This window comes from Pan paniscus, chromosome 8 (assembly GCF_029289425.2).
Source record: "Pan paniscus chromosome 8, NHGRI_mPanPan1-v2.0_pri, whole genome shotgun sequence".
NCBI classification, from domain to species: Eukaryota; Metazoa; Chordata; class Mammalia; order Primates; family Hominidae; genus Pan; species Pan paniscus.
The window spans coordinates 146,315,653-146,387,741 of NC_073257.2; the positions used below are offsets into that span (position 1 = coordinate 146,315,653).

Consider the following 72,089-nt stretch of genomic DNA (forward strand, 5'->3'; position numbering starts at 1 on the left):
TTCCCTTTCTGTGAAAAGAACTGCATTTTCCAGTTTGCAGGGATCCCACTAATCTCCCCAGTTGCAATTACTTTAACAAAGATTTTAAAAAGGAAAATAAAGTCTCACAGTTCTCTAGATTTTTATCTCCCCTTATAACACCAACTTTCTTAGAATTAATTCTTGGTGGAATTTTGAGGGTTCTTCCACTGAACCCTGCACAGAGTGTGAAATACAAGTTACTAAAAAGTTCAGTGTTTCGAGGACTTTAAGATGCTGAATATTCAGGGGCATTAAGATGTTCTTTGAAACCAACGAGAACAAAGACACAACATACCAGAATCTCTGGGACACATTTAAAGCAGTGTGTAGAGGGAAATTTATAGCACTAAATGCCCACAAGAGAAAGCAGGAAAGATCTAAAATTGACACCCTAACATCACAATTAAAAGAACTAGAGAAGCAAGAGCAAACACATTCAAAAGCTAGCAGAAGGCAAGAAATAACTAAGATCAGAGCAGAACTGAAGGAAATAGAGACACAAAAAACTCTTCAAAAAATCAGTGAATCCAGGAGCTGGTTTTTTGAGAAGATCAACAAAATTGATAGACCGCTAGCAAGACTAATAAAGAGGAGAGAAGAATCAAATAGACACAATAAAAAATGATAAAGGGGATATTACCACCGACCCCACAGAAATACAAACTACCATCAGAGAATACTATAAACACCTCTACGGAAATAAACTAGAAAATCTAGAAGAAATGGATAAATTCCTCGACACATACACCCTCCCAAGACTAAACCAGGAAGAAGTTGAATCTGTGAGTAGACCAATAACAGGCTCTGAAATTGAGGCAATAATTAATAGCTTACCAACCAAAAAAGTCCAGGACCAGATGGATTCACAGCCGAATTCTACCAGAGGTACAAGGAGGAACTGGTAGCATTCCTTCTGAAACTATTCCAATCAATAGAAAAAGGAGGAATCCTCCCTAACTCATTTTATGGGCCAGCATCATCCTGATACCAAAGCCTGGCAGAGACACAACAAAAAAAGAGAATTTTAGACCAATATCCCTGATGAACATCGATGCCAAAATCCTCAACAAAATACTGGCAAACCGAATCCAGCAGCACATCAAAAAGCTTATCCACCATTATCAAGTGGGCTTCATCCCTGGGATGCAAGGCTGGTTCAACATACGCAAATCAATAAACATAATCCAACATATAAACAGAATCAACGACAAAAACCACATGATTATCTCAATACATGCAGAAAAGGCCTTTGACAAAATTCAGCAGCCCTTCATGCTAAAAACTCAATAAATTAGGTACTGATGGGACGTATCTCAAAATAATAAGAGCTATCTATGACAAACCCACAGTCAATATCATACTGAATGGGCAAAAAGTGTAAGCATTCCCTTTGAAAACTGGCACAAGACAGGGATGCCATCTCTCACCACTCGTATTCAACATAGTGTTGGAAGTTCTGGCCAGGGCAATCAGGCAGGAGAAAGAAAGACAGGGTGTTCAATTAGGAAAAGAGGAAGTCAAATTGTCCCTGTTTGCAGATGACATGATTGTATATCTAGAAAACCCCATCGTCTCAGCACCAAAATCTCCTTAAGCTGATAAGCAACTTCAGCAAAGTCTCAGGATACAAAATCAATGTGCAAAAATCACAGGCATTCTTATACACCAATAACAGACAAACAGAGAGCCAAATCATGAGTGAACTCCCATTCACAATTGCTTCAAAGAGAATAAAACACCTAGGAATCCAACTTACAAGGGATGTGAAGGACCTCTTCAAGGAGAATTACAAACCACTGCTCAATGAAATAAAAGAGGATACAAACAAATGGAAGAACATGCCATGCTCATGGATAGGAAGATTCAATATTGTGAAAATGGCCATACTGCCCAAGGTAATTTATACATTCAATGCCATTCCCATCAAGCTACCAATGACTTTCTTCACAGAATTGGAAAAGACTACTTTAAAGTTCATATGGAACCAAAAAAGAGCCCGCATTGCCAAGTCAATCCTAAGCCAAAAGAACAAAGCTGGAGGCATCACGCTACCTGATTTCAAACTTTACTACAAGGCTACAGTAACCAAAACAGCATGGTACTGGTACCAAAACAGAGATATAGACCAATGGAACAGAACAGAACCCTCAGAAATAATACCACACATCTACAACTATCTGATCTTTGACAAACCTGACAAAAAGAAGAAATGGGGAAAGGATTCCCTATTTAAGAAATGGTGCTGGGAAAACTGGCTAGCCATATGTAGAAAGCTGAAACTGGATCCCGTCCTCACACCTTACACAAAAATTAATTCAAGATGGATTAAAGACTTAAATATTAGATGTAAAACCGTAACAACCCCAGAATAAAACCTAGGCAATACCATTCAGGACATAGGCATGGGCAAGGACTTCATGTCTAAAACACCAATAGCAATGGCAACAAAAGCCAAAATTGACAAATGGGGTCAATTAAACTAAAGACCTTCTGCACAGCAAAAGAAACTACCTTCATAGTGAACAGGCAACCTACAGAATGGGAGAAAATTTTTGCAGTCTATTCATCTGACAAAGGGCTAATATCCAGAATCTACAATGAACTCAAACAAATTTACAAGAAAAAAACAACCCCATCAACAAGTGGGCGAAGGATATGAACAGACACTTCTCGAAGACATTTATGCAGCCAAAAGACACATGAAAAAATGCTCATCATCACTGGCCGTCAGAGAAATGCAAATCAAAACCACAATGAGATACCATCTCACACCAGTTAGAACGGCAGTCATTAAAAAGTCAGGAAACAACAGGTGCTGGAGAGGATGTGGAGAAATAGGAACATTTTTACACTGTTGGTGGGACTGTAAACTGGTTCAACCATTGTGGAAGACAGTGTGGCAATTCCTCAGGGGTCTAGAACTAGAAATACCATTTGACCCAGCCATCCCATTACTGCATATATACCCAAAGGATTATAAATCATACTGCTATAAAGACACATTCACATGTATGTTTATTGTGGCACTATTCACAGTAGCAATGACTTGGAACCAACCCAGATTTTCAACAATGATAGACTGGATTAAGAAAATGTGGCACATATACACCATGGAATACTATGCAGCTATAAAAAATGAGTTCATGTCCTTTGTAGGGACATGGATGAAGCTGAAAACCATCATTCTCAGCAAACTATCACAAGGACAAAAAACCAAACATTGCATGTTCTCACTCATAGGTGGAAAATGAACAGTGAGAACAGTTGGACACAGGAAGGGGGACATCACACACCGGGGACTGTTGTGGGGTGGGGGGAGGGGGGAGGGATAGCATTAGGAGATATACCTAATTTAAATGACGAGTTAATGGGTGCAGCACACCAACATGGCACATGTATACATATGTAACAAACCTGCATGTTGGGCACATGTACCCTAGAACTTAAAGTATAATAAAAAAGAAAGTAGATACTGTTCATCTATATGTTTCATTGGTCCATCATAACATTTCTTTTTGGTATTTTGAAATAGCATGTTTTACATTGAAATTTAATCTTAAAATTGCGATTATTAAAACTTCTCTAATTTCAACTGTGACATGCTTCTTTTTTGAGAGTTTCCTAAAATTGTCATTTGTAGTAAACCGTTTATCCTTTCTTTTCCAGTTTATACTTGTGAGCGTCTGATTCTCTAAAGCTTTAAATATTGTAATTAAAATTGATTTATTTGTTTTAGGTTTTTAAAAAATAATGTCCTAAATCTTAGCATATTAAATTCTGTGGTTTTGTTAAATTTAGATGCAATGTTTTCTACTAATTACACAACTTTCCTAGAGGGTTTATTTAATCTTTAATATTCTATCACAAAGTCAAGAAAGTACATTTTCTTTGAAAACAGAGGAACTTGAGAATATACTGGCATTGAATGCAGTCTTGTTTGCTGAGACATTGAAATTATTTCCATGCAATAAATTGTCTCTGGAAATATATATAATTTCAGACTATTTACTCCAAATGTATGTGTGTGTGTGTGTGTGTGTGTGTGTGTGTGTGTGTGTGTATGTGTATCATGTAGTACTTCATGCTGGGTGTAAGTAGGGATGAGTAGTATATACATATACATATGTGCATATATATGTGTGTATGTGTGTGTGTGAGTTTGTGTGAGTGTATTCTGTTTTCTGAAGATTGAATCTTTCTCTTGGATATGAAATCTGAAGGAATTAATATGTTCAATCATCACCATCTAATTCTTAAATTTTCATAATGTTTTTCCCTTTTTCTCTGTTTTAACCTTTTGGGTCCACTCTTTCGTTAAACAAAATAGTTCCCAGCTGGACACAGTGGCTGATGCCTGTAATCTCAGCAATTTGGGAGGCTAAGGTGGAAGGATTGCTTGAGGCTAGGAGTTCAAGACTAGCCTGGGCAACATAGCAGGACCCTGTCTCTACAAAAAGAGTTTTAAAAATTAGCCAAGCATGGTGGCACATGCCTGTAGTGCTACCTATTTGGTAGGCTGAGGCAGGAGGATTGCTTGAGTTCAAGGCTGTAGTGAGCTATGATGGCACCATGGCACTCCAGCCTTGAGCAACAGACTGAGACTCTGTCTCTTAAAAGAAAAATAAAGTTTTCTTATGTTTCTTCTTGGATAGTCAAGGGACTTGGGCAGAGACATGTTCTCTTGATCAAATTATTCTTTACATGCAGCTCTTTGCCTGAGCTAATGGAGAGAAGATTGTATCTTTTTGTTTAAGAGTTTGAAAATGTCATTTGAATTTTCTCAAAGGTAAGATAAAGCAATCAAATAAGAATTAAGGCAGAAGTCTCAGGATTTTCTATGATTAATATTGCTCCTATAAAATCCCAATTTGTGCTTCTGTCATCGTCTTGCCTCCATATTGATACCTTGACAATTTAAGAAACGCGCTAAGAAATAGATCTGTTTGTTTGGTCGGGCATTTTTCCCCACTATTTTCTGGTGGTCTGACTGGAAATGTCTGCCTAGAGGAGGACCTCATTGAACTGTGACAATTTTTCTCTCCCCTCTTATGAGAAATAGGGCTATATGTTCATGTTCATTGTGTATAACATTTATTCTCTTAAAGCAGGCTATTTTTTGACAAAAAAGGAAAATCTGACTGTGAATTTTTGTATTTGTCTTCTCATTTCTGAAGCATACTGGCATTCAATCTGGAGTTTGACACCTTGTTTAATAAGTTTTTAAAAAATATCTCAATATTTTCCAATCTGTTTACATCATCTCATTTTTATTCTGTGATGTTCACAATTTATTAAAGATAGAAAGAACATTGCTCTTCAACATTTATAAATCTTCTAGTGGCTCTCGGCTGTATCTAGTAAAGAAGGATTTTAAAAATTAACAATGTATATTCTTAACCACGTTACAAATGTGTGTTTTTAAGAGAAGACATAATTTATCTTTCTAATGGTTCACATGAAATTGCCAAAAAGATATAAAAACTGATATTAATTTTATTGTTTTCTGTTATATTCAGAATTATTAGAAGGCAGCATAAGACAATATATTGCTTGGAAAAGCTTCTTCCTTAAGAAAGTACACTTTTCTACTGAAATATACTTTTTTTAATTTCAAGAAACTATAGGTAAATGTTATATGATGATTCTGAATAACACTTTGCTTAGAAGATGGTATATTGATATATAATTTAAACATCAAATATAATTATATATTTTTATTTTTATGATGATTTGTACAAATATAAATTTGAAATTAATTTTATGGCACTTTCCAAGAAAGAACAACTAATAGTAACTGAACCCTTAAATACCTCTGGAAATGGTATAAATTTGACATTCATTTTGATCTTGAAATATTTAGAATTTGTGAATGAGAAATGCAGAAGAGAGTTAAAAGAGATCCCCTGGCAAGTGATAATAGTGAGATCGAAGGAGAAAATCAATTTTACAAAGAATGATGCTTAAAAAACCTTTGTATTATTCAGAGAACTCTTGTTCACATCACTGACCTTCAAAAATTCTCACTGTGATAAAACAAAGCAAAATAAATAAATGATAAACAAGAAGGGTCTACCATGTTGTTTTTATCTCTATCTTCTATTGTGGTTATAAAGTCTTTCAACAAAACCATTATCTACCAGCTTAACAATGGTTAACCTAACCTTACTTAACTTTCTGAACTTCAGTTTCTCCTCATATAAAATGAGAATAATACCAACTACTTTAGATAGATCATTCTGAATAGTAAATAATATATAATACCAACATCTATACTAAGTAGTCAGATAATGTGTTTTTATCTTTTGTCTCTTCTCTTTTGGAAATTTAATTTCCTGTCACGTTGTTGGTAATTAATATTTCATTACCATTTTCTGTTTTATCACTTGGTTAAAGTAATTTTTTCTGTAATTATAAAGTCAAAGCTTGTATACTTGTAATATTTAGGGCAGCATGAATGTTTTAGATTTTATCTTAGTATTTGTTCTTTTGATCATGGCATGCAGGTGATTTCTTGGGGCATATTTACCTGTAGATTAAGAGATACTTCCAGAAGGTATAATGTGATTCTCAAAATAAAACCTTACTTTAAGTAGTACTTTTTTCTTTCTAATTTGTTCTGGGTAGTATTACTGGAAAAGGAAAGAAAAGTAGATTCAGATGAATATATCTTTTGAAATTTTAATGTAGTCATCTTAATGTTTAGAAGGTGTACTAATGATTGATCATATAATTTCAAGTAGTAAATGTAAAAATACTTGTCATGCTCTTCTCATATTTAATTCAATTTCAAAAGAATAAGATGTCTCCCCCTTCAGAATGGATGATGACACATACTGATTGAAAAATCACTGAACACCTCCCAACGATTATCAAAAACTTTTGAATCAGATTTATCCCCAGCTGTGAAGGATTAGAAACAAGGGAAGAGTTGCAACTATTCAAACAATTTCTGAGGGCAGAGTAAAGGGGACTGCACTGAGTTAATTTGGTGAAAATTAGTAAACTAAGCTTAGCTGTAAAATTGAAAGAATTATTTAAACCCAGATAAAATATAATCTCCCTTAGATGTTAATTAATCCTAAACATTGGAAAAGATAAGGTAATGCAGAATAGAAGGAACAAAAAATACCTTGTCAGCCTAGGACAGCCTGAAAGAAAATAAAAATATTACAGACTGGGGTAAGCTAATTGAGAAATGTGGCACCACAGCTGGGAATTTGTCAACTGTTTTTTAATTTATGTTACAGAATTCCTTCACTAACTATGAAAATAGATTCTCCCCTCCCCCAACCTAAGATAAGCCCTTTTTCATTGCACAATAAGGAAACTAACCCTGTAGATCCATACTCATGCGTGTTCTCCCAGTCCTCACTTGTGTATATTAACCAAGATTTGGTGATCTTTTGGTGCGGATTTTGTTCTTCTGGAATAGAAGTACTTGCCAATCAGGCCATACCAAGTCTTAATCTTACTCCTCAGAAGCAATGAGCAGAGATGGGAGCAGATCTTGAGTAAGATAAGCATTGGTCACCTGCCTTAGATGATGAATTTGCATAGTCTCCAGGCATTCTTTTAGAGGGGAATGGGACCACTTTTACTAGCCGAGGCAATCTGGTTTCCTGACTTTATCATAGGAGCCTTGTTAGAGCTGCCAATTTGGCTGTCTTTGGAACTCTGTTCTTGTCACAATTAGATCCTGGACTCAATTTTCAGCACATTTTGTTTCCAACAGCTGGAAATGCAAGACCCTCTGGGTACTGACATGGAAGCTTCCTGGCTTTCATACATGCATTGAGTTGACAGTTGACTACCACGATTCTGCCATTTTCTTCAGTAAATGTTTCATTGGCAGTTAACAGCTGATTTCATAATTCTTACATATTTACCATTTTACCCATATCTTTCATGCAATAGGTTGCATTAGTCTGTCCATCCCTTTTTATACGACCTTCATCCCAATTCCCTTCAGGTAATTGGGCAGTCAGGCATTATTACCATTCTTAATCATTCTTAGTAATAGGGTCTTTGTTGCCATCTGGCAGGTGAGTAAAGAGATTCCAAAATTCCATTCTGAGGGCTCTGTTTTTTAGGACCACTTCTTGTACTATGTCTTCTGATTGTAGTGAGGTAAAAGAGGAAAGGCATGGAAGCCTATAACACGATCATGTCATCAAGTAAGTGATCGCTGTGGTCAACTTTAGGTCAAACCTATTAGGAAAATCTGGGAAGCCGTAGAACATGCCTCAGAATTGGGCTATCAGAGGGGAGAAAGAGCTGAGAAATTCTCCATTTCCCATTAGTCAATGTTTGACTCATGTTCCTGGAGTGTATTATTAGTTCCTATCCACTTCCAGATTGCCTGCAAGAACCCAGAGAAAATCCTTAGGGAGAGTTAAAGGCTCTGGCAATTAAAACTTAAGGTGGCAATGTAAAGAGTGTTAGGTTGACATGGACAGAACAATGACAGAATGTACTCGAAGAAAAAAAGTTAAAATATCCAACGCCTCTTCAACTAGCGACAAAAAGGGTAAAAATTTTGGTTAACATATGTCTGAAATATTAAGTATGCATGTCTTCATTTCTGGAATAATCAATTTAAAAGACAATTCTTTGTAATATATACCATGTTCTACTCATAATTTCCTTTTGCCTCTAAGCTTAAAGATGTCCTTGATAGGTCAAATGTAAAACTTGGTCCCTTTGACATTGGGATAAATTTTCCAAAAGCCATTAGTCTCTACAGTTTCTTTGTGTCAATTTACCAGATATGCTTAGAAATATCAAAATCTCACTTAGAATTAATCTTAAATTATTGTGTCATATTAATACATTAGAATAATTTTCTCAAATACATAGAAATTCAGAGAATATTCAACTGAATATACTTTTGAAAAAGAAAATTAGAAATTTTACTCTGATTAAATATTTTCATTCCCATGCTCATGCCACATATAAACAAAAGAAAATGAGATTTTCATCAGATTTTTAGACATTAATATTCAAAATTAGTAAACAGTTGAACAACGTCTAATGATAAGGAAAGAACTTTTGAGGCAAGAATTTTAGAATTCACTGGCCTTCGAATCAGACAAAATATTTTGAACACACAATCACCCAGGAAATATTGGCTTTGTGATTACTCCAGGTGCTAACTGAGGATGTATTTCACTTAAACAAAACCCTGAGAAAACTACATTAGGCAAATTGGTGGTGAACCCTGAATATTATTAATTATAAATTAAGAACAAAAAAGGCTGGTCTAGGGGAGACAAAATGATACATGCTCAGAGAAAAATTTCGGATATGTAAAAAGGATAGATGATAGATATTTTTAAAGTATATATATATATGCACATATATAGTATATATACACTTATATGCTATACATTTATATATAGGCATATGCTCACCTGTGGTGAATATATATGAAAGAGTAGATATGTGTATATGTAAACACACACACACACACACACTTACTCAAACACACACACAGTAATCACTATGGTCAACTCCAGGTCAAACCTGTTAGAAAAATCTGGGATGCAGTAGAACATGTCTCAGAATTAAAGTATCAGAGTGGTGAAAGAGCTGAGAAATTTTCCAGTTCCCAATAATCAAATGTTTGGTGACATTTCAGAAAATTCAATGCTTGACTAGTCATGTATATATACATATACATATACATACACACATACATATACATAACCACATACATAACATATAAATGTTATATGTTAAGGCACTTCAACTAACAAAAAAAAAGTATATTATAAAATAAGCCCACTTACTGCCTCATAGGTGATCACTTAAAGTAAAAGCATTTTATTAAAGTTGATAAAAAAGTGAAAGCAGACGTATATTTTTGAACACAAAGATACACATCAAAAAAGATAACATTATTAACTAAATTAGGATGATAGAGGATAGGAAGGGATAAAAGGACAATAAATTTTATTTTTTTCATAAAAGAAATGAAGAGGAGACTGAAGATATGAATATAAAATGACAGCAAAGTATGCAAATATTTAAAATAATAGAATGATAATGGCAAAAAATAACACAGAGAAACACAGCAGATACTGAAAAAGTGTGCCTATGTCTGTGTGTGTATGTATATATATAAGTATATTTATACATGAATATCACAATATATGAAATGGTAGATGTATATATGTACATATATACATACATACATGTACATAATACACACATATATATGTAAGATTCTTAGGTAGTTTTGTCTTTGCATTTTTAAAGTGTTTTATCTCAAGTTATTCGGCTTGGCAAGTGTACAGCTACAGATGGAGACACTGTGTATATGATAGGAAGTATCAAGGTAGTTTTGTTACCTAAAAAAAAAATCTACAAATTTTTCTTCACCCTGTTAAAATGGCGAATGTTTTTTTTCTGGGAAAGTATCCAAGTTTACTTGAATTTTATTTCCTTGAACAATAATTTTCTCTTTCTATATGCAGAATCCAAATATAGATTTTGGTGGCATTTCTGAAAATTCCATGCAGTTTAGTTTTTGAAAATTTGTAATAGTCTCTTACTAACCACCTCTACCCAGAAAAGGATGTTAGGTAGAAACTTGTTATTTTATCCTCAGAACTTCGTAATGCTAAACTGAGGCTTTAAGGTCTGTCAACAAACCTAAAATTGAAATCATCCCTCCCTTAATGATTCCGATGAAACTGTGCTTTGTGATAGCTTTTCTCTGTGATGGCACCATGCGTTTCCAAGTCCATCAGATTCAAAACTGTTGAACTTTCATGTTTCTCTCACTCCTCTTCCGTTATTCATTGGTTGTCATGTCTTAGTCATTTTTTCACAATGCCGCCTCAAATTTCATACACCGTCTTTCCATTTCCTCATCACTGCCCACTCATTTTCACAATCATGAGAGCTTCCTAACTTGAAAGATCTCTCTAACACACAGTGCACGCTACTGCCAGATGAATCTTTTGAAACTCTGCTCTTACCATATCACGCCTCAGCTTGGAAATTTTCAATAATTCTCGTGTTTTATCAAATTAAATCCAAACCCCTTGACCTAGCACCTAGTGCCAAACAAACTCTAATTCTGATCACCATCTCTTATTTTCCATAATTAAACCAAGCTGATCTATTTATTGCTTCCCAAACCAAATTACATTTACTGAAAGGCTACAGGGTGGTATACAACATAGACTCTGGTCCTAAAATTCCCGGCTATGAATACTGGCTTTGCCACTTGGAAGCTGGGTGAACTTAATTAAGCATTTCTTAACTTCTTCATCCCTTTGTGTTATCTGTGTAATTGACATAATGATAGTGGCTACATCTTTTGAGTTATGAGGATTTAAGAAAGCGATAAATATAAAGCACTTATAATGGGTCTAACAGAGTAAGTGGTTGTCTAATGTTAGTTGAAATAAAGCATGTCTGGATGTTTCTGATATAACTATTTCTATTTGTTTTTATTTCATCATTGTTTTGTTCATTTTGCTTTACAAAGTTAACCTCTCAATAAACATAGTTTTAATTGATTAATTTTGAGTTAGTGTAGATAATGACAAATAGAGATTACTAATTTAAATATCCTAAAAGAGGATCTTAAAGGACCTTACTTACTAAAGTAAATGTTTCTGAAAAGAAAAAAGGGGGGAAGAGACTATTTGCTTGGTTGTCAAATTTAAGAATTTGCTTCATATATGGATTTATTCTTGCTAATATTTATTTATATAATCATGTGATTTTATAAAAACTGGCTAGCACTTTGTCGGCTTAGTAATTGAATAATTTGAAGATTTTTAAATGTTTTAAAACATTAACAGAGGACGACATTAGTTTTTACAATGTATTTGTCACCTTCCTCTTTATAATCTATCAAGTAAGCATTGTGTTTTAATTTGTGACTTAAGAAAAAAATGAAGTTTATATCTAATTCAGAGATTTTTACTTGGAACTGGAAGACAATTTTGACCAATTTTGTTGTTTTTTTAAGTGACAATACTTGACTTGCCCAGGATCACAGAGTTCACTTGTCAAATTCAAGATGAAAACTCAGAATTGCCAACTCCATGTCTTTTGCAGATTTCCACATGGGGCTTGTAAAATACAAATTCAAAGATTCAGGATTCTTATCTGTTATTCAGTGTCATAAGTATTGTATTGTGTATATTTTGAATATTAGTTCAATACATTTTGTGTTTCACTTATGCATTAGTAAAGTAGTATATATCAAAATATTACGCCTCTTCTAAACATTCTGTTATTTTAAAGATTGAGTCAGAATTTCATGGGGGTGTGGGGGGCATGACTCACTACATTTTAAAGTTACCTGTGGGACTTGGCTTATAGAATTGTCTAGATATGCCTAGACTTATTCATAAAGTGAGGCTATATGTGATGCCTGTGATTTGAATGTATCCTCCTGAAAAAGCCTGCCTTGAAAACTTAATCCACAATGCACCACTGTTGGGAGATGGAGCCAAATGAGAGGGGATTAGTTCATGAAGGAGGAGTGGATGGATTCCTGCTGCTACCTCAGGAATGGGTTCATTAGTGTGGGAATGAGTTCATTATAAAAGGGGAAGTTTGGCTTCTTTTATTTTCTCTCTTGAGTTTTCTTGCTCTTCTGCCCTCTACCGTGGAATGACATAGCAAGAAAACCTTTGCCAGATGCCAGTCCGTCAGTCTTGAACCTCCCAGCCCCCAGAAGCATGAGCCAGTAAATTTCTATTCATCATAATTACACAGTCTCAGGTATTCTGTTATAGCAGCACAAAACAGAATAACACAGTGATTTATTGTATATTCCAGACCTTCCAACTATACTTAAGCTATATAACACTTGTTTACCCTAATATAATTTTTCATTCTATTGTGTTTTTTAACATGTTTAAAAATTATAATGGCAGTTATATTACACTAAATTATAATTATAATTTATGTGTTTATTGTGTTTTCAAAAAGCATACATCCTTAAAGCAACATGTTTAATCAGTGAATTTCAACATAAGGCCTCATTTCTTGTGATAGGCAACAGAGTTTTACACCATCTGTATCAGGATTTCCAGGAAAGCAAGATGTTTTTTATCCTTTGAGTACAATTATCATCTACTCAAGTGTGCTTGGTTAATTTGGTTATCTTCATTTCTCTATGGAAGAGCAGATGCTTACTTTTTATCCTGAATCATTTTTCCTTTTATCCTGAATCATTGTGGTATCAGCAGGCTGGTGAGTAGTAGTGTGTCCATGGAGAACAGAACACCATACGATGCTGTAGTTCCATAATCATTGCCTTCCTTGACTCAAAGTGGAGAGTCGTTGAATTTTCGTTGCTCCTTTTGGAATCCATTAAATCAAAAATATCATTTCTGAGAATATTTATAAAGCAGTTTTACTAAGTAACTTTCATTTATTCATTTTAAAATATATTTTCTAGAGCAGCCATAAGCAGATTGAAGAGTCCCTTAATTAATTCTCATATCATCCCTGTTAAGCAGATACCAGTGGTGTAACAGATAACTCATCACACACATTAGCAATTTGAGGCAGTGGGAAGTTTGGTGTTAATGCTAAACAGTGTGTCAGCAATAAGGCCAGGAGCATAAGCAAAGTTTTCTAATTCCCAGTAGTGCTCTTGCCCCTAAAACACATGATTTCCTCTATAAGAATGCAAAACCATTTTGCAAGTTTAAGTGTGATATAATCTTTCTTCTCTAATGGAATAAGGCATTTATTTCCTAATCAAAACAGCATTTGCAATAACAACCATCTTTGTACAATGCAAGGGAATTTGATATTAGGTGATACAGTTGGAACCCAGATCAAGGTCTGTGAGCAGCCACAGTTTCAAACTTCTGGACATTTTATTCATTTTCTGACAAGGGAAGCTTTAGAGCCACATTGAGAAAGAGTTTTATAGATAATGTGTGGGCTAATGACTTGCATATAATTGTGATCGTGTCCCTGTGTATTAAGATTGCAAAAATGTAGATTTTTTGCCTGGATAATCCTACCTGGTTTTGAACTAATCGTTTATGAATGCTGTTTTTAAAACTTCTTTTTTCTTTTTTAATCACTGGCACAGAAATTCAGGTGATACTGTGGAGAACTGAAGAAAACAATGTATTCCATCTTATTTAAGGAACATGCTTCAAATCTCAAGTGACTTTTTTTTAGGTTTATTTTATACGTCAAAGGTCAACACCTAGCTATGTATTATCACAAAGCAGTCAGTTTTGTTTCCTATGTGTTTTTTATCCTTGTATAAAATGGACCAAGTGTTTGGGATAGGAGAAAGGAAGGCAATTTCTTGCTATATATAAGTAATTCTAGGCTTTGTGTCACCGTAGCATTGAGAATCAATTTCACATGATTTCTCCAAAGTGATACAAGTGGCTTGTGACAAAATTGTAAATACAAAGCAGATACATGTATTCCCATGCCAGCATTTGACTTGAAATTCTATATGGAATCATGGCAGAGGGTACGAAACACTTTAAATCACTTGCCTAAATTAGGTGATTACAAGATACAAGATATATGGCTCCTAACAGTGTTTGGTGCAGTTAGCATTCAATACAGATTTGTTTATCAAGAATATCTTTTCACTGAGGACATTTTGACTGGGAAACATAGAGTTTAAATCAGGCATATAAAAGCAAACAAAAAAAATCTTTGAAATTCCCTTATTACTTCCGGTCAAATACATAATACACAGTGGCAAATCGACATGTTAGAAAACAATGCCTTTGAACATCTCCACTTGTTTTTCCCTGTAGTTAGCGCACTTCCATGCAGTTAATCAAATGCCACTCATAAAAATCACTGCCAGTTGCTCTATGACTGTGTTCTCTAATATCATAGGCACTAGCCCCAAGCAGCTATTGAGCCCATGAAATATATAGCAAATATGATCAAAACACTGAATTTTACATTTTAATTAATTTTAACTTAAACCTCATAGCAGTATAAAATATTTTTATTAGAAACATCTTACTGTATCATAGGAGTTTTTTTTACTTTAACCATTGCATCAAGTTAGCTATTGTTACATTGCGGTTGTTAGGCATGTGTATTGTTTCTATTGTTACACATAAACTCATTAGCAACATACTCAGTGACAAACGATCAGTGTCAACAGATTGATTCATTTAAATATATTTTTTCTACACATCTAGTAAAACATTTCAATTTGCTTATTTGGATATTGCATACGTACCCTGGAGTTAGTCATAATTTGGTAAATTATAGTGACAGTTAAATTGAAATATGTGGTATGTTAATTTTAACATAAAGTATTTTTCTACTTTAAATACTAAGTATAGAAAAATTTGCAAATTTAAAGGCATAATACTGATGTTTAACCAAGTGGAGATGCAGAAACTGGTGATCTGTTGCAAATTTCATAATGAATGGCAACTGAAAATGACATTTTAAAAAAAATAAAAGTGAAGTTGTTTGTTGTGAACAAAGTCAGATATATCACAGTGAATAATTTTAAGAGATGTTTTCAGCAAATATATAGTAGTTTGATCTTTAAAAGAAATTCTATAATTATAAAAGAATTAATAAGATGGATCATGGGAAATTGGAACTAAACATATAATGAACATTTTCTTTAATGACTTAATAGGTTCTTAGTTGGTGGCATTTACCCACTATAAATGGATAACTTGGATTTTTAAATATATATATATATTTTATCATACTTTAAGTTCTAGGGTACATGTGCACAACGTGCAGGTTTGTTACATAGGTATACATGTGCCATGTTGGTTTGCTGCACCCATCAACTCATCATCTACATTAGGTATTTCTCCTAATGCTATCCCTCCCCCAGACCCCCATCCCCTGACAGGCCCTGGTGTGTGATGTTCCCTGCCCTGCATCCAAGTGTTCTCATTGTTCAGTTCCCACCTATGAGTGAGAACATGTGGTGTTTGGTTTTCCATCCTTGTGATAGTTTGCTGAGAATGATGGTTTCCAGCTTCATCTATGTCCCTGCAAAGGACATGAACTCGTCCTTTTTTTATGGCTGCATAATATTCCATGGTGTATATGTGCCACATTTTCTTAATCCAGTCTATCATTGGTAGACATTTGAGTTGGTTCTAAGTCTTTGCTATTGTGAATAATGCTGCAGTAAATATATGTGTGCACGTGTCTTTATAATAGCATGATTTATAATCCTTTGGGTATATACCCAGTTATGGGATCGCTGGGTCAAATGGTATTTCTAGTTCTTGAAAACAAAAAGAAAGAAAAAAGAAAAAAAAAGATGGAGAGATGGTAGGATAGCTATTTCAGCTAAAAATTTTTGTTAGAAAACTATAAGAAAAGGTATACACACACATATACACACAACAGTAAGTAAAAACTTACAATTAAGCTGACAAAGAATATATAAACTACAAGACATTTTTACAGTATCAAAGATCAGTTGATTCAAAATTTCAAAAATTGCAGGAACAGGATATCTCCAATAGGGCCTTCTTATTAGCTGAAATACTGGTATTGAAAGACATATCAAGCAGTCCTATAACCAGCCTATAGCCACCAATTTATAATGTGATTGAGAAATAAACCTTTCTTTTTTTTCTTAAGTTACTTACATATGTTTTTCTTTTGTTTTGTTACCATAGCACAACCTACCATGAACTATTATAAATGTGTTATTGGAAACTCTGTGTTATCAAGTGCTTTCTCAACCAGTAGAGATTAAAAATACAACTACTTTCAATTGTCTGTCAATATACCCTTTTGTCATATTAAAAGGTGTCCTCATACATTAAATCTTCAAAACCTGTGTCCCAAGGCAGTTTGTCCCATGAAGAGCTAAAATATGATATGATGTGATATACCCATGTACCCATGTTTATTTTTCCTGAACATATGTTATCTATTTGTGAATTCATGTTTCTTTCTACTTATACCTTGAGAATTATTGAAATCTTATTTGAGCAAACAACCTGATTATCTGTGAATCTGATTGATAAATTCTGCTTTCCAGAATAAAAAACGAAAGAGTGGCCATAACAAAAACCAAGTAACATTTATAAAAGAGAGTTCAGAATGTAGAATGGAACTACTATGTAGATTTTGACAGATATCTTACACACAGATATTCTGAATATTCCGCATATGTAGTGTATTAGTCCATTCTGTGGCTGCTGTAAGGACATACCTGAGACTGTGCGATTTATAAAGGAAAGAGGTTTAATTGACTCACAGTTCTGCAGGGCTGGGTAGGCTTCAGGAAACTTACCTTCAGGTGGAGCGGGAAGCAAACATGTCCTTCTTCACATGGTGGTAGGAAGGAGAAGAAGGAGTGCCGATCAAAGGGGGAAGCCCCTTATAAAACCATCAGATCACATCTCAAAAGAACTAACTGACTATCATGAGAACCCAATTGGCTAAACTGCCCCCATGATTCAACTGTCTTCATGTAGTCCTTCCCACGATATGGAGGGATTATGGGAACTAAAATTCAAGATGAGATTTGGGTTGGTATGCAGCCAAATGATATTATACCACCCCTGGCCCCTCGAAATCTCATGTCCTCACTTTTCAAAACACAATCATGCCCTTCCAACAGTCCCCCAAAGTCTTAACTCATTCCAGCTTTAACTCAAATGTCCAAGTCCAAAGTCTCATCTGAGACAAGGCAATTCCCTTCCATCTATGAGCCTGTAAAATGGAAAGCAAGTTAGTTGCTCCCTGGATACAATGGGGGTACAGGCATCAGGTAAATACACCCATTCTAAATGGGAGAAATTGGCCAAAACAGAAAAATTGTAGGCCTCATGCAAGTCCAAAATCCAGTGGGGCAGTCATTAAACCTTAAAGTTCCAAAATGATCTCCTTTGACTTCATATGTCATATCTAGGACATGCTGATGCAAGAGGTGGGTCCTCATGCCCTTGGGCAGCTCTGCCCCTTTAGGTTTGCAGGGTACAGCCCCCCTCCTGGTTGCTCTCCCAAGCTGGTGTTGAGTGTCTTGGCTTTTCCAGGCCCAGAGTGCAAGCTGTCAGTGGATCTAAAATTCTAGGGTCTAGAGGATGGTGACCCTCTTCTCACAGCTTCATTTGGCAATGCCCCAGTGGAGATTCTGTATTGGGGCTTCAACTCTACATTTCCCTTCAGCACTGCCATAGTAGAGTTTCTTCATGTGGGCCCCACCCCTGCAGCAAACTTCTTCCTGGACATCCAGGAATTTCCATCCATCTGAAATCTAGACGGATGTTCCCAAACCTCAATTCTTCTGTGCACCCACAGGCTCAACACCATGTGTAAGCCACGAAGGCTTGGGGCTTTCACCTTGTGAAGCAATGGCCCAAGCTTTACCTTGGCCCCTTTCAGCCATGGCTAGAGCAGAAGCAGCTGGGACATGGGGCACTAAGTCTAGGCTGCATAGAGGAGGGCATCCCAAGACCAGGCCCAGGAAACCATTTCTTCCTCCTAGGCCTCCAGGTCTGTGATGGGAGGTGATGCCATGAAGTTCTCCGGCATGCCCTGGAGACATTTTTTCCATTGTCTTGGTGATTAACATTTGGCTCCTCTTTACTTATACAAATGTCTGCAACTGGCTTGAATGTGTCTCCAGAAAATAGGGTTTTCTTTGGTTGTTGTTGTTGTTGTTTTTGAAAGAGTCTCACTTTGTTGCCCAGGCTGGAGTGCAGTGGTGCAATCTCAGCTCACAGCAACCTCCACCTCCCGGGTTCGAGCGATTCATCTGCCTTAGCCTCCCAAGTAGCTGGAATTACAGGCAGGTTGCACTATGATCAGCTAACTTTTGTTTTTTTTTCTCTCTCTCTCTTTTTTAAGTGGAGACAGGTTTTAATCATGTTTACCAGGTTGGTCTGGAACTCCTGACCTCAGGTAATCCACCTGCCTTGACCTCCTAAAGTGCTAGGGTTTTCTCTTCTATCACATCATCAGGCTGCAAAATTTCCAAACTTTTATCTCTGCTTCCTCTTGAATGCTTTGCTGCTTAGAAATTTCTTCCGCCAGATACCCTAAATCATCTCTCAAGCACAAAGTGCACCAATCTCTAGGGAAGGGCAAAATGCCACCAGTCTCTTTGCACAGCAAGAGTGACTGTTACTTCAGTTCCCAACAATTTCCTCATCTTCATCTGAGACCATCTCAGCCTGGACTTCATTTTCTGTATCACTATAAAGCATTTGGGTCACAGCTGTTCAACAAGTCTCTAGGAAGTTCCAAACTTTCCCACGTTTCTGTCTTCCTCTGAACCCTCCAAACTGTTCCAACCTCTGCCTGCTACCCAGTTCTAAAGGTGTTTCCACATTTTCAGATATATTTACAGTGGCGTCCCCACTATTCCCACTACCAATTTGCTGTATTAGTCTGTTCTCCCACTGCTATAAGGATATACCTCAGACTGGGTAATTTATAAAGGAAAAAGGTTTAATTGACTCATAGTTCTGCAGGGCTAGGTAGGCCACAGGAAACTTACAATCATAGTGAGGGGAAGCAAACACATCCTTCTTTATGTGGTGGCAGGAAGGAGAAGAATCAGTGCCCAGCAAAGTGGGAAACCCCTTATAAAACCATCAGATCTTGAGAGAACTAACTAGCACAAGAACAGGATGAGACAAACCACCCTCGTGATTCTAGTATCTCCACCTGGTCCCTCCTGTGACTCATGGGGATTATGGGAACTACAAGATGAGATTTGGATGGGGGCACAGTCAAACCATATCATCTGCTTTGTTATATCATATGTGGAAAGCTCTTTCTTCGTTATCCAGAGGAAGTAATAGTTAATGATTGAAGTGCAACTGACACTGTCCTAGCTTGAATTCACTGGAGAGCGTATCCTCAAGAAATGGGTGATAATGATAGGTTTTGGAAAGTGAAATAAAACCAGACAACTGCAGAACAGTTTGAAAAATAGTTGCTCATAGGAATTTAGTCTAGTTTCAATGTTGGATTTCGAAGCTTAAATATCAGGCAAATGATCTTTTCTTATGTTTCCATATTTTTAATTTATTTTTTCTTAAAATGTTTTTAGATATGACCCTGTGAGGCCAGAAAGAAATAAGATAGACAGGGAGAGAAATGTTACGGCAAATAGAGTGAGCCTGTGGTCAGCTGGCAATGAGAAGAACACGCTTGTACAATGCTCCTCTCCCATCACTTCTTCTCTGCTATATCACCCTGATATGAAGTAGAGCAAAACCCATAATAAAAACTAACCTGAAATCCTTTACAGTTTCAATGGAAAGTAAAATGAGACTCTAAAAAAGAGTATATTGAAATATGTTTAGTTTATGATGTTTAGAAAGATTAATATAAAAAGTTTCTAGCAAAATCCTGAGGTCCCTGTATAATTCTGGACAAAAGAATATGAGGGTACTATCTATCTGGTTTAGGATTGTTCAAAATTCATGTCGTTATGCATTTTGAAACATTTGTAAAGCCCCAATGATACAATGTTTCTATTAATCAATAATTTATTGGGACTCTGTTATGTACCAGCCTTCTAATCTCAAGTGTTTTTCAGTATCTGCTGTGGTATCCAAATGATACTTGTTAGTATCCATTCAACATAGAGCAATGTAAACTTTAAAAAGCAGATAGCTGGTTATGTATGTACAACTCATTAGGACTCGTTTTTTTCTTATTTAGACAATCCCCTAGTAAGAAAAAGCAATGAGGAGAGATTACTAAGATTCATATAAACACTAGTGTTTTATACTTAAGAAAAATATATATTAGTTATGATAGAACCAGCTTTGCTGAAGTGAAACACATCTCCAAATATCTCTGTGGCTTAAGGCAATAAAAAGGTTTGTTTCATGGTATATCACAGGCAGGTTAGAAAGGGGCTGTCCTCTGTGCAGACATTTATGGACTCAGGCTGTCAGAGGTTACGTCATCTTTTAATGATACCCACAAGAATATGTTACCTCTGTTGCTCTATCATGAGATGAAATGACAGAGAGAAGTTGTTCTGGAAACTAAAGGCTTAGGGCAGGAAATGACACTTGCCATATATGCTTGCCACCTTTTGGGCAGAACCAGTCCCATAGCCCCAGCTAAGTGAAATTTCAGTAGAGTGTTCTGCTTACCTAGAAGACAAAAAAGACAAAAAGATTGGTACTGATGAGAAATGTTAATATCTCTTGTGTTTAACTCATTTAAATTAAAAAGATTAGTGAAGATCTTTTATGAAGAAAACATTGTGTCATACTATGTTGTACACAGAAATGAGCAAGATGCAGTCACTGACTAGAATACATTCAATCTAACTGAGCTAGCATATTTACACCACTATAATAATGAAAAGTAGAATGTAATGTCATATTAAATTTGACATTGACTCCAAAATTTTATAGGGGTCAAAAAGTGCAATTGTAAGGTAAAGTTTAGGAGATGCTAAATGACTACTCACTTGTCTTAATTCTCTTAAGCTCCACATTTACAAAGACATCTATATTTCACAATAAGAGGCTGATTCAGTAATTTGGTTAATATTTTATTTTAGTGAAGAATTGTGCTTATAAAATAACAAGACAAATATAGAATAGCATATAAAAATCGCCTAAATATAGTTTCATTATATTATTCACTAAATAATTTTATGAATTGCCTTATTTGTTCATTATCTTTCTGCTTGTATTATTTAATGTGTCTAACTTAGGGATATGAATCCTGTGTTTTAAATTTTTTATAAGTTACAAGATAATTCCTCATTCAGTGTTTCATTTCCAAATCCTCTGAAGAAGATTTGAAAGAATGGCTTTAGAGACAGCCAAATGAATGTATATGTCTGGTAGTTCCAGCGGTAGAAATCAAATCATCCAGAAGACACAATTCAATAAAATAATAACATAATTCCATAAAATAATTCAATTTTCTCAGAATAATTTTTACTGTCATGGTGTGGGTTATTTTTAGTAAAGTGATTATTTGGAAATTAGATTGTTTAAACTGGTACACACCTAACAATTGTACTTCTTTCTATGTTTTTACATTGTCAAAACTGATGTCATATTCTTACTTTATGTTTTATGTAACAAATTTCAAATATCATCTAGGTTGTCTAATGTACTATCTGCCAATTCTTCAAACAGATAAGACCTAAATTCAGTCAGCAAATATTATGATAAACCTGCTCAGGCAGTGCCCCACTTAACTTTCCAACTTCATTTTTAAAATCCTTCCCACATTTTTCTCCTCCACACCCCTTACATACTGCATTCTTTGTGCATACTATCCTTCCACCTAAAATATTCATTCACATGGGCATTTTCAGGTCTGCTTTGACTTATGCTTCAAATTCTCAGTACAAATTTCTTCTCTCCAATAAATCTTTTGTTGGCCTGATTATCTAATTTATTTTCTTGATGCCAAGGTTTTATGAAGAAATCAACCTAATCTGTTTGATATCACACAACACACTCAACATAGTACTTGGCATATCATAATCACTCTTTTTTTTTTTTTTTGAAATGGAGTCTCGCTGTTGTTGCCCAGGTTGAAGTGCAATGGCACAATCTTGGCTCACTGCAACCTCTGCCTAGAAGGTTCAAGCAATTCTCCTGCCTCAGCCTCCTGAGTATCTGGAATTACTGGTATTTTTAGTAGAGATGGGATTTCACCATGTTGGTCAGGCTAGTCTAGAACTCCTGACCTCAGGTGATATGTCTTTATCAGCAGCATGAAAACAGACTAATACATGGTATCAGCCTTGTGATAGCAATCCTCAGCCCCACACTGTGTGAAGCAGATATTGTTTCTACCACCATACAGTGAAAGAAATGGACACCCAGAAAGGCAATGTGCGTTCCAAAAGTTAAAAGCTCTATTAAGCGGGGCAGCTATGATTCACCATCACTTTTGACATATTCTGCACCCTGTGCAGCTTTTTTATGCAGTTTCATCTGATTACGTTTTATTAAGATCATTTTTCTCCAGTCGCCTTAGTAGGCTCATTGAATGTTTATGAGTGCAAAGAAAGATATTCATATATTTACACTTGAAATATTTAAAGTTCTAAATTATCTCTCATGCCCAGACTAGGTTCAGCCCGAGGCCCTGCAGACAGCTCCACCAGCATCACCCTCATCCTTCTCAGGCTAAAGCTAAAAGTGCAACTTCTACCACCTCTCATCTCCCTCCAGCCCTGCAGCCTATGAGCCTCAAGGGTACCCATTATTGGCTGGGGCAGAGTAGAATAAAGGTGGCCTGGGCCTAGGGTGAGAACTGCCTGAACCAGGATGTGGGGCTGGGAGCCAGGTCTTTTTCCATCCTTCCAACTTCCCTTTTTAAACAGGTTTTCCAGGCAATTCTAAATGCCTCCCAAACAACTGCCACCAGGCCTGAGGGGAGGGCAGAAACAGGATGATCTTGGGAGATGGCCGGCTTAGATACCTGCACTGGGGGATTTGGGGTGGTTGGATGTAAAAGACATCGTCATCCTCTCTCTGGCCATTCTTAACACCTCCCCACTCATCTTCATTTTCCTCACCCAGTCCCCCCCATCCTACTGCCGGGGGAGGTACACTTCTGCTCTCCGGCATTTTCTTTTGGTTCAATAGGTTGCTAAGTGGTTCCATAACTTTCTCACAAGACCATCTTTTAAAGTCCTTATGTTTCAAAGCTTGTGAACTTTATAAGGCTTGGGACACAGGAGGCGAGCCCCTGGTGACCGGGTCTGGAGGTGTCACTAACCTGAGCTAGATGCGGACTATAGGGACTGGGTTTTAGTCATCTTTTTACAGGCCCTGAAAAATATTAGTGGCTGAATGATTGTTAAATAAATTTTAATGAGATAAATTATGCTTTCTATTTTAATCATCATTAACAGAGAAGTTGTTTTATCCCCAGGGACACATAGATAGCAGACTCATAATTTCAGAGATGTGTAATAGTCACTTAAAAATTCACATGCTGCTCCCTCTGACTCATAGGTCTTGTACATTGCTGTTGTATTTTGGTCATGTTCTTCCTGTTTTTCGTTTTTATTTTCTTTTGTATATTTTTGCCAACAGGAGAGTTAATTGGCATTGCTCAAATGACTTCTCCACATTACCAAAGATGTCCTGGTACTTATGCAATGTATATAGAGATAGGCTTGATACACTTAAAAATACTACGCGTTCTTAAACATACAATTCCATAGATTGTTCGTAAAACCACTTGCTATCAAGGAATTCATTCATTTAGTGATTTTACAAATACTGAGCACCTGTTCTATGCTAACCACTGAACGTAGAGCAGTGAATAAAACACTGTTCTAATTGATGTCTATTCCTCACCCCCTTACAATCCATTCTCCTCAGAACATCAAAGACGATATCTTAAAAACATAAATCAGAGAATATTATTCCCATGTTTAAACTCTCCAATGCCTTTCTAATACATTAATCTAGGCTCTTGGCCCATACCTTCTAGGCTCTTCCTGATCTCTGGTCTCTTTTTTTTTTTTTTTAAGACAGGGTCTCACTCTGTCACCCAGGCTGGAGTGCAGTGGAACCATCATGGCTCACTGCAGCCTCCGCTTCCTGAGCTCAAGTGATCCTCCCACCTCAACCTCCCAAGTAGCTGGGACTAAAGGGGGTCACCACCATGCCCGGCTAATGTTTGTATTTTTTGTACAGATGGGGTCTGGCCATGTTTCCCAGGCTGGTCTCAAACTCCTGGGCTCAATTGAGCCTCCTGCCTTGGTGGTAACACATCTTATGTTCTACATAGCAATCATATGTATATGAAAGTCTCTTAAAAATGATTTTGTATGAATGCCTTTTAGTCTCTTCTACAGATAACTTATTTCTAAGTTCAAACAAGGAAATCTGTGGCAGTGGTGTGGAGTTAAGCAAAAAATTGCATTTTCTGAATCAATAAATGTTGAGTTGATATTATCCCATTGAGATGAGATTAAGGACACCTTTTACCAAAAATATGCTATGACTCCACAGCCATAATTTCATGAAATGACTGTATTAGTCCATTTTCACACTGCTATAAAGAACTGCCCAAGATTGGGTAATTTATAAAGGAAAGAGGTTTAATTGACTCACAGTTGAGCATGGCTGGGGAGGCCTTGGGAAACTTGCAATCATGGCGGAAAGCAAAGGGGAAGCAAAGCAACTTCTTCACAGGCGACAGGAAGTAGAATGAACCCAGGAGGAACTACCACACACTTATAAAACCGTCAGACCTTGTGAGAACTCACTCAATATCACAGTAACAGCATGGGGGAAACCACCCGTATGATTCAGTTACCTCCACCTGATCTCTCCCTTGACATGTGGGAATTATGGAAATTACAATTCAAGGTGAGATTTTGGGTGGGGACACAGCCAAACCCTATCAATGACACTTTATATAGTTCAATGATTTCAGCTTTGTTTTTCCCATTTCAGTTACTGTGAATATGGGGTTCCTTTTATCCTTTTAGTTGAGGTGTTTTGTTGTCTTTGACTTGAGCTAGTAAATGCTTGTTTCATAATTATTTGAGGATGTGTGTGTGTGTGTGTGTGTGTGTGTGTCAATGGACATTTAAAAAATTATTTAATGTGCAACTCAATGTGTATTTGAAATGCCATTATCTAACTTCAAAAATGCAGAGAAGCCTGCTGAAGATCTCTGGTATCCACTTAATGCTATCTGTTGTGGTTTATTAAGGAGATATATCCTGAGGGAAGGCAGTGGAAATACTCAAAGGCACATATGTGCTAAGAATGTAAAAGCGACAACAGTTTTACTAGTTTCCTAGGGAGGATATTACATTTTGGAGTTAGTTTCCCTTGGTTATGTACTTTTTTTCTTTATGTTTGTAATCTTCAGCTTATAGAACGCTATTTTTTTTCTCAAAATGCTTTGCCTATTTGTAAGGAATTAGTTACAGATAATCCATATCTTCCTATCTAATTGTGTTTCTAACCTTTTTTTCTTGGATAGTGGCCTTTATATTTTAGAGAATTGCATAAAAAGTAAAATAATATATCTAAAAAAATCAAAATGTTTGGTAGACTATTTCTGAAAACTGATTATGCCTCAGAACTGGTGGAAAGTTTTGGGGGGGGGTTGTTTGCCTTTTAAAAAAAAACTCTATATCCTTTAAAATTTCAAGGTAAATTTTTATATTGGCTGTATTAATATGCTAGGGCTGTCAAAATGAGGTACCACAATCTGAGTTACTTATATAACAAAAATTTATTGTCTCACAGTGCTACAGGCTAGAAGTCAAAAATCAAGATGTTGGCAGGGTTGTTTCCTTCTGAGGGCTGAGGGAAGGAAGGATCTGTTCCAGACCCTTCTCCTTGTCTTGTAGTTAGGCGTCTTCTCTCTGTGTCTTCTCATCTCCCTACTATGTGTGTCTGTCTCCAAATTGTCCCTTTGTATAAAGATGCCAGTTATATCAGATTAGAGGTCACCCTACTAACCTCATTTAAACTTGCTAACCTCTGTAAAGACCCTATGTCCAAATAAGGTCACATTCTGAGTTACTAGGAGTTATGACAATTCAACCCACAACATTGGCTTATTACAAAATTCTAATTTTTCACATCAACTCTTTTTAAAAATGATTAATGTGTTCATGCTATTTTGAATATATTTCAAATTAATTCATGTTTTATTTCCTACATAGTCTCAATATGGAAATAGGAACAAAATTCCTGCTTGACACACTGATTTTTCTCTATGGTCTTGTATAGGAAGAAGGTTTTCTGAAATAAAAAGCTATCTGATGTGAGAAGCTGAGTCAGGGAGACATTAAGTTGTCCTTTTCTTTGCTCAAGTAGTTTCACCTCATTGCCCTTTATCTCTTTCTGTAGGTATTTTATTTGTTTTCATATAATGTCTTTCCTAATTACATGAGTTATAAAAATTTATTTATTAACTAAATCTCATAAAAATTTTCTTATCAGTGACAAAGTCAATGTGTGAAGATCTGACATCACATTCCTTTAAAAATCAATTCACAGGGTTATGTTTTGTCTTCTTAATCACAAACCAAGAAAAGTTCTTCAGTTTATTAGAAGGCAGAGCCATCAGCTTTAGATCTGGCAATTGGGATTTATCTCAAGTCATCTTACACTCCTTATCAGATTTTAACTATTTTCCAGAAGAGCCTAATGGAAACAATTCATTATATTGTTAATATTTTATGTATTATTTATATATCATATATTATATATTTGATATGTTATATAAAATAACATATTACATATAATATATGTTATTATATATGTTATTCTAATATGTAACTTTTTTTCTGGAAGGTTCATCCTCCATCAACATTTAACATTCAATTTGTGATTTAAAAGTATTATTTCAGTCTCTATATTTTGTCCATTTAGGAATCTTCTCTGCTTTCTTTTCTTAGTTTATTCTCTTACATTTCAATATTTTTAATAAAAATACATTTTATTTGCAAATGTAAAGGATAATTACTGGTGAAAATTCATCCTACAAATAAAAGAAGAAAGAAGAAAGTTAAGATTTATTTTAAAACTACAATGCAAGGCAAATATTATAAGCATTTGGGTCAACATAATTTCAGATATTAGCTACATATCCATCTACCTGTATCTCTACCTACGTATCTACAAAAATTGTAATGGTTATGAACCCTCTTTTATAGTAACGACTAGGCTTTCTTCACTAACTATATGCCAAGAAAATGTTACATGCCAATAAGTGTACACATACATACAACACATGTACATATACTTATATATTTTTAAGAATCCATAATATGTATACACACATATATGTAAGGATATATATGAACACAGAGACATATATTGCCTTTTTAATGACTGGATATTTTATTTTTATTATGTTAACTGAAATATGTAATAATTATGTAATAATGTATATAATAGAGTTTAATAATAAATCATCTCTGTGCCCAAAACACTCCTAAAAAATAAATTATTATTTATAATGCCCCAAATTGGGAATCCACCAAAATGTTCTTCAGCAGGTGAATGGATAAACAAACTGTGGTCACTCATAAAATGGAATATTTTTTCGTGATAAAAACCAATGAGCTATCAAGTCACAAAAAGACTTGGGGGAACTGTAAATGCATATTGCTAAGTAAGAAAAGCCAATCTGTCTACACATTGCATTATTTTAATTTTATGACATTCTAGAAAAGATAAAATTATGGAGAATATTTTAAAAATCAGAAGTTAGTAAGGGGCTGGAAGGAAAAGGGAGGGATAAATAAATGGAGCACAGATAATTTTTAGGGCAGTGAAATGTTTCTGTATAATATCATAATGATGGATGCATGTCATGGTACAATGTGAAAACTCACACAAGGTACAGAATGAAACCTAATCTAAATTGTGAACTTTAATTTATAATAATGTATCAGTATTGGCTAATCATTTGTACCAAATGTACCACATAAGGCAAGATACTAACAACAGGGAGAAACTGGAATGGGAGGGTGTAGATAAGAGGCTTTAAAGGAACTCTGTACTTTCTGCTCAATATCCTGTAAATCTAAAACTGTTCTGAAAAATAATTTGTTTTGAGACAACTTCTCAGTCTTTTGCCCTGAATCCCTTCAGTTATCCCATCCTGTGCAATCAGTACATGCCAGTACAGTTTCATGTCTATAAAATTTGATTTTGTGCTATACACAATTATATCCATTTTTTCATGATTTCTAGTTTTAATATTAGTAATACCTAACATTTATTAAATACTTATGTATGAGATATTGTTCTGGATAACTTTTAGTTATTAAACCATTTGATCCTCAAAACAACATTGCATGCAGCAAAAAAAAAGTTGTTTTATTATTACCAATTTTCACATAAGGAAATAGAAAGAAGTGTAGATGTCATAAGAAGTTTATTCATCCAGGCTACACTTGTTAGTTGAGATATGAACCCCAGCAGTTGGGCTCTAAGGTCTATGTACTTCCCCTCCATTCTTTGGTGCCTAATATGGTGTGGTAGCAGAATTTTAGAAATTTGTCTCCACCTAAAATTACAAAAATATTTGTACATATTTTTTCTCTTGTCCTCACATCTTCCATATTAAATTATTATTTGTAGTTTCTTAAATTTGTATATATTCTATTTCCCACCTTATTTTGTCTTTATCTTTTGCTCTACAGAGAAAATCTTCCTCTATCCCATAATCTTTTTTTATTGAGTTAATTCTGCTTTTTACTCAAGACTCTCCCTTTTCCATAGCAGTCTGAGCTTAATGTCCCTATTATATGTTTCAGTGGTGAAAACTGCACACCTATGCCATAGGACACACAATGGTGGGGTTTAATTTTCTTTTTTCCTAATGAGCATATATTTTCCTAATGCATATTTTAACTCTAAAATGTAAACTACTGAGGTCAGGATTATGCCTTACTTTTTGCGTCTACAGGGTCCAACAAAATTTCTGGGACGTAGTACTTGTTCAATAAATATGTGTTAGCAATGAATATGCCAGGGTTTACATTTCTATTTAAATAATTCTGCCTCTTTTTGACAAGTATTATGGGTTTTCTTGTTATTTGGTCATTTATTATCCCTGCCTCAATCAGATAATACCACCTGTTTATATTAATTTTTCTTTGTAAGATAGCAACCACCAAACCATCAATATTCACTTAACTTCTTTTTTAGTTTAAATAAATGTGGCATGAAATATTATATAAAAATAATTAATCAAAGAGGGTTAAACAAACAAAAAAAAATCAGACATAAACTTGTATTTAGTGGATGGTAAAAACTTACTGTTTTTAAAGAGGGAAAAAAATACATTCCAAAAGCCCTGCTTTAAAGAGAATGCTGGGTTTCCTGTTCTTCTCTGGACTTTAAGATATGTCTCTTTTATCTCATTCCAAAAGTATGCACTCTGAATTTCCTAAAGAATATTGCAAATGATCTCTTCTTTAAGAAGGAAGATGAGAATATTAATGGACACAGCTAGGTTGGTCTATTCATTATGCTTGCCTTAGAATGCTAGGCCTTGAATTAATGAGTTGAGAGATCAATTTGGACTGGTTTTAGTCAAACATGAAATCCTTAGGAAGCTAAATAAATTCTGAGCTGATTTGAGAGTCAATGACCCAGAGAAATTTTAGACCCTGTTTTCTTATGTAACATCCTTGCAATAGATGGATCATTTAGCACGTAGTAGCGCCAGTTATGGGTAGAACTGAAGATCTTACTATGTTCATTTAGCCTGGATAGAACCCAATCCTAGTACACTAATGACTTTGACTGTAATGGAAGCCAGACATTGGCAGAGAGAGCACAGCCAAGTCATGTACAAAAGGGACCAGGGGCATCACACACATCACCATTCGCATTTGGGCCAATAAGAAAAAAATACTTAGATTGTAAGAGTTTTTTGTGCCCTAGCTCCAAGTGAGAGAACAGTGCCACCTCCTATGTTTTATTAATAGACCGCATTGCCTCATTGTAATACTATTTAACCATATAGTAGGATCCATTCTTATCAATTCAGTAAATTCATTTTAAATATTTATTGCTTTAAAAATTTTTTCTTACTCTCTTTTCCTAAGTCTCAGCATTGATCCCTAAATCAATGCAGAATATATTCCAGCAGTGCTTCTCTGGACACTCAACCTAGGTTTTACTAGGTCATACCAGTATGCTGGCCTTATGGGAGAGAAAAAACCAAGGCATTAAATATTCTTGCCCATTAGATCTAGGAGTATTAAAGCTGCTTCCCTCAGTAAGTATAAGACATGCCCAGCCCATTATGGACCATCACATATGTCAACAAGACCAAGAGATGAGGACTATATGTACATTATAGCAGGGGTGTTAGGCCATAAGTTAGTAAAAAAAATCAGAGAGAAAGTAAATACTCAAACTGATTTCAGAGTTCAAATGATGGGAAGAAAATAATACAAAGTAGAATGGAAGGTGCTCTGCATGCTCAAGGAGTGTGTTTCAGGAAATGACAGTTGAGGCAAAAATATGGAAAAAGAGCACCCTAGACTGTTTCTGTGAAAAGCCAATGTATGACCTATGTGATGAGGTATAGCCATGAAAAATGGAAAAATAGCTTGCTAGACAGAAGTACACTGAAGTGAGGGTGATCAACTTGTCCCAATTTACTCTGGATTTTCTTGATTTTAGCTCTCTAATTCCCATGTTCTGGGAAGCCCCTCAGTCCCAGTCAAATCTGAATGATGGACACCCTAACTGGCGGTCTAAGACCTATTAGAATATGAGGTCTACTGAAAGGTCAGTGGTCTGATGGTCAACATCCAAACTACAGCCATAGTCACTGGCAGCTTGGCTTGGATCACATAAAAAATAATTAGAGGAAAAAACCTTTTTGATTTTGAGACATTCTGGCATCTGATATTGTGGCTTTCAGTAGCGCCCAAGCCTCAGCCCAATTTATTAATAACTAATCAGTTCTTTTGCATTTCCTGAGGAGTGTTTTACTTCCAATTATGTGGTCGATTTTAGAATAAGTGTCATGTGGCACTGAGACGAATGTATATTCTGTTGATTTGGGGTGGAGAGTTCTGTAGATGTCTATTAGGTCCACTTGATCCAGAGCTGAGTTCAAGTCGTCAATATCCTTGTTAATTTTCTGTCTCATTGATCTGTCTAATATTGACACTGAGTGACACTATTATTGTGTGGGAGTCTAAGTCTCTTTGTAGGCCTCTAAGAACTTGTTTTATGAATCTGAGTGCTCCTGTATTGGGTGCATATATATTAGGATAGTTAGCTCTAGTTGTTGAATTGATCACTTTACCATTATGTAATGCCCTTGTCTTTTTTGATCTTTGTTGGTTTAAAGTCTGTTTTGTCAGAGACTGGGATTGCAACCCCTGCTATTTTGTTCTTTCTATCTGCTTGGTAAATTTTCCTCCATCCCTTTATTTTGAGCCTATGTGTGTCTTTGCATGTGCGATGGGTCTCCTGAATACAGCACACCAATGGGTCTTGACTCTATCCAATTTGCCAGTCTGTGTCTTTTAATTGGGGCATTTAGCCCATTTACATTTAAGGTTAATAGTGTTATGTGTGAATTTGATCCATATTTAATAAATGGTGCTGAGAAAACTGGCTAGCCATATGGAGAAAACTGAATCTGGACCCCTTCTTTACACCTTATACAAAAATTAACTCAAGATGGATTAAAGACTTAAATGTAATACCCAAAACCATAAAAACCCTAGAAGAAAACCTAGGCAATACCATTTAGGACATAGGCATGGGCAAAGACTTCATGAAGAAAATACCAAAAGCAATTGCAACAAAAGCCAAAATTGTCAAATGGGATCTAATTAAATGAAAGAGCTTCTGCACAGCAAAAGAAACTATCATCAGGGTGAACATGCAGCCTACAGAACGGGAGGAACGCTTTGCAATCTACCCAGCTAACAAAGGTCTAATATCCAGAATCTACAAGAACTTAAATTTACAAGAAAAAAAAAACATCAAAAAGTGGGCAAAGGATATGAACAGACACTTCTCAAAAGAAGACATTTATGCAGCCAACAAACATATGAAAGGAAGCTCAACATCACTGATCATTAGAGAAATGCAAATCAAAACCACAATGAGATACTATCTCATGCCAGTCAGAATGGCAATTATTAAAAAGTCAAGAAACAATAGATGCTGGCAAGGCTGTGGAGAAATAAGAATACTTTTACACTGTTGGTGGGAATGTAAATTAGTTCAACCATTGTGGAAGACAGTGTGGCAATTCCTCAAGGATGTAGAACCAGAAATACCATTTGACCCAGCAATCCCATTACTGGGTATATATCCAAAGGAATATAAATCATTCTATTATAAAGACACATGCACACGTATGTTTACTGCAGCACTATTTACAATAGCAAAGACATGGAACCAACCCAAATGCCCATCAATGATAGACTGCATAAAGAAAATGTGGTACATATACACCATGGAATACTATGCAGCCATAAAAAGGAATGAGATCATGCTCTTTGCAGGGACATGGATGAAGCTCGAAGCCATCATCTTCAGTAAACTAACACAGGAACAGAAAACCAAACACCACGTGTTCTCACTCATAAGTGGGAATTGAACAACAAGAACACATGGACACAGGGAGGGGAACGTGACACATGGGGGCCAGTCAGGGTGTGTGGGGAAGGGGAAGCAGAGCATTAAGACAAATAGCTAATGCATGCGGGACTTAAAACCTAGATGATGCATTGATAGGTGCAGCAAACCATCATGGCACATGTATACCTATGTAACAAACCTACATGTTCTACACTTCTATCCTGGAACTTAAAAAAAATAATAATCAGCCGGGCACGGTAGCTCACACCTGTAATCCCAGCATTTTGGGAGGCCAAGGCAGATGGATCATGAGGTCAGGAGATCAAGACCATCCTGGCTAACATGGTGAAACCCCTCTCTACTAAAAATACAAAAAATTAGCCAGGTGTGGTAGTGGGTGCCTGTAGTCCCAGTTACTTGGGAGCCTGAGGCAGGAGAATGGCGTGAACCCAGGAGGCAGAGCTTGCAGTGAGCCGAGATCATGCCACTGCACTCCAGCTTGGGCGACAGAGCTAGACTCTGTCTCAAAAAAAAAAAAAAAAAACCTAATCAACTTTATAGTTAATAACCGCTTCTCTGTAGTATCATAGAAGACACTTACTGACCCACCTGTTGCCATACAAACAGCAGTCACATGCGTACAGCCATAGAAAGCATAGAAACACTGCACACAACTAACATTCATGGACAGCACAGAGACCTGAAGAGGCATGTTATGAGGCTGCCATACTTGGAAGTTGGAATTCTAAGTGGAAAGAAGATTGGAAAGATAAGTAGAATTTGAGATGCAGCTTTTAATCTAATATGATGTACTCTCAAGGCAAGTCCCACTTTTATCTCTATCCAGTTAGATCAGTGCTTGTGCTGAATGAAAGAATTAGCTTCTGACTCTGTTAGTTACCAGCTAGAACCTTAAACAAAATTTGACGTCATGACACAGAAAAGTATTTAGGGTCAGAACTTACAATAAAAGGTGGAGGGTAGAGAAGGGAACATTCATCTGGAACTTTCTATATGCTTTTATATGTTCTCCTATATATGATAGTAGTGGGCCAGGCACTGTTAAAGTAAAACTTCATGTCTTAGTCATAATAGGCAGCTCCAAACAATGGTCTTCGTTTTTGTTTTTGGCATGGAAAAATACATAGACATACAAATGTTCACCTAAGACAAAAATTAGCTCATATATTTGAGTACATCGGAGGAAGACAGATAAAGAATTTAAGTCCAATTAAGAAAATCCTTGTATCTTCTATACATTTCTGTCTACACATTTCTAATTGTAAGGCAACTCTCTTGGCTGTTGTGTTGGTAGTAGCAATTATGTCCATCCCCATGGTCATCCAATCCCTGATGGAATTTTCCTGGTGAAATTGGATTGGTAGAATGAGCTCTTTGGATATTATTTCCAGCAGTATTTCTAGTTCTTCCATACCAGAAGTAAATGTTAATTAATTATGAGTAAGAGCTGTCTGACAAAGCAGTGGCATAGTCTCGGAAGTAGCGGTCTCAGATGGTGGCATAGTAGTCTCGGGAGTAGTGGTCTCAGATGGTGGCATAGTAGTCTCAGGAGTATTGGTCTCAGGTGTCATGGTTTCTCCAAATTTAGTTGTGTCAAATGTTATCAGATCATTCAACATAGATACTGGGGAACCAGTAAAAGAGTCCACATCACTATAATCAAATGTTATATCCTCTAGGTGAATCATAGGAAATGCTGGTCGTCGAGTATATTCATGTGATATTATTATATAAATGCAGCATGATAGCTTGTTCCTACAAAGAAGTATGTACCTTTCAGTATCTAAACATCGTCTTCTGCAATGTCCTATATTATTCTTCCAACATTTTGGGGGTTCAAAGCTACCTGTAGAGAATAAAATATAGGTCAAATTTTTAACTCTGGCATCAACATAACAACTTTTCATTCATTCAAAAATTTACACTGACTGACATCTAGACTAATATGATGTCAAGTACAAAAAGCCATTGAAAGAGACAAACAGGAGAACAAAAGGTGTATATTAAAATTGTGCTATGTGCAATCAAAGAAGTTGTATGGAGAAAAGGAGAAATGTAGAAAAAGAGAGGGACGGAGAGAGAGAGAGAGCATACTGAGACTGATACGAAACCTAGAAAGAAAGGATGAAAATGAAAAGCCCAGGACCAGATGAATTCACAGCTGAATTCTACCAGATATACAAAGAAGAGCTGGTATCATTCCTACTGAAACTATTCACCCAAAATTGAGAAGGCAGGACTCAACTTTAACTTATTCTATGAGGCCAGCATCATCCTGAGACCAAAACCTAGCAGAGACACAAGAAAAAAAAAATTTCAGGCCAGTATCCTTGATGAACATCAGTGCAAAAATCCTGAACAAAATAGTAGCAAACTAAATCCAGCAGCACATCAAAAAGCTTATCCACTACGATCAAGTAGCCTTTATCCTTGTAATGCAAGGTTGGTTTGATGTATGCAAATCAATAAATGTGATTGCTTATGGATAGCATTTAAAGTACAGAAATTGGTAAACCATGGTGGGTTGGAATAATATGAGAAAAAAAGAGGACTAGAATTAAATTCTAGTGAGTTTCAATATTAAGAGATAAGAGATCAGATAAGAGGAAACGACTTAAAAGGACCAATAAGATAAGTCAGATCAAAACAGGAGAATAAGACTCTAGAGTCTTAAAGCAGACCCCCAGCAGAGCAGAGCTCCAGCAAAGATTTGAATATAATAGTTTAGTTGAGAGACAATTCCTCCTTAAAAAAAATCAGTGGAGAAATGTAGAAATCAGGAGAGCAAGAAATCCAAGAAAAGGTGAGTTATAACCTGTTATTATCATGAGATCATCTATCAACTGATGGCCAGCAGGATGGCTGTGTTCTGTTTGCTCAGAGGACAATCCCACAGGGAAGCCCAGCAGCCAGGCTACAAATAAGCCTCAGACTCATGGATGAGCCTGGGGGACATGTTACATTCCGTTATGTGAAATAGACACAAAAAGATAAATACCACATGTTTTCATTCATAAGCAGGAGCTAAAAAAGTTGAGTTCATAGAAGTAGACTGTAGAATAATGATTACTAGAGGCTGGGAAGGGAAAGGAGGATAGAGAGAGGTTGGTTAACAGATAGAAAATTACACCTAGATAGGAGGAAAAAGTTCCAGCATCCTATAGCAGGGGTCCCCAACCCCTGGGCAGCCAATGGGTACTGGTCCATGGCCTGTTAGGAACCAGGCTGCACAGCAAAAGGTGAACAGCAGGTGTGCAAGCATCACCACCTGAGCTCCACCTCTTGTCAGATCAGCCAAGGCATTAGAGTCTCATAGGAGCATGAACCCTATTGTGAACTGTGCATGTGAGGGATCTAGGATGTGTGTTCGTTGTGAGACTCTAATGCCTGATGACCTGAGGTGGAACAGTTTCATCCTGAAACCATCCCCACCACCACCTTCACCTCGTCGAAAAAACTGTATTCCACAAAACTGGTCCCTGGTGCCAAAAGGGGTCCACTGTTCTATAGCACTGTAGGGTGACAGTAGTTAACAATCATTTACTGTATATTTTCAACTAGCTAGAAGAGACGATTCTGAATGTTCCCAATATAAAAAAATGACAAATGTTTGAGGTGATAGATATGCTAATTACCCTGATTTGATCATTACACATTGTATACATGTATCAAAATATCACTCTGCATCTTCTAAATATGAATAATTATTACACATCAACTAAAAGTAGAAGAAAAAATAGCATTTAGTTTTTATTAAAAAAAAAAAAAACTTAAAAAAATGTTTAATTGGGCATCAGGTCCTGAAGGTGCAGTGTTACAGAAAAACCTTGAAGAATGAAAGGGTGCACAGTTACAGTAAAAACCTTGAAGAACTAACATCCATTTATGTTTTCTTCCCATAATAGCCTTGAACTGCAAATAAGGGAATTACCACAGGAAAAAAAATATTACCAAGCCTCAAAGTTATTCTACATGAGGCTCAAAGGACCTGGACTATTTATCCAGCTTCCCCCGTAGTTGACAGATGATCCAGAGACAGCTGATAATTTTCTGGCATTTCTGGATTGCCCTGTACAGGGGTATTTCACAAGCAGTTGTTGAAAGACTGGAGATACTGACAGTTGCAAGTCGGGCTGATATGCATGAAAACAGAAAATGCATAAAAGGTTATGGGGAAAGTTGTATCAGATGTGACTACATTAAGCAGGAGAGGAGACTGTTTCTTAAAGGACAGAGTGGTCATTTTGTAGTCAAATACTGCTGAGAGGTTAAAAAAAAAGATGAAGGCAGGAAAATGTCCATGCTTTTAGTAGTATGAAGGTAACTTCATACTGAGGAGAGCAGCTTCCGAGTGGTATGAAAAAAGAAACCAAATTGCAGTTGGTCAAAATGTGAATGAGAGAGAAGTGAATGCAGGACCTGTAGATGAAACTCTTAAGAAGTTTAGCTCCAAAGAAAAGCAGAGAAATAAATAACTTGTTAGAGAGCAATGTAAGGTTAAGGGAAAGCTTTCAGGTTTGTTTTGAAGAACGAGAAATACCAAATGGTGCTTGCAAGCAATGAGAAAAGAAACAAGCAGTCTGGGCCCAGTGGCTCACACATGTAATCCCAGCACTTTGGGAGATCGAGGCGGGCAGATCACCTGAGTTCAGGAGTTCGAGACCAGCCTGGCCATGGTGAAACCCTGTCTCTACTAAAAAATACAAAAATTAGCTGGGCAAGGTGGCGAGCACCTGTAGTCCCAGCTACTCAGGATGCTGAGGCAGGAGAATCACTTGAACCCGGGAGGCGAAGGTTGCAGTAAGCCAAGATCGTGCCACTGCATTCCAGCCTGGGCAACAAGAGCAAGACTCCATCTCAAAAAAAAAAAAAAAAAAAAGCAGAAAAGGAGAGATTAATATAGAATAGGGTGATGAGATGACAGAAGGGCACAGTCACAAATTCACACAGAGCAGACTGATCTTTAGATGGAGAAGACACGTTTCTCCATTTATGGCAAAGGGGACAGAGGAAATGAGTGAAAACTTCCTATTTGAATTGTTTAAATAAATGGGGCATGGGATAAGCTGAGGGGGAGAGCCATGTAGAGGAGAGGAACAGGAAAATAAAAGACAAATAAAGGTCAGGACAAAATAGTTGTCTAAAAAAGAGGGAAGATGGCTGGGTGTGGTGGCAGAAACCTGTAATCCCAGCACTTTGGGAAGCCGAGGCGGGTGGATCACAAGGTCAGGAGATCGAGACCATCCTGGCCAACCTGGTGAAAACCTGTCTCTACTAAAAATATAAAAATTAGCTGGATGTGGTGGCACATGCCTGTGATCCCAGCTACTCGGGAGGCTGAGGCAGGAGAATCACTTGAACCAGAGAGTTGGCGGTTGCAATGAGCCGAGATTGGGCCACTGCAGTCCAGCCTGGTGACAGAGGAAGACTCTGTCTCAAAAAAAAAAAAAAAAAAAAAAAAGAAGGAAGGTTCATTTACAAGAGAAATGCAGTAGGATTTCCAAGCAGTGTGACTACTCATTTGAGGGGTGAGGATATAAATCTAAAGGGAAACTAGTGTGCTGCATTGTATGTTCATTTATCAAGCAGTAAACGGCATGATCATCTTTCTCAAGACAATTGCCCAAGGAGTACCTAGATAAGTGTATTCTAGGCAGAGGAAGCCGCTAGAGATAAGGCTCTATGGAGGAGGAAGCCTGGTATATGTGCAGAAGAGCAAGTAATTTTCTAAACAACCTCATTTGAACTGAATGTGATAATATATATAAAACATATATAGATGTATGTATGTATGTATATATTAGGCTCACAATAATTTGGTTTATATTTTATCCTCTGGGAAATGTTGGCTCTAGTCCAACTTCACCAATTATTTATTCTACCTTCACTCTTCTAGAGTCATTTATTCTATCTTTGTTATTTTACTGGCTCGATTTTACTTTGTACTTCGTGGAATTTTCTATAAGTTTCAAGTCTAGACCTTCCACTTCTTTTGTGCAAGACAGACTCTAACCTTGCTTCTTCGTTCCTCACATCTACAAAGATTTATATCTTAATTTTTTTCCTCCAGCATTATCCATACTTGAAATATGTCATCTTGGCTCTCTTCTTCTCCTTTGTCTTTGAATCGCCTTGTTCTGTCAATTATTCTTCAAAATTGTTTCTCACTTACATTCCTTTCTACTGCTTTTAAATTATCCCCTCCATTCTTAAATTAGGCTGTAGTCACACAGTCATCAAAGTTTTGGGCCCCTACTATGGCGCAGGCACCATCCTGGGCCCTTGAGGTACATCTGTGAACTAAACAGACAAAAATCACATGGAGCTGACTTTCTAGCAGAGGGAGACAGATAATAAAAAGTAAATGCACTCCCTGCTAGACTGTATGGTTTACAGACTTAAATCTAAGACCTGAAACTATGGAACTACCTGAAGAAAACATTAGGGAAACACTTCAGGACGTTGGTCTTGGCAAAGATTTCTTGGGTAAGACCTCAAAAGCACGGGCAACCAAAGCAAAAATAGGCAATTAGGATTACATCAAACTAAAAAGCTTGTGCACAGCAAAGGAAATAATCAACAAAGTGAAGATGTAGCCCACAGAGTAGGAGAAAATATTTGCAAGCTATCCATCTGATGAGGAATTAACAACCAAAAGTATATTAATATAAGGAGCTCAAAAAACTCCATTGCAAACAAAAACAATCTGATTTTAAAACAGGCAAAAGATTTGAATAGACATTTCTCAACAGAAGACATACAAACAGCCAACAAGTATACATAAAAATATGGTAAAAACATGGTAAGGATGGTAATTTTTAAATGTATATTTTACCTTAATAAAAAAGTACATTATTTTGTAGATGAAAAGGTGACAAATGGTTTGCAGAAAGAAGGGAGAATAGATTTAAGGGTAATAGAAGATTCATAAACAGGAGTTGCACAAGCCTGTGTAACAAGGTGATGATTAAACAGCTTGAAGGAGGTAAAGGAATTAGTCACACCAGTATCTGAGGCAAGTACATTCTAGGCAGAGGAAACAAACAAAGCTCTATGGGCTGAGTAAGTCTGATATGTTTGGGGAAGAGCACTGGGGCCTGTGTGGCTGTAGTGGAGTGAACAAGGACTATAATAGTAGGAGATGAGGTGAGAGAGGTCATAAGGGCCAGATCCTGCAGGGCCAGGTGAGCCACTGTATGGACTCTTGTTACCGCTCTGAGTATAGAGGGGGCCATAGCAGAGTTTTGAGCAAAAGTACGTGATCTGACTTCCAGTGTAAGCGGATCATGCACTGTGTGTCTTCACAAGATGGTGGAAGGGAAGAGCAGAAGGACAGATATCATGAGGAAGCTATGGCAATAACACAGGTGAGAGATGATGGTGACTAGAATCAGAGTGGTAGCAATGGAGGTGACGAGAATAATTGCATTCTGGATATAATTTGCAGGCAGATGTAATAGACTTCCTGATAGATATGAGTGTCATAGGATATAGAAAAATCAAAGATAATTCCAAGAATTTGGTTTTAGCAGTAGAATGATGGCAATTGGGAAAAATTCATAATTTTTTTTCTAGAGTGACAACAGTCATTTTTTTCAAAGAACTTCAGTCTGGAACTATTATGTTGTTAGGACATGTGATCTTCATCACCAGTATCTCAAAATCCTAAAATTAGAAATATGACTAGCAATTGTATGTTTCTAAGTAGGGGAGCCATCTAGCCAAAACATTATCCCATGTGTGGAGTTCTTTCTAAAACATACCAGATATATAATCAGCTAGCATCAACTTAAAATATATCTATGGATAGCAGTCCACCGATAGCTTGGCTTGGTAAAAAGTTGCTTCACAAGCCATCAGGTGCTATCTCACTTGAAAACACATAATATAAAGCCCAGAGAGACTAAATAGCTAAATTTCAAAACAAAACCTATAAGAGAACACAAAAATGAAAATCTCTAAATCAAAAGAAATGAAAACTACCTCTCCAAAATAAAAGGGAAAGAGAGACATGGACAATTTGTAGAAAAGTTAAATATACATTAAGCATGTATTTGAAGTTCGACTTCCCCATTACTCACAGACATAAATAAAAATTAAATATTTATATATAATATTTCATTTTTAGGACTTGGCAAGTATTCAGAAATTGATAATACATGAAGCAGACAGAAAAAAGTACATCTCCAGGAATTTTATGCTGAATGATTTATGTATAAGAAAGGTTATACTAGCCATCCTTGTCTATAAAATGTAAATGCACTTATTTATGCAAAAACAATTTGGCTAAGTAATTTAAACAGTATCCATTCTATAAAATTTATACAGTCATTGGAAATACAGTTTTTGAAAATATTTAGTAAATGGGAAAATACTAATAGTATAATAGAAAATTTATAAGTATGCTATACATTTTTATTCAAATAAGAAAACTGAGGAAGAACAATAGATCAAAAATATTTTGTCTCTTTTAACTTCTTTACAATTTTTTTACTTCTTTACAATTTCAAAATTTCCAAATTTTCAACAAATACAGCAGTTTATAATCAGAAATGAATGTAGATATTAATTCTGTAACTCACATTACATCAACATGTGAATCAAGACATAACAGATCATAGGCACAGTTATAACCATCTAATAGACATGAATAGCACCTTTCTAGGCAACATATAACACCTCCAAATTTAACAAAAGCCAAATTTCTTAGTATATAAAGATAATTAAGAAAGTTTAGAAATCTAATGGACTGGATGTTCAAACTCATTTATAACTAAAGTGTCATGAATTCAAACATCAGGACATCATTTTCACATATTAGACTGTAAAACTGAATGTAGTAGAAAACTGAATGTAGTAGAAAAAACAGAAAGGACTGATGAGGGTGTGGGAAGCTGACACTCTTACAACTGGTGATAGGAGAGAAGAATAGTTCAGCTTTTCTGGTAGGTGGTTTGACTGTGTGTGTGTGTGTGTGTGTGTGTGTGTGTGTCCATGTGTCCAGTCATAAATGAAAAGACATACATTTGTTTACAAATTTTTCTTGCTGAATTGTTTTTGATAATTAAAGACCTATTTTTCATCAGTAGCGGAGTAATTAATGTGAGGCAATTCATCTGCTCCTCCTCAAAGTTTTACTTATTGATTAAAAATAATGAACTAGGTTTATGTATGGATGTCTCTAATATATTGCTAGTACATTGCAGAACAATTCACATGGTGCATTTGCAATTGCATTTTTAAAAAATCTAAAAGGTATACACATGCAAATATAAATACATTTGTATTTGCTAGGATATATAAGAAATTGGTAACATTGATTGATTCTGAAGGGGAAGACTGAAGAACTGGTATTCTTGGACAGACAAACATTTTTCTTTTCCTTAAACCCTATAAATCTATCGATTGCTTGATACATAAGTCAATTGCAAGTATTATTTTTTAATAAAAAGTTAACAATTTTCAAAAGTAGCATTATTAAATAGTGGAAACAGACTGTTCCTATTCATCTAAAATTAGAAGCTCCCCATTGGTCACTAGTCTGTCTATCCTGTCTTCACTCCACTTATTTCCACTTCTACCCCAAACATATATATTGTCTCTTCCATATGATAGTGCTACAGAATCTACAAACTGTCAATGGACTTGTTCACCGTACCTAAGAACATGAAAGTGAGGGCCTCCCTCTGAAGGTACTCTCCGGGCAAAGAAGAATTCAAGATGCTAGGAGAACTAATAGGACACAACAATGAAATAGATACAACAGAATAATCAAAATGGAAGTGAAGTGAGGCTGAACTAACATTGGATAGTTATGTAGAGAGAGAGATAGGGTGGCTCAGAGCATTAAGGAAATTCTTGTCTTTGGAGAAATGCCTCAGAGGACATCCCAGCTTGCTAGATGCCCCTAACAGAAAGATTCTCAGAGACTAGGGGCATGGAGCTGCCAAAATACGAGCATTCTGCTGCTTTGTTGGCCCAGATTTTTCCTGCAGATTCCCTCTCTTCCCATCATGATACCAGGGGAGCCCAAGGGCAACAACTCATCCTAGTCATCATCTCTGCTTTATAGGGTTCCATTACCTTTGGTCACCTGAGTTAGCAACCCACAGATAATGAAGGTCAGCATCAGGATATTCATGGCTCCTGGGAGAGAGGAAGCTCTGTGTCCTGAGGAATACAGAACACTGCACAGCAAGGAATTTAAGTGGTCACCTTTACTGGTCTATCATGGGTGATGAACCAGAGAAGGGGAAAATGCCATGCCACCCAGATCACCAGACCATTAATTTGCAACACTGAGTGTGCATGACACAATAATGTCTGCTTCTAGAAATTATTAAAGAAAGCTGAGGCCTTATGAGATAAGCTATTATCCCGTAGAACTGTAAGGTCTGATGGAAAGAAACAGCCCCAAGAGGAAGTTTTTGTTAACTTTAGATGGGCTCAATTGTCCTTCTCCTCTGTCTGTATGCAGCACTTTGTACATACCCAATGACAGCAGAATGGTGTGTAAAGATATCACTTGTGGCAGTCCAATAGCTTACAACATCCGGTATTCACCTTTTCTTCTGAGTGATCACCCCAATATGAATTCCTGTGAAACAAGAAAGACACTTTTTAACTAATAAGTTCATAAGATTCCATCAATTATGAGACAGAAGGAATTTGGAATGAAAATAGTGAAAACAGGAAAACAGGTTTTATTGGTGCTCTTCTTTTTCCCGTTCCACTGTCCCATCAACTCTTTTCCCTCATTCAGAAATACAAATAAGAAATGAAATATTGAGAGAGAGGAAACATTTTAAAAGGAGAGGGAGAGAGAAAGAGAGAGAGGAGAGAGGCCCAATGTAACATTATGCCCCCCATCCCCACTACCAAAGGAGAAAAATATAGGAGACATTTGTGAAATTGCCCAGTAGGAGTGATCAGCATTTTATCTCCTGGAAGAGTTTGCTGAGCTGTATTTCTCCCACATATGTTTAATACCACTAGATACCAAGGAAATCAGGAAAATTTTTAAAAAATTTTCTAAACAGCTGCACTGTTTAGAAAAAAAACTGTAGCTCACTGCCTGTGTTCATTTAATTTTACATTAACATGCTCTGGAGGCTGACTGATTTTCAGTGTGAAAATACAATATACAAACTGTTCTTGGAATTATTTTTAAACAGAACTAACATCAGAATCATCTGAATAATCAGAATCATCTATTTTGGAAAAAACCGGATTCATTAAATGACTCTTTGGCCAAAAACTGTTTGAGAACAATGTTAACGTGGGAATGCTACGCTTTCTAGAATTTGACATTTTCAGCGATCAAGAATTTCTATATTTTGTAAATGGAAATACCACTGCTAACAACAAGATGCTATAAATAGAATGATGATTTGTGTTTTCAAAGTCGATATATTAGAACGATGTGAAAATAATAATAAAGGTGAGATATTTTGTGGCAAAGTTATCTCAGGGTAAACCCTGCAGCTGCAAGTGCCACCAGCGAGTATTCTGGGTGAAAATGGGAAAAGGGTTAAAAATGCAGGATGGCCAAAGCCATCCTAAGCAAAAAGAACAAAACTAGAGGAATCACATTACCTCACTTCAAATTATACTACAAAGCTATAGTAACCAAAACAGCATGGTACTAGTATAAAAACAGACACATAGAGCAATGGAAAAGAATAGAGAACACAGAAACAAGTCCACACATCTACAGTAAACTCATTTTTGACAAAGTTGCCAAGAACATACTTTGGGGGAAAAACAGTCTCTTTAAAAAATGGTGCTGGGAAAACTGGATATCCATATGCAGAATAATGAAACTAGACCTCTGTCTCTCACCATATACAAAACATTAAATCAAATGGATTAAAGACTTAAAGCTAAGATCTCAAACTATGAAACTACTATAAGAAACTGGGGAATCTCTCCAGGATGTTTGGGCAAAAATTTCTTGAGTAGCAACCCACAAACAAAGGCAATCAAAGCAAAAATGGACAAATGGGATCACATCAAGTTAAAAAGCTTCTGCACAGCAAAGCACACAATCAACGAAGTGAAAAGACAACCCACAGAATGGGAGAAAATATTTGCAAACGACCCTTCTGACAAGGGATTAATAACAGGAAATATAAAGAGCTCAAACAATTCTATAGGAAAAAAATCTAATGATCCAACTTAAAAATGGGCAAAGTATCTGAATAGATATTCTGAAAAGAAGACATACAAATGGCAAACAGGCAGATGAAAAGGTGCTCAAAATCACTGATCATCAGAGAAATGCAAATCAAGCTACAATGAAATATCATCTCACTCCAGTTAAAATGGCTTTTATCCAAAAGACAGGCAATAGCAAATGCTGGCAAGGATTTGGAGAAAGGGAAACCCTTGTATGCTACTGGTGTGAACGTAAGATAGTACAACCACTATGGAGAACAGTTTGGAGGTTCCTAAAAAAATGAAAATAGAGTTACCATACAATCCAGCAATCCCACTGCTAGGTACACACTCCCCTCCAAAAGGAAATAAGAATATTGAATAGATATCTTCACACCTGTGCTTGTTGCAGCACTATTCACAATAGCCAAGATTTAGAAGCAATGTAAGTGTCGATCAACAAATGAGTGGATAAAGAAAATGTGGAACTTATACACAGTGGAGTATTATTCAGCCATAAAAAAGAAAGAGATGCTGTCATTTGCAATAACATGGATGGAACTGGAGGCCATTATGCTAAGTGAAATAAGCCAGGAACATAAAGACAAATATTGCATGTTCTCACTTATTTGTGAAATCTAAAAATCAAAACTATTGAATTCAAGGGAGATAGAGAGTAGAAGGATGGTTATCAGAGGCTGGGAAGGGTGGTGGGCGTGTGTGGGAAGGTGAGGATGGTTACTGGGTACAAAAAATAGTTAGAAAGAATGAATAAGACCTGGTATTTAATAGCATAACGAGGTGACTATAGTCAAAAATAATTTAATTGTACATTTTAAAATAATAAAAAAGTATAATTAGATTATTTGTAACACAAAGGATAAATGCTTGAGGGGATGGATACCCCATTTTCCATGATGTGGTTATTATGCATTGCATGCTTGTATCAAAACATCTCATGTACCCCACAAATATAGACACCTACTATGTACCTACAAAAGATAAAAATTTAAAAAAATACAGGGTGCTGTATTTTGGCAGGAGATAATACAGACTTACCCTTAGTATATTTATAGTTTTTCTGAGTTTTGTTTTGTTTTTGAAAAACAAGGAATCTCTAATGTTCTCATCTGTCAGAGATGTAGCGGTGAAGTTGGAGAAGTGAGTTTAAAAAGTAGAAGCTATAAAGGAAAACCAGGAGCTTGATTAAGAATTTTCTGTGGAGATAAGAAAAGTGACTCTCCAATTGAGAGATGCAAGATGATCTGCCAAAGTCAGAGATCATAAAGAGGTTGTCAGAAAAATGCATAGCAGCATGTGGGTGCTCTTGGGCCAGTCAAGCACCACCTACTTGAGAATACCACCAACCTGTGAGAATGACTTCCAAGGACAATGGCCACAGAGCCTTCCTTCCTTAGACTAGCTCAGCCAAGTCAGAGATGGATACCCCACCTCTGTGCATCTGGTTTTGTTAGTGTACATATTCTCTACTCTGCCATGGGTAGATACTCTGCCATTGGAGTATTGGGGTAGGGTAAGGTGACATAAGGATAAGGGGAGATGGAGAGAGAAGTTCTATATGGTGCTTTTTAGATTTTGTGTCACTAAGAAAATAATTATTAGTGATTTTAGTAATCTCCCTGAAAAATCAATAGAATTAACTATTTGAAAACCAATGGAAATAGAATCTCGGGACCAAGAAAAGTAGATTCAGCTATAAAATAGATTTCATGCTTGCACAGTTTGCATCAATTTTGCTATCACTGCACTTCTCTTTTTTTGAAATTTCTGTATTTTAAATAAATTTTTAAAATCTTACCACCCTTGGCCGGTCGCAGTGGCTCACACCTGTAATCCTAGCACTTTGGGAGGCTGAGGCTGGCGGATCACCTGAGGTCAGGAGTTCGAGACCAGCCTGGACAACATGGTGAAACCCTGTCTCTACTAAAAAATACAAAAATTAGCCGGGCATGGTGGTGGGCGCCTCCAATCCCATCTACTCAGGAGGCTGAGGCAGGAGAATCGCTTGAACCGGGAGGCAAAGGTTGCAGTGAGCCAAGATTGCACCATTGCACTCCAGCCTGGGTGACAAGAGTGAAACTCCGTCTCAAAAAAAAAAAAAAAAAAATCGTATCACCCTTCTTCATTAGCCTGTATTGTGTATTGTTTATATTTCTCTGTGGGCTGTAATCAGATCAGAAGCAGAGGCACACGCTAAATGTTAAAAGTTGCTTTTATCCTGAGTTATATATTTATACAGATGTATCTCACCAGTGTCTTGGAAAGGACCTTCTAGATAATCTTAGATTGGATATCAAATATAGAGAATGGATATCGAATGCACAGCATAGCATAAAATCTTCACTGAGGCACAGCATACATGGTTGACCTGCCCATTTCTGTTGCTGACGTGTGGGCATCCCTGTTTAATCACAGAACTCCTTCTTACTGAGGCTGAGCCTAAGTTCAGAATCCTTTCCAGGAAAGTTGGTGTCTTTATCATCTATAATCTAAGCCCAACCTCTACTTTACAGATGGAGAAACTGAGGCCGACATAAAAGTCTCAGTGTGATCCTCTAATGTGATCCAGGTTGTCAACATAAGCCGTGTCCAGAGAGACAATCTAATTCTAACTGCTCATTTTATAAAAGAGCACATTTGGTCCTCAAGAAGGAAAATGGTTTGCCCCAAAGTAAAGTAATATGCCCAAGGTCACACAGTTAAAGAGCATGAAGCAAGACTTTTTCATTCCAATGGAGAAAATTATCTGCCCATATAAGGGGGGAAAAAAACCCAGAAGGAAGGAGCAATGATAACAGCAGAGAATGTCCAGAAGTTACCACAATGTTCTGAGAAAGGATCACACCAGTGACTTTTGTGCGTGCGTAGTGGTGGTAGCATTCGTAATCAGGATCGTGTTCTCATCTCTAGAATGCATCTGCCCTCCAGGAAGACCATTAAGGAGCTGATATTACCAAATGTTTGAGTATAAGCTATTTGAAATCTGAAGATTGGGTGGTGTCTGAGTCTGAGACAGCTTCAGATAAAAATGTTTTTCTTTTGCTTTTTTAATTAAAAAAAGCTTTTAATCAGTCTGGGGTTGGGGAACACTTCTTATAAATGGAACAAAGATAAGAAGGATAGAAGGCATCATTACAAATAAGGCAATATGAAAGATATTGGAATGAAATTTTTAATAGAAAAAAGGGGAAAAACTTGTAATTTAGAATTTTTATGCCCAGTGAGAATATATGTCAAATATGAATATAAAATAAAGATATTTTCAGGCAATAAAAGCAGAGAATGTTCATCACTAACATACCTTCACTGCAAGAAATGTTGATGAAAGTTCTTTTTTTTTTAACTTTTATTTTAGGTTCAGGGGATATACATGCAGGTTTGTTACATGGGTAAATTGCTTGTCACTGGGTTTGGTGTAAAAATGATTTTGTCACCCAGGTAGTGAGCATAGTACCTGATAGTTTTGGTTTGTTTGTTTGTTTGTGATGGAGTCTTGCCCAGGTAATTTTTGTATTTTTAGAAGAGACAGCGTTTTGCCATGTTGCCCAGGCTGGTCTCAAACTCTTGAGCTCAAGCAATCCTCCTGCCTGAGCCTCCCAAAATGCTGGTATTACAGGTGTGAGCCACCATGCCCAGCCTATTTCTCCTTCTTTTATGAAGCTTAGTTTTGCAGGATATGGAATTCTTCACTGAAATTTCTTTTCTTTAAGGATGCTAAAAATAGGCCCCTAATCTTGCTTGGTTTGTAAGGTTTCTGCTGAGAAGTCTGCTGTTAGTCTGATGAGCTTCCCTTCATAAGTGACCTCAGGCTTTTCTCTAGCTGCCCTTAAGATTTTTTTCTTTCACGTTGACCTTGGAGAATCTTATGACTATGTGTCTTGGGGATAGTTATCTTGTAGTTATCTCACAGGGGTTATTTGCATTTCTTGAATTTGCATGTCAGCCTCTCTAGGGAGATTGGGGAAATTTTCATGGACTATCCTCAAATATGTTTTCCAAGTTACTTATTCTTTCTCCTCTTTCAGGAATGCCAATAAGTTGTAAGTTTGGTATCTTTACATAATCCCATATTTTTTAGAGGTTTTATTTTTAATTTTTTTTCTTTAGTTTTGTCTGACTGTGTTGATTCAAAGGACTGATCTTTGAGCTCTGAGATTCTTTCCTCAACTTGATCTATTCTGTTGTTAATGCTTCTGAATGTATTACAAAATTCCTATAATGAATTTGTCAATTGCAGAAGTTTCTTTTGGTTCTTCCTTAAAATGGCTATGTTATCTCTGTACTCTTGGATTGCTTTACTGGCTTCCTTGGACTGGGTTTCAACTTTCTCCTGAATGTTGTTGAGCTTCCTTACCTTCCAGATCATGAATTCTATGTCTGTCATTTCAGCCATTTCAATCTGATGAGAGCTAGTATGATTGTTTGGAGGTAAGGAGACATTCTGACTTTTTGAATTGCAAGAATGTGTGCTGATTCTTTCTGATCTAAGACAGCTGGTGTTACTTTATCTTTTTGAAGTTACTATCATTTGGTTTTGACTTTTTGTTTTATTCTTCTTCATTTTCCTTGATATTTTGACAGTGATGTATGTTGAATATAGCTGGCTTTTTTCTGGGTGTTTTCAGAGGGCCAAGTCTCTATGCCAGGTCTTTATTTTTGACTATGTTCCTGCATTGGGTTTCACTGGTAGTGTGTGCTGAAACAGTATTTGTTTGGCGGTGTAATTCAGGCTGCAATCCAGTGGGCGGTGCTTAATAGTAAAGGCCAGCAGATAGGCTCTTAGCCACACTTAGCTTAAGATTAGGTCCCGATGTGTGATGTTCCCCTTCCTGTGTCCATGTGTTCTCATTGTTCAATTCCCACCTATGAGTGAAAACATGCAGTGTTTGGTTTTTTGTCCTTGTGATGGTTTGCTGAGAATGATGGTTTCCAGCTTCATCCATGTCCCTGCAAAGGACATGAACTCATCATTTTTTATGGCTGCATAGTATTCCATGGCACCAGGGCCTGTTGTGGGGTGGCGGGAGGGGGGAGGGATAGCATTAGGAGATATACCTAATGTTAAATGACAAGTTAATGGGTGCAGCACACGAACATGGCACCTGTATACATATGTAACTAACCTGCACGTTGTGCACATGTACCCCACAACTTGAAGTATAAAAAAAAAAAAAAAGATTAGGTGACCAGGAGACCTGCAGCTCCCCTGGGGCCCAATGGTTCTCTGTGCTTGGCAGAGTCAGCGTGGGTTGTGAAGTATATCTGCAAGTGGTCTGTTGATTCAGGATCAAGGGCAGAGGATCCTAGGCATGGCAGTGTTGCTGTGGGTGTGCAGCTGGTCTAGCACCTGCGACCTAGGGTTTCTTGCCAAGCAGATGACTGTGGGGACCACTCAGCTCAGGCTCCCTGACCAGGTTTCTTTCTAGCATTTGCCCCATAGCTGGCCCAACCAGCTAGTTTTGTCTCAAGCCTTCTGCACCCAGATCACTGGTCTGTCAGTTTTTCCCGGACACAAGGCTCCCTTAGGAAGATGTTGTGGCTGACAAACAGGTTACACCTTTCCCTCACCAGTCTTGTAGAGAGAAGCACATCGAGCTCCTGTACCAGCCCAGAAACCCATGCCTCACTTTTCTCAGTGTTCTGAGAGTGGGAGCTTCTCCCCTACTCAGGCCCTGGCCACAGATCTCAGCCCAATATTCCAACTTGTGTGTTCAAACATTTGGGAGTTGGGACCACGCCCAAGGCTTTGTTCTGTGGCCCCTCGTGGTCCAGCACCATTTGTGCCAGGGGGGACAAAGTGCTTCCAGGCCACTGGCAAAGTACTCAGGTGTAGCAGTAGAGGCTGTGCTGTGTGCACACAAGAGTGGCCAGGGTGGAGCCTCGGGATCAGTTGGATAGTGGTGTGCACAGATCAGACACACCCAGGTCCCATGAGGAAGTTAGCTCTGCTCTCTCCCTGCCCAGCAGTCAGCAAGGGCTAGAGCCACTCTGAGCAAGATGGAGAGCCTGCCTTGGTGGATGGGCACCTATGGTTGTGTTTTGTTGCAACTGTCCCACTCACAAAACCTGGGCTCTGCACAGGCTTGAGCTCTGTATCTGCCTACTCTCCAGGCAGCTCCCCATGTCAATTCAAATGTTCATGTGGTTGATGGGATCTCTTAAAGCTAGGATCCCAGAGGTCCATGGTGGGAGTGTGTCACCTGGCAGTTCCTTCACTCTCTCCTTCCTTACCACCTGTTTAGGGCCAGGATCTGGTCCTGGCACTCAGCAACTCTATAGGGTTCCAAGCTTCCTTCCTCTTCCACCTCTGGATCTGAGTCACCTCTCTATTAACTTTCAGTTTTTTCTCTTAAAAAATCTGTTCAAAGTGGGATAGTTTACTCAATATTTGGTTTCTCTCGGTAGGAGAGGCACTTCTCCCAGCTGTGTCTGGTTGGCTGTCTTATCCCCCACTTTTGACATTTTAACAATATTAATTCTTCCAATTCATGAATGTGAAATATTTTTACATTTATTTGTGTCTCCAATTTCTTCAATGTTTTCAAAGTTTCTGTGAACAGATCTTTTATATCCTCGGTTAAATTATTTCTAATAATTTTTTGTACCAATTGTAAATAGTTTCTCTTGATTTCTTTTTCAGATTGTTTTATTGTACTGAAATTCTGCTGATTTTTGCATGTTGATTTTGTAACCTGCAACTTTACTGAATTTGTTTATTAGTTCTAACAGGTTTATTTGGTGGAATCTTTAGTGTTTTCTTTATACAAGATCATGTGTTCTGAAGCAGAGACCATTAACTTCTTCCTTTCTGATTTGGATGACCTTTCTTTCTGTCTTTTGTCTAATTGCTCTGGCTAAGACTTTCAGAACTATGTTGAAAATAAGTGGTAAGAATGAGCATTCTTGTATTATTCTTGATCTTGGAGGAAAAGCTTTCAACTTTTCACCTTTGAGTATGATATCTGTGATCTTGTCATATAAAGCCTTTATTGTGTTGAGGTACATTCTATATTTATTTGTTGAGAATTTTTATCATGAAAAGATGCTGAATTTTGTTAAATGACTTTTTTGCATCTATTGAAATGATCATGTGGTTTTTGTCCTTCATTCTGTTAATGTGGTGCATTGCAGTTATTGACTTACATATGTTGAACCATCCTTGCATACCAGGGACAAGTCCCACTTGACCATAATGAATAATCTTTTTAATGTGCTGCTGAATTCAGTACACTGGTATTTTCTTGAGTATTTCTGCATTTATATTTATCAGGGATATTGGCCAGTAATTTTCTTTTCTTGTAGTATCCTTATCTGGCTTTGGTATCATGGTAATGCTGGCTTTGTAAAATGAGTTTGGAAGTATTCCCTCCTCTTCAATTTTCTGTAAGAGTTTAAGAAGAATTGATATTAGTTCTTTTTTAAGGGTCTGGGATAATCCAGTCATGAAACCATGTGATTTTCGGCCTTTCTTTGATGGTAAACTTTTTATTACTGATTCAACCTCCTTAGTTGTTATCAATCTGTTCAAGTGTTCTGTTTCTTTATGATTCTGTCTTGATGGTTGCGTGTTTCTAGGAGCTCATTCTTTTCTTCTAGGTTATCCAATTTGTTGGTGTACAATTGTTTATTGTAGCCTCTTAAGATCTTTGTATTTTCATGGTACTAGTTGTAATGTGTCCATTTCATTTCTGATTTTATTTGAGTCTTCTCTCTTTTATCTTAGTCTGGCTAAAGGTTTGTCAATTTTACTTATCTTTTTAAAAACTTAATACTTAATTTGTTGATCTTTTCTACTGTTCTTCTAGTGTTTATTTCATTTATTTCTGTTCTGATCTTTGTTATTTCCTTCCTTCTACTAACTTTGGGCTTAGTTTGTTCTTTTTTTAGTTCCTTGATGTGTAAAGCAGGTTTGTTATTTAGATTTCTTTTTTTTTTTTGGATGAAGGAATTTGTTGGTATAAACTTTCTTCTTAAAACTGCTTTTGCTACACCCCATAAGTTTTGGTATGTTGGGTCTCTATTTTTGTGTGTCTGTGGATAGTTTTAAATTTTCTTTGTAATTTATTCTATAATGCATTAGTTGTTCAGGAGAATGTTGTTTAATTTCTACATATATGTAATTTTCACAATATTTCTATAATCATTAATTTCTAGTTTCATACCAATGTGGTCAGAAAAAAATAGTTGATATGATTTCAGTCTTCTTATTTGTTGAGACTTGTTTTGTGGCCTAACATATGACTTATGCTGGATAATGATTCACGAGCAGTTCAGAAAAACGTGTATTCTGCTGCATTTGGATCTACTGTTCTGTCTGTTAGGTCCATTTGGCCTAAAGTGTAGTTTAACTCCATTGTTCTCTTTCTGATCTTCTGCCTGGACGATTTGTTCGTTGTTGAACATGGCATATTGACGTCCCCTACTATTATTGCATTGCCATCTATTTCTCCCTTCAGATCTATGGATATTCACTTTCTGTATCTAATTGTTCTGATGTTGTATGCATAAATATTTTCAATTGGCATGTGTTCTTGATAAATTGACCCCTTGTCATTATATAACAACCTTCTTTGTATCTTTATATAATTTGTGGCTTAATATCTATTTTATCTGATGTAAGTATACCTACCCATGCTCTCTTTTGATGTCCATTTGCATGGAATATTTTTCCATCTCTTCACTTTCAACCTATGTGTGCCCTTCAAGGTGATGTGAATCTCTTGTAGGAGATATATAGTTGGGTCTTTAAAAAAAATTCATTTAGCCACTCTATGTGATTTTATTGGATAATTTAATCCATTTACATTCAATGTAATTATTGATAGATTAGGACTACTGCTGCATTGTTAATTGTTTTCTAGTTGTTTTGTAGATCTTTCATTCCTTTCTTGCTATTTTGCTACCTTCCTTTGTAGTTTGATATCCATAGGGCATAATTTAAAGCCTTTTTTTTTTTTTGAGATGCAGTTTCACTCTTGTCACCCAGGCTGGAGTGCAATGGCGCAATCTCAGCTCACTGCAACCTCCACCTCCTGGGTTCAAGCGATTCTCCTGCCTCAGCCTCCCAAATAGCTGGGAATACAGGCACCTGCCACCGTGCACAGCTAATTTTTGTATTTTTTGGTAGAGACGGGGTTTCACCATGTTGGCCAGACTGGTCTTGGACTCCTGACCTCAGGTGATCCACCTGTCTTGGCCTCCCAAAGTGCTGAGATTTCAGGCATAAGCCACCACGCCTGGCCTAAAACCTTTTTTAAAAAGATCTTTTCTGTATTTGATATAGATTTTTCTTGTGGTTACTATGAGGCTTATATAAAATACACTTATAACAGGCTATTTTAAACTGATAGCAACTTAATTCTGACCACATTAAAGACTCTATACTCTTATTCCACCCCCATTTTTTATGTTGCTGATGTCACAATTTGCATCTGTTTATATTGTGTATTCCTTAACAAATTATTGTAACTATAATTATTTTTAATAGTTTTATTTTTTAGCCTTCATACTAAGTATATGTGATTTGCATACCACCATTTCAGTATTAGAATATTTTGAATTTGGCTATGTACTTACTCTTACCAATGAGTTTTATACTTTCATATGTTTTCATGTTAATAATTAGCATCCTGTTCTTTCAGCTTACCATTTCTTGTAAGGCAGGTCTAGTGGTGATGAACTTCCTCCGCTTTTTTTTTTCTGAGAAAATCCTTATTCTCCTTCATTTCTGAAGTATAGCTTTGCCAGGCAATGTATTCTTGATTGGTAGTTTTTTTATTTTCTTTCAGCACTTTGAATAAAAAAAATGCTACTTTTTCTTGGTCTGCAAGGTTTCTGCTGAGAAATCTAGTAATAACCTTATTTAAATCCCCTTATATTTGATATTTGATATGCTTCTTTCTTCTTGCTGGTTTCAGGAAACTTTTGTCTTTGATTTCTCTTCCCCCTTTGATTTTTGACCGTTTGATTATGTCAGCGTAGTTTGATTGAATCTGAATGGAGACCTTGGATCTTATTGTACCTGAATATTTATATCTTTCCCCAGATTTGGAAAGTCTTCTGCTATCATTTTTTAAAATAAGTTTTCTTCTCCTTCATCTGTCTTCTCTTTCTTGAATCTTATAATTTGAGTATTTGCTCTTTTGATGCTGTCCCACAAATTCCATAAGCTTTCTTCATTCCTTTTCATTTTTCCCCTCTGTATATTTTTAATTAAACTCTAAGTTCACAGATTCTTTCTTCTGTTTAAATAAGTCTGCTGTTGATACTCTGTATTGCATTTTTCATTTCATTCATTGTACCCTTCAGCTCAAATATTTCTTCTTTTATGACTTCAATGTCTCTGTTGAATTTCTAATTTTATTTGATTATTATTTTCCTGATTTTTATTGCATTGTTTGTATTTTCTTGAAGTCACTCGGTTTCTTTGTCATGCCATTCATATATCTCCATTTCTTTGTGGTCAGCTACTGGTAAATTATTGTAATCTTTTGATGGTGATATGTCTCCTTGTTTTTTTATGTTTCTTGTTTCCTTATGTGATATTTGAGCATTTAATGAAATAGTCACCCCTTGCAGATTTTATAGGCTGGATTTGCTTTGGAAAGTCCTTCCTTTGTGGGTGTGAGGTTACTTGCTGGGTGAGGTGCTACGATTCTGACAACAGTGATGGTGCAACTATGTCAGCTGAGTTCAGTGTTGATGATAATTGCAAGTGCCCTCAGCAGTCAATACTGTGCATATCTGCGGTGGCAACAAGGGCTGTTTTGAGTCTTCAGTGGTAATGGCTGCTCCTGATCTCTTTCACTCCCACCAGGAAATTGTCCCTGAGGGGTTCTCTCATGGCATTGGTCTAGCTCATGGTAGCAGTGACATCATTGTCTAATAAGTGGTGCTTGTGGAGTAACTTCAGAGCTGAGGCTTGAAGCATGGACACACATGGAAGGGATAAGGCTCTGTATTCCAGAGCAGTAATAGCACTGATGCCTGGGGTGCTGGCATTCTGACTGCTGCATTGGTAATGATATGTGAGGTACAAGTGTTTGTAGTGAAGCCAGGGAACTGAGGATAGCAGCAGAGAATGTGTAGAGTTTCAATGGTTCCAGGGTCTGTAGTGATAGCCACAGTTTCATTGCTGATATTGGTGAATTGAGAATTTTTCAATATCATTGATTTCTAAAGAACCAACTTTTTATGTTTTTCTTGTTTTCTTGTTCTTCATTTTATTTGTTTCGCTCTTATATTTATTATTTTATTTCTTCTGCTTGCTTTGGGTTATTTTGCTCTTTTTTTCTAGTTTTGAGATAGGATCTTAGATTATTGGAATATTTCTTTTTTATTATAAGTGTTTAGTGCTATAAATTTTCTTCTAATTACCTCTTTAGCTGTAGCCCACATACTTTGGTAGAGTCTATTTTATTTTTTATTCGGTTCAAACGTATTTTTACTTTCTTTGAGACCTCCTGTTTGTCCCATGGATTATGTAGAAATGTGTTTTATGATTTCCCAAGAGTTTGGAGAATTCCTGTTTATAGCATTGTTCAGTTTTTCTGTATTCTTGCTGTGTACTACTTCTATCAACTGTTGAGAGTTGGATGTTAAAATCCTAAGTATAATTGTGGATTTTTTCTATTTCTACTTTCAATTCTGGACATTTTTATCTTGTGATTTTTGTTTTGAGATGGAGTCTTACTTTGTCACTCAGGTTGTAGTGCAGTGGCCTGATCTCAGCTCACTGCAACCTCTGCCCCACGGGTTCAAGCAATTCTCCTGCTTCAGCCTCCCGAGTAGCTGGGACTACAGGCACGTGCTACCACGCCTGGCTAATTTTTTGTATTTTTAGTAGAGATGGGGTTTTACCATGTTGGCCAGGCTGGTCTCAAACTCCTGACCTCAGGTGATCCACCTGCCTCGGCTTCCCAAAGTGCTGGGATTATAAGCATGAGCCACCATTCCCGGCCTCAATTCTGGACATTTTTCTTCTGTGTTTTTTGCGGCTATAATTTTTGGTAATACTCATTTATGATTATTATGTCTTCCTGGTGGATTAACTTTTTAAAATCATTATGTGAGTCCTTCTGTGCCTCTAATCATGTTCTTTGCTCCAAAATTTATTTATCTTGTATTAATATAGCCACTCTTGATTTTTGTATAAAGTTTGCATGTATCTTTTTTCATCCTGTTACTTTTATTTTTTTATCCTTTTAATTTACCTAAGTCATTGTATTTGAAATGAGTTTTTGTAGATAATATGTTTTTGAACCATGTTTTTTTCATTTATTTCAGTATCTTTCTTAAAATTGGTGAATTTTGGTCATACACATCTGAGGTAATTATTGTTTTTTCAGGGCTTAAACCTGCCAATTTATTATTTGTCTAGACTTAGGCTAGATTTATTTCCATTGATTTTGAGTATATCACTTTGTATAGTTTTTTTAGTGTTAGCTCTAGGTATTATAAGGTACTTATCATCGTCTACTGACATAGACATTTCAGCACTTCAAGTGAACTGTAGAACTTTTCTACAATTATGTCTCTTACCTCTCCACCTTTAAGGTACATTTATTTTAAATATTTCCTGTACACACATTGAACACCTCATTACTTGGTATTATAATTTTTGCCTCAGCCATCAAATGTTATGTAAGAAACTCATAGGAAGTATAGTATATTGTAGTAATTTTATTTTTCCCTATACTGATCTTCTGTCTGAAGGTGTAGACACCTTTGTCTTTATTATTAGCTGTCTTATGAGAGAACTTTATTTACCCATTCTTTAATGATAGATTTGTTGGCAACAAATTCTTCATTTTACTTTGTATAAGAATGTCTTTATTTTTCCTTCATTCCTGAAAGATTCTGTCACCAGATATAGAATTTACAGTTAAGCTTTCCTTTTTTTTTTAAACCTTTTAAGTTCAGTGGTACAAGTGCAGGCTTCTTACATAGGTAAACTTGTGTCATGGGGGTTTGTTGTACAGATTATTTCATCACCCAGGTACTAAGCCTAGTACCCATGAGTTATTTTTCCTGATTCTCTCCCTTTCCCCACCTTCCACCCTCCGAAAGGCCCCAGTGTTTGTTGTTTCCTGCTATGTGTCCAAGTTTTCTCATCACTTAGCTGCCACTTATAAATGAGAACATGCAGTATTTCGTTTTCTGTTCCTGTGTTGGCTTGGTAAGAATAATGGCTTCCGGCTCCATCCATGTCCCTGCAAAGGATATGATCTTGTTCTTTTTAATGGCTGCATAGCTTTCCATGGTGTATATGTAACATTTTCTTTATCCAGTCTATGATTGATGAGCATTTAGATTGATTCCGTGTGTTTGCTTTTGTGAATAATGCTGCAATGAACATATGCATGCATGTATCTTTACAATAGAATGATTTATATTCCTTTGGTTATATACCCAGTGATAGGATTGCTGAGTCAAATGGTATTTCTGTATTTAGGTCTTTGAGGAATCACCACACTGTCTTCCACAATGGTTGAAGGAATTTACACTCCCACCAACCAATAATAACCATTCTGACTGGTGTTAGGTGGTATCTCATTGTGGTTTTGATTTTCATTTCTCTAATGATCAGTGATGTTGAGGTTTTTTCATATGATTGTTGGTCACGTGTATGTCTTCTTTTGAAAAGTGTCTGTTCTGTGTTTTGCCCACTTTTTTATGGGGTTTTTTCTTGTAAATTACTTTAAGTTCCTTATAGATGCTGAATATTAGACCTTTGTTGGATGCATAGTTTGCAAAAGTTTACTCCCATTCTATAGGTTGTCAGTTTACTCTGTTGATAGTTTCCTTTGCTGTGCAGAAGCTTTTTACTTTAGCTTAATTAGTTTAATTTAGCTTTTCAGTTTAATTAGATCCCATTTGTCCATTTTTGCTTTTGTTGCAATTGCTTTTGGTGTTTTCATTATGAATCCTTTGCCCATGCCTATGTACTGAATGCTATTGCCTAGGTTGTCTTCCAGGGTTTTTATATTTTTTGGTTTTACATTTAAGTCTTTTAATCCATCTTGAGTTAATATTTGTATATTAAACTGGAAGGGATCCAGTTTCAATATACTGCATACGGCTGGCCAGTTATCCCAGCACCATTTATTGAATAGGGAATCTTTTCTCCATTGCTTCTTTTTGGTCACCTTCGTTGAAGATTAGATAGTTGTAGGTGTGTGGTCTTATTTCTGGGTTCTCTATTCTGTTCCATTGGTCTATGCATCTGTTTTTGTACCATTACCATACTGTTTTGGTTACTGTAGCCCTATAATATAGTTTTAAGTTGGGTAGCATAGTGCCTCCAGCATTGTTCTTTCTGCTTAGGATTGCCTTGGCTATTCGGGCTCTTTTTTGGTTCCATATGAATTTTAAAATAGTTTTTTTCTAGTTCTGTGAAGAATGTCAATGGTAGTTTAATAGGAATAGCATTGAATCTATAAATTGCTTTGGGCAGTATGGCCATTTTAATGACATTGATTCTAGGAAGAATCAATCCATTCTAGGAAGAATTCATGAGCATGGAATGTTTTCCCATTGGTCTTTGTCATCTCTGATTTTTTTGAGCAGTGGTTTGCAGTTCTCCCTGTAGAGATCTTTCACCTCCCTAGTTAGCTGTATGCCTAGGTATTTTATTCTTTTTGTGGCAATTGTGAATGAGAATTCCTGATTTGGCTCTTGGCTTGACTGTTGGTGTATAGGAATGCTAGTGATTTTCACACTTTGATTTTGTATCCTGAGAGTTTGCTGAAGTTGTTTATCAGCTTAAGAAGCTTTTGAGCTGAGACTATGGGGTTTTCTAGATATAGGATCATGTGATCTGCAAACAGGGATAGTTTGACTTCCTCTCTTCTCATTTGGATGCACTTTATTTTTCTCTCTTGCCTGATTGCCCTGGCCAGAACTTCCAATACTATGTTGAATAAAAGTGGTGAATGAGGACATCCTTTTCTTGTGCTGGTTTTCAAGGGGAACGCTTCATCTTTTGCCCATTCAGTATGATGTTGGCTGTGGGTTTGTCATATCTCTAATAACTTGATAAATGTTGCGCCACAATAGTTTTGGTCTATATGGTTTCAGAGGCAAAATCCACTGTCATTTAAATTGGCATTCCCCTATAAGTAATGTGTTGTTTCCCTCTGCTTGCTTTAAAATTTTTTTCTTTGTCTTTAGGTTTCAGTAGTTTATTAGGTTGTGTCTTGGCATACATTTATTTGGATTTTCCTATTTGGATTTGATCATCTTCTTGAATCTGTAGGTTTTTGTCTTTTGCCACATTTGGGACTACTTCAGCTGACATTCTTTTCAAATACTTCTTATGCCCAACCCTCTCTATCCCCTCCCCCTGGACTGGGATAATTTCAACTTTTGATATTGTTGCATGGGGTAACAGACACAGAAGGATGCTTCTTTTCTGTTCTGCATTGGAATATTTGTAGCATCTGTCCTGGATATATGCAAGACAATAAGGAAACCCAGAGAACTGAGACCCACGGAGTTCCTTAAGTCTTGAGGACTATAAGTAGTCCACTGTATTCTTTCCACATTTCAGAGTATTCCTATGCTTGTTTATTGTATTATGTTCAGGATTTTTGAGAGGTAAAAGGGAGGACTTAGGAAAAATGCCCTATTTCATCTTAGTGGATCTGGAAGTCAATTTTATTTGCTTTGTTTTTGTTTTTCCTATCACACTCTTAGTGAACAGGTTCAATTTGGTAACTCATTTTTTTTTATTTCTGTAAATTTTTCTTTCTTGTTTAAGGATTTCTTCCACTCCATTCTATCATTTCCCCCTCTTTACTCTCCTATTTAATTGATTTAGAAAGTTCTTGATCTGTTCCTCATAGTTCTTAACATTTTTTCATACTTTCTATTCTAATGTAATCTGCATTTTTTCCATCCAGCTTTTCCTAATAAGTTACTCTCTAGCTGGCTTTATTACAAAATTAACATACATATTAAAGTTTATACTTTAACAGTTAAGTTTTTAATCACTAATATCTCAATACTGGTCCTTTTCATGAGCACCTGGTTTATTTCATGGATGTACTATCCTCTTATCCTTTTGAATATATTAATTACATGCCTAATTAATGAGGGAGAGAGTGGGAGCTATTGTTCTCTATATTCTGCACTATTTTTAGTAAGAGGAAGTTAGAGATAAAGGCTGCTTAGTGATGTTACTTGGGACCTGTTCTGGGCATGTCAGCCATCCAAGCTGCACCACTGCTGCTTTTTGGAGACAGACGCTACTTTCCCTTTCTCTGTTGCAGTGTCTCATGGAGAGGGCTTGATATGCTCATTTCAAACTGCAGCATTCGACTTCAGTATTCCAGTTAATTTCCTGTTGTTGGTCCCACAGCATCTCCTCCAAACACGTGTCATCTCTGTGGATAGAGCACCTTCTCCACTTCCTACAGTTGCACTCTGTCATAATCCTCCTAGGTTTCAGAATGTCTTTTCAATCTGATCTCATCAATGTTATGTTTTCAAAAACATTCTCTGCTTCAATGATATGCCTATCAAATATGTTTAAGCATGGTTTTATATTAATTTACTTGTATTTATGTTTTTTTCTGTTTGTTTTTTATAAAAAGAGACAGGTTCTCGCTATGTTGGCCAGGTGGATCTTGAACTCTTGGCCTCAAGCAATCCTCCTGCCTTGGCCAACAAAAGTGCTAGGATTACAGGCATAAGCCACTGTGCCCAGCCTGTTTTTATGTTTTCATTGTCATTTCTAGAATACTCGAGTGAAAGATAAGACTTCAGTGCATGTACAGTCCACTATTACCCGCCACCTTTTCTAGATTTTTATTAAAGAAAGTGTTTAATTTTTATATTAATGTTACACCCAGAAATCTTACAAAATTATTTTATTCTAAAATCTTCTCATTTATCTTTTGGCTCTTCAACTGCTTTATTATTTACATTTAACTCTTAATCAATCTAAAATTAATTTTGGTAAAAGGATAAAGGAAATTAAAGTGCTGAAACTGAAAGCGGGTGACTATTATAATCTTCTCTTATAAGATCAATAATACATGGAATAAAGAATCACCTAATTTTTCCAGTTTCTTCTAATTTATCATTAATGATGAAGTTTCTTTTATTTATTTTATTCTGACAGAAATAAACCTCGTTCAATTTTAAAAAATATGAAAAGACAGGCAAGCTAAAAGAAATTGAGTAACTTCCCCCAAAGTATTGTTTACACCCTAATATAGAGTATTATGTGTGTGTGTGTGTAGATAATAATGATACATTCATGTTTTTATTCTTTCAACAAGTATTTATTGAGTACCTACTTCTACCTATTCTGGTCAAGGAGCTAGAGACAAAGTAGTCATAAAAACAGAAATAGTTGATGAAGTTTAACACACAAGAAAATAAAACGTCAGATCTGTTACCTCAAGAAATATGCACAGAATAGACTCTAGATATCTAATTTTTGGTTTTAGTTTGTTCTCAAAATTGAAATGATACTCTTTCTAAAGTTATTAAGTTACATTTCTTCACTTAATAATATATCATAACCTTTCATATAAAGGTGCCCTAAAATAATTGATAGCCCCTCATATTTAACTGAAGACACTAAAGAAAATGAAAACAAAGAAAGAAAACAACACTTTTAAAACTTTAAGAAAAGACCATATTTCTTTTTTTAAGTTCAGGGGTACATGTACAGGTTTGTTACATAGCTAAACTTGTGTCATGGGGGTTTGTTCAGATTATCTCATCACCCAGGTATTAAGCCTAGTACCCATTGTTTATCTTTCCTGATCCTCTATGCACGCGTATGTTCATTGCAGCACTATTCCCAATATAAAAGACAGAATCAACCTAAATGCCCATCAATGATAGATTGGAGAAAGGGCTATATTTCTAAATCACATTTGATCTATAACACATAATCTATTCACAAGTACAATAGGCTGAAACATAAAACATGAAAAATGTTGCCTTTTATAAATTAAGGGTTTATTATTCTTATATAACATAAAATCAAGGAATGCTATAATAGCTTCACAATGATATCAAGTATGAGGCAATTTCTAGTCTTTTTTTTAATACATTCCTAGACTGTGCTTTTGCTGAATGTTTGCAAGATGGCTGCATTGACTCCAACATTTTGACCATGCTTCATGCAGAAGATAGCAGAAAGGCAAAGGCTAATGGACAATGCCTCTTAACTACTTTTTTCCTCTCTTTTAAGGTTCTTACCAGATGCCCCACCAAAAATATTATGCTTAATATCATTGACCATAACTGCATCACATTTCACCACTGTGGATTTGCAAGGTTTGGAAAAGTGGTTTTACATGGACATACTGCTTCACCCAAACTGTCATTCTGACTCCACTGGAGTGGAGTGGAGTGGATTGGAATGGAATGGAGAGGAGTGGAATGCAGTGGAGTGGGGTGTAACGGAAAGGAGTGGCATGGAATGGAAAGGAAGGGAATGGAATGGAATGGAGTGGAGAGGAATGGAATGTAGTGGAGTGGAATGGAGTGGATGGGAGCAGAATGGAGTGGAGTCAAATGGAGTGGAGTCCAGAGGAATGGAGTGGATTGGAATAGAATGAAGTGGAATGTAATGGAGTGGAGTTGAGTGGAATGGAGTGGTAAGGAGTAGAGTGGAGTGGAGATGAGCGGAATGGAGTGGAGTAGAGTGGAGTGGAATGGAATGGAGTGGAGTGGAATAGAGTGGAGTTTAGTGGAATGGACTGGAATGGAATGGAGTGGAGTTTAATACAGTGGAATAGAGTGGAGTGGAGTGGAAAGGAATGGAGTGGGGTGGAATGGAATTGACTGGAGAGGATTGGAAAGGAAAGGAGGGGAGCGGAGTGGAATGGAGAAGAAAGGAGTGGTAAGGAGTGGAGTGGTATGCAATGGAGTGGAGAGGAGTGGATAGGGATGGAGTGGAGTGGAGTGGAATGGAGTGGAAAGGAGGGGAAATAAGTGGAGTGGAATTGAAGGGAATGGAATTGAGTGGAATGGAATGGAGTGATATGGAATGGAATGGAGTGAAATGGAATTTCATGGAATGGAGTGCAGTGGAATGGACTGGAGTGGAATCGAGTGGAGTGGAGTGGAATGGAGTGGAGTGGAATGGATTGGATGGGAATGGAGTGGAATGGAATGGATTGGAGTGGAGTGGAATGGAGTGGAGTGGAATGGAGTGAGTGGAGTGGAATGGAGTGGAGTGGAGTAGAATGGAGTGGAGAGGAATAGAATGGAGTGGACTGGAGACGAGTGGATTGGAATGGAATAGAGTGGAATGGCATTGAGTGGAGCGGATTGGAGTGGAGTGGAGTACAGTGGAGTAGAGTGGAATGGAGTGTAGTGGAATGGAGTGTTGGGTAATGGAATGGAATCGACTGGACTTTAATGGAATGGAATGGTGTGGAGTGGAGTGGATAGGAATGGAGTGGGGTCGAATGGAATGGAATTGAATGGAGTTGAATGGAGTGCAGTGGAATGCATTGGAGTTGAATGGAGTGAAGTGGAGTGGAATGGAATGGAATGGAATTTAATGGAATGGAGAGGAATGGAATCGAACTGAAATGTGTGGCATGGAATGGAATGGAGAGGAATGGAATGCCATGGAGAGGAATGGAATTGAGTGGAATGGAGTGGAGTACAGTGGAGAGGATTGGAATGCGGTGAACTGGAATGGAGTGGAGTGGAGTGGAATGGATTGGAGTGGCATTGAAAGGAATCGAATGGATTGTAATGGAATGAAGTGGTGTGGAATGGAATGGACTGGAGTGGAATGGAACGGAATTCAATGGAGAAGACTGGAGTGAAGTGGAGTGAAGTGTAGTGGAATGGAGTGGAGGGGAGTCGAGTGGAGTGGAGTGGAATATAGTGGAGTGGAAAGGAGTGGAGTGGAGTGGAATAGAATGGAATGGAGAGGAGTGGTGTGGAGTGGAGTGGAATGGAATGGAATGGAGTGGATAGGAGTGAAGTTGAGTGGAGTGGAGTGGAATGGAATGGTGAGGAATAGAGTGGAATGGAGTTTAGTGGAATGGAATGGAGTGGAATGGAATGGATTCGAATGTAGTGGAGTGGAATGGAGTGGTTTAGAAAGGAGTGCAGTGGAGTGCAGTGGAATTAAAAGGAAAGGAATGGTATGGAATGGTATGAAATGCAATGGAATAGAATGGAGTGGAATGGAATGGAGCGGAGTGGAATAGAAAGGAGTGGAGTGGAATGGAATGGAGTGGAATGGAATGGAGTGGAGTGGAGTGGAGTGGAATCGAATGGACTGTAGCGGAAAGGAATAGAATGTTGTAGAGTGGAGAGAGGTGGAGTCGAGTGGAGTGGAGTGCAGTGGGTGGAATGGAATGGAGGGGTGTGGAGTGGAGTGGAAGGAACTGTAGTGCAATGGAGAGGACTGGAATGCAATGGAGTGGAATGGAATAGAATGGAGTGAAATTGAGTGGAGTGGAGTGAAATGGAATGGAATGGAGTGGAATGTAGTGGGAGGAGTGGAGTGGAAGGGAATGGAGTGGAGTGGAATGGAATGCAGTGGAATGGAATGGAGTGGAGTGGAATGGAATGGAGTGGAATTGAATGGAATGGAGTGGAGAGGAATGGAATGGACTGGAGTGGAAGAGAGTGGCGTGGATTGGAATGGAATGGAGTTGAGTGGAATGGAAAGGAATAGAGTGGAATGGAGGAGTGGAATGGAGAGGAGTCGAGTAGAGTGGATTGGAGTGGAGTGGAGTGGAAGTGAATGGAATGGAGTGGAGTAGATTGATGTGGAATGGAATGGATTTGAGAGGAGTGGAATGGAATGGAATGGAATGGATTGGAATGGAGAGGAATGGAATGGAATAGAATGGAATGAAGTGGAGTGGAGTGGAGTTTAATGGAATTGAGTGGAATGGAGAGCAGGGGAATGGAATGGAGTGGATTGGAATGCAATGGAGTGGAATGGAAGGGAATAGAATGAACTTGAGTGGAATGGAGTGGATTGGAATGGAGAGTAGTGGAGTGGAATGGAATGGAATGGAATAAAATTTAATGGAATGGAATGGAGTCAAATGAAATGGAGTGGGCGGCAGTGGAGTGGAATAAAATGGAGTTGAGTGGAATGGAGTGGACTGGAGTGGAATGGAGAGGAGTGGAGTGGAATGGAGAGGAGTGGAGTGGAATGGAATGGAGTGGAGTGGAGTGGAATGGAATTGGGTGGAATGGAGTGGAGTTGCATGGAACAGAGAGGAATGGAGTGGAATGGATTGGAGCGGAATGGAATAGAGTGGAGTGGAACACAGTGGAGTGGAGTGGTATGGAGTACAGTGGAGTGGAATGTAGTGGAGTCAAATGGAGTGGAGTGAAGTGGAATGGAATGGAGTGGAATGGAGTAGAGTAGAATGGATTGGAGAGGAATGGAATGGAGTGGAATGGAATGGAATGGAGTGGAATGGAATGGAATGGAGTGGAGTGGAGTACAGTGGAGTGGAATGGAGTGGAATGAAGTGGAGAGCAGTGGCGTGGGGTGGAATAGAAAGGATTGGAGTGAAATGGAATGGATTGGAGTGGAATGGAGTGGAGTGGACTGGAGTGGAATGGAATGGAGTCAAGTGTAGTGTAGTGGAATGGAATGAATTTGAGTGGAATGGACTGGAAAGGAATGGAGTGGACTGGATTGGAATGGAATGGAGTCAAGTGTAGTGTAGTGGAATGGAATGAATTTGAGTGGAATGGACTGGAAAGGAATGGAGTGGACTGGAATGGAATGGAATGGTGTGGATTGGAGAAGAGTGGAGTGGAGAGGAGTGCAGAGGAAAAGAGTGTAGTGGAGTGGAATGGAGTGGAATGGAAAAGAATCGAGTGGAGTGGAGTCGAATGGAGTGGAATGGAGTGCAATCGAATGGAGTGGAGTGTAAGGGGGTGGAGTGAAGCGGAATGAAGTCGAGTGGAGTGCAGTGTAATGGACTGGAATGGGATGGAATGGAGTGGAGTGGAGTGGAATGGAATGGAATGGAATAGAATGGAATTGAGTGGAGTGGAGTGGAGTGAAATGGAATGGAATGGAATTCAGGGTAATGGAGAGCAGGGGAATGGAATGGAGTGGATTAGAATGGAATGGAGTTGAGCGGAATGGAATGGAATGGAATGGAGGGGAATGCAATGGAGTCGAATGGAATGGAATGGAGTCAAATGGAATGGAATCGGAGGCAGTGGAGTGGAATAAAATGGAGTGTATGGAATGGAATGGAATGAAGTCAATGGAATGGAGTGGAGTGGAGTAGATTGGAGTGCAGTGGAATGGAGTGGAATGGAATGGACTGGAACGTAATGGAGTGGAATGGAGTGGAGTGGTGTGGAATGGAATCGAGTGGAGTGGAATGGAGTCGAATGGAAAGGAGTGGAGTGGAATCGAGTGGAGTGGAATGGAGTTGAATGGAAAGGAGTGGAGTGGAATCGAATGGAGTGAAATTGAACGGAATGGATTGGAGAGGATTGGTGTGGAGTGTAGTGGAATGGAGACGAGAGGAGTGGAATGGAGTCGAATGCAATGAACTGGAGAGGAATGGGATGGAGTAGAGAGTAAAGGAGAGGAGTGGAGTGGAAGGGAGTGAAATGGAATGGAGTGGAGTGGAATGGAATGGAGTGTAGTGGAATGGAGTGGAATGGAATGGAGTGCAGTTGGGTGGAGTCAATGAAAGGAGAGGAGTGGAGTGAAATGGAATGGAATGGAATTTAATGCAATGGATTGGAATGGAATGGAAAGGAATGGAATGTAGTGGAATGGAATGGAGTGGAGTGGAATGGAATGGAGTGGAGTGGAGCAGATTGGAGTGCAGTGGAATGGAGTGTAATGGAATGGACTGGAGAGTTATGCAGTGGAATGGAGTGGAGTGGTGTGGAATGGAATGGAGTGGAGTGGAATGGAAAAGAGTGGAATGGAATGGAGTGGAATAGAAAGGAGTGGAGTGGAATGGAATGGAGCGAAATTGAACGGAATGGAGTGGAGAGGAATGGAGAGGAGAGGAGTGGAATGGAGTCAAATGAACTGAACTGGAGAAGAATGGAATGGAGTAGAGTGGAAAGGAGTGGACTGGAGTGGAAGGGAGTGAAATGGAATGGAGTGGAGTGGAATGGAATGGAGTGTAGTGGAATGGAGTGGAATGGAATCAAATGGAATTGAGTGGAGCTGAGTGGAGTCAAGTGGAATGGAGTGGAGTGGAGTGAAATGGAATGGGATGGAATGGAATTTAATGCAATGGATTGGAATGGAATGGAATGGAAAGGAATGGCATGTAGTGGAATGGAATGGAGTGGAGTGGAATGGAATGGAATGGAGCAGATTGGAGTGGAATGGAATGGAGTGGAGTGGAATGGAAAGGAGCGGATTGGAGTTTAGTGGAGTGGAGAGGAGTGTAATGGAATGAAGTGGAGTGGAATGGAATGGAGTGGAGTGGAACTTAACGGAGTAGAATGGAATGTAATGGAATGGAGTGGAGTGTAAAGGAATGGAATGGAGTGGAATGGAATGGCGTGGAGTGGAGTGGAATGGAGTGAAGTGGAATGGAAAGGAATGGAGTGGAATGGAGTAGAGTGGACTGGATTAGAGGGGAAAGGAATGGAGTGGAATGGAATAGAATGGAGTGGAGTGGAGTACAGTGGAGTGGAGTGGAATGAAGTGGAGTGCAGTGGCGTGGGGTGGAATAGAATGGAGTGGAGTGAAATGGACTGGAGTGGCGTAGAATGCAGTGGAATGGAGTGGAACTGAGTGGAGTGGAGTGGAATGGAATGGAGTGGAATGGAATGTAGTGAAGTGGAGTGTAGTGGAATGGAATGGAGTGGAGTGGAATGGACTGGAATGGAATGGGGTGGACTGGAATGGAATGGTGTGAATTGGAGTAGAGTGGAGTGCAGTGGAGAGGAGTGGAGAGGAAAAGAGTGTAGCGGAGCAGAGTAGAGTGGAATGTAAAGGAATGGAGTGGAGTCGAATGGAGTGGAATGGAGTGCAATGGAATGGCGTGGTGTGGACTGGAGTGGAGTGGAATGGAGTGGAGTGGAGTGGAGTGGAATGGAGTGGAGTGGCGTGCAGTGCAATGGACTGGAATGGAATGGAGTGGAGTGGAATGGAATGGAATGGAATTGAGTGGAGTTGAGTGGAGTGAAATGGAATGGAATGGAAAGGAGTGGAATGTAGTGGAATGGAATGGAGTGGAGTGGAATGGAATGGAGTGGAGCCGATTGGAGAGGAATGGAATGGAGTGGAGTGGAGTGGAATTGAAAGGAGTGGATTGGAGTGTAGTGGAGTGGAGAGTAGTGGAATGGAATGAAGTGGAATGGAGTGGAAAGGAGTAGATTGGAACAGAATGGAGTGGAGTGGAATGGAATGGAGTGGAGTGGAACTTAACTGAGTCGAATGGAAGGTAATGGAATGGAGTGGAGTGTAATGGAATGGAATCGAGTGGAATGGAATGGCGTGTAGTGGATTGGAATGGAGTGGAGTGGAATGGAATTGAGTGGAGTGATATGGAATGGAGTGGCAAGGAATTGAATGGAATGGAGTGGAGTGGATTGAAATGGAGTGGAGTGGAATGAAGTGGAGTTTAATGGAATGGAGTGGAATGGAGTGTAATGGAGTGTAATGGAGTGGAGTGGAGTGGAATGGAATGGAGTGGAATGGAATGGAATGAAAAAGAGTGGAGTGGAATGGAGTAGAGCGGAATTTAGTGGTGTGAAATGGAGTGGAGTTGAATGGAATGGAGTGGAATTTAATGGAATGGAGTGGAATGAAGTGGAGTGGAGTGGAATGGAATGGACCGGAGTGGAATGGAATGGAGTTGAACGGAATGGAATGCAATAGAAAGGAATTTAATGGAGTGGTGTGGAGTGGAATACAATGGAATGGAGTAGATTGGGACGGAATGGAGTGGAGTGAAATGCAATTGAATGGAGTACTGTGGACTGGAATGGAGTAGAGTAGAATGGATTGTAGTGGAATGGAATGGAGTGGAATGGAGTGGAGTGGAATGGAATGGAGTGGACAGGAATGGAAAGGAATGGAGTGGAATGGAGTGGAGTGGAGTGAATGGAAAGTAATGGAGAGGAGTGCAGTGGAATGGAGGGGAATGGAATAGTGTGGAGTGGAGTTGAAAGGAGTTTAGTGGAATGGAATTGAATGGATTTGAGTGGAGTGGAGTGGAATGTAATGGAGTGGAGTGCTATGCAGTAGAGTGGAGTGGAGTGGAGTGAAGTGGAATGGAGTGCAGTGGAGTGGAATGGAATGGAATGGAATGGAATGGACTGGAATGGAAATGAAGGGAGTGGAATGGGATGGGATGGAGTGGAGAGAAATGGAATGGAGAGGAAAGGATTGCTATGGAGTTGTCTGTAATACAATGTAATATAATATATGTAAAACACCAGGTGCCTAACCTGGCACAGAGCAGGAGGGCTAAGCATGACATCCAGCACGTGGTCAGTGGAATCCAGTATTCCTACCCACCTCTCTAGTCTCCCCTCCACCCCTCTCCCTTTCAGAGGCACCAAGCTGCTTGTGGTCTTGTCTATTCCCACTCCCTGCCCAACTGAACATTTTCTCCACCTCCTGATCATCAGCAGCAGAAACTGGCTGCTCTTCCTCCTGGGTAGATAGCCAGACTGTATTTCCCAGCTGCCCCTGCAGTGAGATGTGGCCATCGGAGCCAGCATTGGCCAATGGACTCTGCATGGGAGTGACGCATGCTGCCTCCAGGCTTGTCCCTAAAACCTCCCACGTGTCCTCCGCCTGCTCTTCCCACTTCCAAGGAGCACGGCAATTGTGGAAGACCCAGATTAGTGATGGCAGAGCCATAGATGGGAGGATCCTGGGTCCCTGACTTAAAGTATCATGGATTTGGATGTTCCCTTAGTGAGAAATAAACTTCCATTGTGTTTAAGCCTTTATTTGTTTATACTTGGTTACAGCAACTCCCTTCTTTTAATTAAAACACTCCTGCTGCTTCATGTTGCTGGAATGCTTGTAACCCTGCCCTGCTTCACCAGGGTAACTCCTACTTGGCCTTTAAGTTTATCTCTGCTGTCACACCATCCAGAAAGCCTTCTCCCAGCACCACAACCCCTCCACCAAGGGTTAGGTGTCTCCAGCAGATGCTGCACAGATGGCTGCCCTTTGCCCACCCTTCCCTTCTTTCTCATAGAATCCTAGGACTCCTGTGCATCTAGAAGGAGTCGTGTGGTCCAGTGCTGGCCAAGAAGATGTGAGAGCAAGTCGCTGGGTGGAGATTCTTAGGAAAACTTCTTAAAAAGAAAGAGACTGGGCTCCTTTCTGCCTTTTACCATTTTTGTGTATGCTTGCCTTCTTCCCACCTGGGACTCTGATGCAGCACCTGTGAATGGGCACACATATTACAACTCTTAGGCTGAAACCCACGTTCTCAGGCAGAGGTCTCTTGTGGGCATTTAGTGCTATAAATTTCTCTTTACACACTGCTTTAAATGCCTCCCAGGTCGGCCAGGTGCAGTGGCTCATGCCTATAATCCCAACACTTTGGGAGGCTAAGGTGGGAGGATCGCTTGAGGCCAGGAGTTCAAGACCAGCCTGAGCAACATAGTGAGACTTTGAGGAGCTCATCCAGTTAAGATTACTTCCAGCTGTGGCCAAGAGAAACCCGACCGCGAGCTCAAGCACCAGGGTTCGTATTCTCCACACAACAGGAGAAAGGAGGTCAGCAGCACGGGGCTGACGTGGTGGCTCCATGATGCCTTCAGGAACCCAGGGCTTCCTTCTACTCTGCCACAAGAGAAAGCAGGGAAGATCTAAAATTGACACCTTACATCACAATTAAAAGAACTAGAGAAGCAAGAGCAGAC

At 37.7% G+C, this 72,089-nt stretch overlaps 1 protein-coding gene across 1 annotated transcript; it reads right to left on the reverse strand.

The window, feature by feature from the left end:
- Positions 1-27,385: 27,385 nt before the first annotated feature.
- LOC100977930 (beta-defensin 125) lies at positions 27,386-43,302 on the reverse strand. The gene is made up of 2 exons (XM_055093544.2): positions 43,155-43,302; positions 27,386-34,917 (listed from the first exon to the last, which is right to left on the reverse strand). The coding sequence occupies exons 1-2, from the start codon at positions 43,210-43,212 to the stop codon at positions 34,502-34,504; spliced, it is 474 nt and encodes a 157-aa protein (XP_054949519.1). The 5' UTR covers positions 43,213-43,302; the 3' UTR covers positions 27,386-34,501.
- Positions 43,303-72,089: the final 28,787 nt, after the last annotated feature.

What these genes read in the sequence shown, in the direction of transcription:
- LOC100977930 (XM_055093544.2), bottom strand. Translation starts at nt 43,212, where the DNA reads ATGAATATCCTGATGCTGACCTTCATTATCTGTGGGTTGCTAACTCAG. An exon ending in GCTAACTCAGGTGACCAAAG is followed by an intron (nt 34,918 to 43,154) that starts GTAATGGAACCC and finishes TATTCTCTACAG; the next exon opens with GTAGCTTTGAACCCCCAAAA.